Source organism: Hyla sarda, chromosome 8 (genome assembly GCF_029499605.1).
Source record: "Hyla sarda isolate aHylSar1 chromosome 8, aHylSar1.hap1, whole genome shotgun sequence".
Taxonomy (NCBI): Eukaryota; Metazoa; Chordata; class Amphibia; order Anura; family Hylidae; genus Hyla; species Hyla sarda.
Window position 1 is genome coordinate 211,669,307 of NC_079196.1, and position 72,089 is coordinate 211,741,395.

The 72,089-nt window shown below is 45.3% G+C and overlaps 2 protein-coding genes and 1 non-coding gene across 3 annotated transcripts; all 3 read right to left on the reverse strand.

The window, feature by feature from the left end:
* Positions 1-1,830: 1,830 nt before the first annotated feature.
* TBL3 (transducin beta like 3) lies at positions 1,831-36,488 on the reverse strand. Its single transcript, XM_056533535.1, has 22 exons — positions 36,366-36,488; positions 33,314-33,365; positions 31,927-32,022; positions 31,617-31,664; positions 28,476-28,617; positions 26,718-26,802; positions 26,387-26,557; positions 25,779-25,854; positions 25,060-25,156; positions 24,185-24,393; positions 23,969-24,110; positions 22,260-22,318; positions 21,709-21,815; positions 16,143-16,290; positions 14,029-14,259; positions 13,006-13,076; positions 12,768-12,924; positions 8,771-8,829; positions 8,580-8,683; positions 5,202-5,273; positions 3,155-3,313; positions 1,831-2,882 (listed from the first exon to the last, which is right to left on the reverse strand). Exons 1-22 carry the CDS (start codon positions 36,395-36,397, stop codon positions 2,722-2,724), a joined length of 2,478 nt encoding a protein of 825 aa, XP_056389510.1. The 5' UTR covers positions 36,398-36,488; the 3' UTR covers positions 1,831-2,721.
* Positions 36,489-48,656: 12,168 nt separating this feature from the next.
* On the reverse strand, positions 48,657-63,300 carry RNF151 (ring finger protein 151). Its single transcript, XM_056535026.1, has 4 exons — positions 63,016-63,300; positions 53,032-53,177; positions 50,438-50,534; positions 48,657-50,261 (listed from the first exon to the last, which is right to left on the reverse strand). Exons 2-4 carry the CDS (start codon positions 53,085-53,087, stop codon positions 49,869-49,871), a joined length of 546 nt encoding a protein of 181 aa, XP_056391001.1. The 5' UTR covers positions 53,088-53,177; positions 63,016-63,300; the 3' UTR covers positions 48,657-49,868.
* Positions 63,301-69,076: 5,776 nt separating this feature from the next.
* Positions 69,077-69,203, reverse strand: LOC130290167 (small nucleolar RNA ACA64). Its single transcript, XR_008847534.1, has one exon. It is a non-coding gene; the product is annotated as a small nucleolar RNA ACA64 (small nucleolar RNA).
* Between the last annotated feature and the right edge of the window lie 2,886 nt (positions 69,204-72,089).

Sequence of the window (72,089 nt, forward strand, 5' to 3'; positions counted from 1 at the left end):
AGTGTGCCTCCAGCTGTTGTACTGTTTCAACAGCTGGGGGCACACTGGTTGGGAAACACTTGTTTAGTACAAAGAGGATATTTACAAACTGTGTGCAGTACCACTCTCCACCACTGCTAGTGCTAATTTCTTTTTTCCTATAGACACTAATGCAAAAATGCCCCTCAGTATAGATCTGAGCATTTGGATTATTGTGTAAGGGCCCTTTAACACGGCCAAATTTCCCAGTCCGGGCATGGTGTGAGTTGTAGTTTTCCAACAGCTGGAGGCACACTGGTTGGGAAACGCTGCATTGTGTGATTTTTTTCTTCTTTTTTTTTACTGGTTCCCAGTAATATACTGTCAGACTGTATTGAAGGACCCAGACATTGCTAAAAGATAATGTGAAATCCCAATAACACCAAACAGACCTTCAGTAGGATGATAGGGCGCTGCCAGTAAAGCAATTCAGTAGATTTAAAATAGTTTATTAAAACCGTAACTACGCATTACAAAACCGATCCGGTGTCTTCCTCAGGCACGATACAAACCACAAGATGCCGAACCCTTTAGGTGTTTTACAGGAATAGCAGCAAAGTGAAAGAGAAAATTCAAAATCTTCATTTTTTTACACTAGTAGTAGTTCTTGTAGACCCTGTTTTTTAATTTTTACAAGGGGTAAAAGGAGAGAAATCCCCCCAAAATTTGTAACCCAATTTCTCTCGAGTAAGGAAATATCTCATGTGTGTTTGTCAAGTGCTCTGCGGGCGCAGTAAAGGGCTTAGAAGGGAAGGAGCAACAATCAGGTTTTGGAGAGCAAGTTTTTCTGAAATGGTTTTTTTTTGGGGGGGGGGGGGAATATCACATTTAGGAAGCCCCTATGGTGCCAGAAGAGCAAAAAATAAAAAAAATAAAAAAACTACATCCCTCAAGGCACGTAACAAGGGGCCCAGTGAGCCTGAACACCCCACAGGTGTTTGATGACTTTTCATTAAAGTTGGATGTGTAAATGAATAATTTTTTTCCCCTAAAATGCAGTTTTTTCCCCAAATTTTACATTTTTACAAGGGGTAATAGGAGAAAATGCCCCTCAAAATGTGTAACCCCATCTCTTCAGAGTATGAAAATACCCCATATATGGATGTAAAGTGCTCTGCTGGTCTACAATGCTCAGAAGAGAATGAGCACCATTGAGCTGTTGGAGAGAGAATTTGTTTGGAATGGAAGTCAGGGGCCATGTGCATTTATGAAGCCCCCCGTGGTGCCAGAACAGTAGACCCCCCCCCCCCCCAAATGTGACCCCATTTTCAAAAATACACCCCTCACAGAATTGAATAATGGGTTCAGTGAGTATTTACACCCCACTGGCGTCTGACAGATCTTTGGAAAAGTGGGCTGTGCAAATGAAAAATTAAATTTTTCATTTTCACGGACCACTGTTCCAAAAATCTGTCAGACGCCAGTGGGGAATAAATGCTCATTGTACGCCTTATTATATTCTGTGAGGGGTGTAGTTTCCAAAATGGGGTCACATGTGGGGGGGGTCCATTGTTCAGGCACCATGGGGGCTTTGTAAACACACATGGCCTTCAATTCCGGACACATTCTCTATCCAAAAGCCCAATGGCGCCCCTTCCCTTCTGAGCATTGTAGTTCGCCAGCAGAGCACTTTACATCCACTTATGGCGTATTTCCATACTCAGAAGAAATGGTGTTACACATTTTTGGGGACTTTTTTCCTATTTTCCCTTGTAAAAATGAAAAATGTAGGGTAACACCAGCATTTTAGTTAAAACTTTTTTTTTTTTTTCCATTTTCACATCCAACTTTAACAAAAATTTGTCAAACACCTGTGGGGTGTTAAGTCTCACTATACCCCTTGTTAAGTTCCGTGAGGGATGTAGTTTCCAAAATGGGGTCACCAATTTTGAATCACAATTAATGTTTTTTGGCTGTGCATGCTGAGTGCTGTTGCTAAGGAACAGCAGGAGGTAAACAGGCCTCACCTCCTGCTGTATTCTGCTGCCTGCACCGCTGCCACCGCTCCTGAGGGGACCCCCACCGGGTCAGGCTAAGGTAGGAGACCCCTGCTGGCCCCGATCAACGCCCAACAGAGTAGTGATTGGTCGGTCGTGTTATCGTGAGGGGACCTAATCCAGGCCTGCTGGGTAAGGGCGACAGCCCCATTCACCTTTTTTTTCCGGGTCACCGGAGACCTGATTGACCTGGAATTGCCGCAAATCACCGATGTAAATTGACCGGCGATTGCCAACATGGGGGGCGGGGAATCTCTGAATAATTTCCGCAGGCATCCTGGTCCGGTCCCGAGGTACGCCCTTGGTCCTTAAGTAGTTAAGATCTTCAACGTGTTGTGCTGGCATTTGCACAACCCGTTTAGCCAAGTTGGTCCTTGGCTCACCTGTTCTTATTTAGTCACAAGGGAGCGCTTGCTGTTGATTTTCAAAAAAGATCATGTGAGACAATGGTAAAACCAACGAAAGAATGTCTGTATTATATTCTCTGTATATGCAAAAAATACATTGACTGTACGTCCCCCCTATAAGTTCATGGTAAACATCAAAGAGGCAGACAGCGGCCCTAAAAAAAGATCCAAGGGTTCAAAACGTGACTCAGGTATTAAACCAATAAAATGGAGTATGAAGTGTCCGGGTCCAAGGCAGAGGATGTTTTTTGTTTTGTTTTAACCCTATACAAGCCACCCATGAATGTCTGGTCATGTCCTCAAGCCTTGCCGTTCTCTTGCAAGGACAGGGTAAGACCAGGAGTGGGGGCGGGCGCGCTGTCCTTCTCCATAGGTAGATCAGTCAGTCGCATGTGCTGCCACATGTAGTCCACAAACATGGACGCCTGCAGTAACCTCCCCATCCGCTGCATGTGCCGCTCTGAAAGAACGAAAACAAACAAATAAATAAAAAATGAGTGCGTGTAGGAAATGGTGTTGAGCACGAATATTTGTAATGCGAATTGTTATCGCATATATCGGCATTTTCGATTATTTAGAATATAGTGCTATATATTCGTAATGACGAATATTCCTTTTTTTTTTCACATGCAAATTTTTATGCGAAAATGGCGAATATGCGAATTTTGCGAACATAGGACGAATAATCGTCAATATATTCAATGTGTGCGCATGCGCGGTCCGTCTCCTCACCTGTGTAGGGTATGAGCGCCTCCACGCTGCTCCTAACGCTGCCGTACTGAAGCAGGCTCTCCGGCGTCTCGTGCGTCAGCAGGACGTTCAGCACGCACTGCGCTTCGTGACAGTTGCGCGAGTTGGTGTTCCAGACGCCGCAGTATCTTAGGACGGACTCTGACGGAAGCAATGGAGAACTGATCACCACATGATGCTTCCACATTGTCCCCAATCAGGGTGACTCCAGCTGTTGCAAAACTACAACTCCCAGCATGCCCGGACAGCCGTTGGCTGTCCGGGCATGCTGGGAGTTGTAGTTTTGCAACAGCTGGAGGCACACTGGTTGGAAAACACTGGTCTACAGGGTCTGTTTTTAATTATATAGTGCAACATAGGCTATTATTAATATAGAGGTTCTTGTGTATTCCTTGTGCTTACCTTTTTTTAGCTGATATGGCAGACATGGGCTGTTCTCCATGCTGGATGTGACTAAATCACTAAAATCCCTTTGCTTATGCTGGTTACATTTCCCATGAATCCCCTTGGCTCCACAAGAGAGATTGGGTTGGGGGGGGGGGGTTGTTTGATCACTGCACCTGGTCATCTCCTTATGCGGCTAGTGCTGGAGCTCTCCCAAACTCACTAGACTTATAAGTGGGTTGGTCTCAGTTCACATTACGGATGCGTTTTCTTATTCAAAGTGCGTTTTTTTGTTGTTTTTTTTAAGAGAAATATTGACATAAAGGTGATTTGACCTATAATCCCCATTAAGGTGTTTTATGAGAATCTGACTTCTTTAGGCCGTGTTCACAAGTTAAATTTTTCCTAAATTTTTCACATGTTTTTCTGCATCCTGTCGGTTTTTCACAGTAAAAATTACACATTTAAAGGGTACCTTTCATCAAAAAAACTTTTGATATATTATAGATTTAATGTATGCAGAATAACTTTACAACAGCAGGTTATAAAAAAAATATGCTTCTTTCTATTTAATTTTCCACTTGACAAAATTACCACTAGGGGTCTCCCTATCAGTCCTTTTTTTTTTTTTTTAAGATTTCAGACTTATGCTGGAGTCCTAAATCTTAGACTGCAGCCGGGACACAGACAAGCTCAGCACTGCTCCCTGCCAGGGAGTTTGTCTGTGTCCCGGCTGCAGTCTGAGATTTAGGACTCCAGCATGAGTCTGAAATCTATAAAAAAAAAAAATAAAAATAAATAAAAAAAAAATAAAAAAAAAAAGGACTGGTAGGGAGACCCCTAGTGGTCATTTCTTCAAAGTGGAAAATTAAATAGAAAGAAGCATTTATTTTAATAACATGCTATTGGAAAGTTATTCTGCATACATTAATCTATAATATATCCAAAGTTTTTTTGATGAAAGGTACACTTTAAACAATTACAGTAAAATAGTAATATTTTTACTGCAATTTGGGGAACACTAAAGCAAAAAAAAAGAAAAAAGAAACGCAGGAAGAAATGCAATGTGTGAACACGGCCTCAGGGGAGTTCCTGATCCGACATAGATAGCAGATAGAGCTTGGAGGGGTGTGGGAAAGGTGATGATGTCATCCCATCGTTCACAAGACGTCAGGTGACCCAGGACTGACATCCTGCTCTGACACAGAAAGCATTGGAAGGTTTGGGGAGTCAGACTGGTGATCACATGGCCCAGTTACAGTTATGAAACGAAATGAATATAGCTGTGCTGGAATAAAACAAATGGTGCTGTGATGGCAGGTGTTCATGATATGGGGTGGGACTGGAGTGCTTCCTTAACAAATAGGGGTCATCTTCTATTCTAAATCCTCATTTCTCAGCAAGAGTGGCTACAACCCCCCCCTCCCCCCACCACCAAATACAACCAATAGATGCGGAGGTCCCGGCAGTAGGAAAGTTTCTGTTCCCCTTTATTGATCAGGGAGCCTTCTAGCAAGTGGGGATTGTCTAAAGTGGAGAACCCCTGAAATATGTTCCAGTGAAGTAAAAATGGGATGACCCCTCCTCTATAGGAGCCCCCCCCCCCCCCCCCCCCCCCCAACACAGGCATTACCATCACATTTACCTTTTTGGTCTTGCCGTAACCTCAGAATATTTTTCTCCAGATCATCTTTACCTTGTGGTTCAAGCAGGATGGCTGCAAAACAGAACATATTGTAAGATCATAAAATCTTAAGGACGCAGCCCATTTGGGCCTTAAAGGGGTACTCCGGTGAAAACCTTTTTTCTTTTAAATCAACTGGTGGCAGAAAGTTAAACATATTTGCAAATTACTTCTATTAAAAAATCTTAATCCTTCCTGTACTTATTAGCTGCTGAATACTACAGAGGAAATTCTTTTCTTTTTGGAATGCTCTCTGATGACATCACGAGCACAGTTCTCTCTGCTGACGTTATTATAATAATAATAACGCTTTATTTATTGTTGTCCTTAGTGGGATTTGAACCCAAGTCCCCAGCACGGCAAGGCACTGCTATGCATGGTTGCTAAAATGGACAGAGATGTCAGCAGAGAGCACTGTGGTCGTGATGTCATCAGTGTTCCAAAAAGAAAGGAATTTCCTCTGTAGCATTCAGCAACTAATAAGTACTGTAAGGATTAAGATTTTTTAACAGAAGCAATTTACAAATATGTTAAACTTTCTGCCACCAGTTGATTTCAAAGAAAAAAGGTTTTCACCAGAGTACCCCTTTAAGGACGCAGACAATTTTATTTTTACTTTTCATTTTTTCCTCCTCGCCTTCATCCACAGACTAGTATGGGGGCTTGTTTTTTGCATGACCAGTTGTCCGTTGTAATGCCATCACTCACTTTACCATAAAATGTATGGTACAACCAAAAAAATACTATTTGTGTGGGGAAATTAAAAATAAAAACGCAATTATGCAAATTTTGGAAGGTTTCGTTATCACGCCGTACAATTTACTGTAAAAATGACTTGTGTTCTTTATTCTTTGGGTCAATACAATTAAAATGATACCCATGATAACATACTTTTCTATTACTGTTGTGCTTAAAAAAAATCGCAAACTGTTTAACCAAATTAGTACATTTAAAAAAAAATATATATTTTGAAGACCTATAACCTTTTTATTTTTCCGTATAAGCGGCGGTATGAGGGCTCATTTTTTGCGCCGTGATCTGTACTTTTTATTGATACCATATTTGCTTATATAAAACTTTGAATACTTTTTTGATAAAAATTTTTTGGAATGAAAGGTTATAAAAAAAGCAGCTATTTTGGACTTTTTTTTTTACGTTCACGCAGTTCACCGTACGGTATCATTAACATTTTATTTTAATAGTTGGGATATTTATGCACGCGGCGATACCAAATATGTATATAAAATATTTTTTTACACTTTTTGGGGCTGAAATAGGGAAAATGGGACAATTTACGTTTTTATTGGGGGAGGGGTTTTTTCACTTTTTTGGGGCTGAAAAAGATAGCAAGTACATCTATTCATGTAGACCCAAAAAGTTCAAATGGAGCGACAGGCTACTGAACCCCATTCTTGTGATTTATAGGGGTCTCCCTAATTATCCGGAGAGAAAGCAGGAAGAAGCACGCACTGCTGCACTTCACTCCCCAGCTCTCACTGATCTATGTCCAGTTTCTCTGAAAGGCTCCATTGACTTAAATGGGGCAGCAGGATGGAGGATCCCTACAAGCTGGGGAGTGAAGCACGCTACTGTGTGCTTCACCCCGGTTGTTTTCCTGATCACACAATATTCATATTATGTGCACTGCTCCCTGCTCTCTCCCTTCCTCTCGGTGGATCCTGTTTAACACACTGGGCAGCATACAGAGCAGTATCGAGTAAAAGGACAGCAATGTTTCGGTAGCTGCGTTGTGTGTTAAGATAGTAACTACAGCACTACCAACCTTATAATATAGAGCAGCTTATAGGCAGCTGTAAACAGAGGCAATGTCTGTGAACAGGGAAAGGAATCATGGGAACTGTAGTTCTTTACATAATATTCCTGATGAAAGTAGGCCCTGTCCATATCAAAACAATGCAAGGTCAGACACATACCCGTATTTTTCGCCATATAGGACGCACCGGCGTATAAGACGCACCCAATTTATATGTGCAAAATCTAAAAAAAATAAAGATTTTGAACCCAATAGTGGTCTTCAACCTGCGGACCTCCAGATGCTGCAAAACTACAACTCCCAGCATGCCCGGACAGCCAACGGCTGTCCGGGCATGCTGGGAGTTGTAGTTTTGCAACATCTGGAGGTCCGCAGATTGAAGACCACTGCACAGGAGGTAATACTCACGTGTCCCCGCCGCTCCGGACCCGTCACCGCTGCCCTGGATGTCGCTCCATCGCTGTCGCCGTGTCCCCGTCGCTCCGGAACGTCTCTGCTGCCGGCCGGGTATCCTCGCTCTCCGTCGCCGCCATCACGTCGTTACGCACGCCGGCGTGATGACGAGGAAGGAGAGCGCCGGCCATACAGGGGATCCCTGAACGGAGAAGACACCGAGGAGGCAGGTAAGGTCCCCCCCCGGTGTCCTGTAAGCACTAACCCGGCTATTCAGTCGGGCTGTTCGGGACCGCCGCGGTGAAATCGCGGCGGGTCCCGAACAGCCCGACTGAACAGCCGGGTTAGTGTCACTTTCCCTTCTGACGCTGCGGTCAGCTTTGATCGCCGCGTCTGAAGGGTTAATACAGGGCATCACCGCGATTGGTGATGTCCTGTATTAGCCGCGGGTCCCGGCCGTTGATGGCCGCAGGGACCTCCGCGATAGGGGTGTATTCGCCGTATAAGACGCACCGACATTTTCCCCCCCAGTTTTGGGGAAGAAAAAGTGCGTCTTATACGGCGAAAAATACGGTATTCAGAACTTTTATGTACTTTTAATAAGATCTGAAAATCCCTTTAAGGGGTAGGCGACTAGGATCCAATAATGAGCAGAACAAAGGGGTCACTTATATGGGGCTCAGCTGCAGTTCCAGACACATTTGCCATATACACCTTTTTGTTGTTTTTGTATGGGCAGCATTTAACATCCCTAATTTTTATTTATTTATTTTTTGTTCATGTGAGGACAGGCAGGACACTACAGTCAGCCTTTACCCAGCATGCAGTGGCTGATAAAGATATTGCAAGTATTTTACTGCCTAATAACAGGCTTTATTGCCCCTTACTGAGAAGGTTAAAAGGGGTACTCTGCTGCTCAGCGTTTGGAACAAACTGTTCCGAACACTGGAGCCGGCAGCTTGTGATGTCATAGCCCCGCAACCTCATGAGATCACACCCCCTCAATGCAAGTAGATGGGAGGGGGTGTGACCGGCCACGCCCCCTCCCATAGACTTGCATTGAGGGGGGTGGGGCTATAACGGATCCGGCGCCAGATCCAGCGTTCAGAACAGTTTGTACCAAACGCTGAGCAGCGGAGTACCCCTTTAAGGAGTGTCCCTTTGCTACCGACCTTTTATGACTTTAAGTACAGTATGAGGTTGGTCTAAGGAGATGGCTAGGCCCAGAGCCTTGAGGTATCTCTTCTCGTGTAGAAGATTTGATAATTCTTGTTGCCTTAAGAACAAAAAGATAAAAAAAATAATCATATTAGAGTCTTAGATAAGGCACCGCCAAAATAATGAAGAGATCGAAAATACTCACTGCAAGATTTCCTTCTCCTCCTTTGCCTGCACCTCTGCCAGCTCCACCTCTGTGACGTCCTGCAGAAAGAGGACATGACGGGGACTACAGGGACCTCAGCATTCAGAAGTCACCATACACAAGAGTCTGCAAGGACTGGACCCATAACCTGTGTCTACACCAGTGCGGGCACCACTAACCTGTGTCTACACCAGTATGTGCACCACTAACCTGTGTCTACACCAGTGTGTGCACCATTTACGTGTGTCTACACCAGTGCGGGCACCACTAACCTGTGTCTACACCAGTGCGTGCACCACTAACCTGTGTCTACACCAGTGCGTGCACCATTTACGTGTGTCTACACCAGTGCGGGCACCACTAACCTGTGTCTACACCAGTGCGGGCACCACTAACCTGTGTCTACACCAGTGTGTGCCCCCCTAACCTGTGTCTACACCAGTGTGGGCACCACTAACCTGTGTCTACACCAGTGTGTGCACCACTAACCTGTGTCTACACCAGTGCGTGCACCACTAACCTGTGTCTACACCAGTGTGGGCACCACTAACCTGTGTCTACACCACTAACCTGTGTCTACACCAGTGTGTGCACCACTAACCTGTGTCTACACCAGTGCGGGCACCACTAACCTGTGTCTACACCAGTGCAGGCACCACTAACCTGTGTCTACACCAGTGCAGGCACCACTAACCTGTGTCTACACCAGTGCAGGCACCACTAACCTGTGTCTACACCAGTGCAGGCACCACTAACCTGTGTCTACACCACTAACCTGTGTCTACACCACTAACCTGTGTCTACACCACTAACCTGTGTCTACACCACTAACCTGTGTCTACACCAGTGTGGGCACCACTAACCTGTGTCTACACCACTAACCTGTGTCTACACCAGTGTGGGCACCACTAACCTGTGTCTACACCAGTGTGTGCACCACTAACCTGTGTCTACACCAGTGTGGGCACCACTAACCTGTGTCTACACCAGTGTGGGCACCACTAACCTGTGTCTACACCACTAACCTGTGTCTACACCAGTGTGTGCACCACTAACCTGTGTCTACACCAGTGTGGGCACCACTAACCTGTGTCTACACCAGTGCGGGCACCACTAACCTGTGTCTACACCAGTGCAGGCACCACTAACCTGTGTCTACACCAGTGCGTACACCACTAACCTGTGTCTACACCACTAACCTGTGTCTACACCACTAACCTGTGTCTACACCACTAACCTGTGTCTACACCAGTGTGGGCACCACTAACCTGTGTCTACACCACTAACCTGTGTCTACACCAGTGTGGGCACCACTAACCTGTGTCTACACCAGTGTGTGCACCACTAACCTGTGTCTACACCAGTGTGGGCACTACTAACCTGTGTCTACACCAGTGCGGGCACCACTAACCTGTGTCTACACCACTAACCTGTGTCTACACCAGTGTGGGCACCACTAACCTGTGTCTACACCAGTGTGTGCACCACTAACCTGTGTCTACACCAGTGCGTGCCCCACTAACCTGTGTCTATACCAGTGCGTGCACCACTAACCTGTGTCTACACCAGTGTGTGCACCACTAACCTGTGTCTACACCAGTGTGTGCACCACTAACCTGTGTCTACACCAGTGTGTGCACCACTAACCTGTGTCTACACCAGTGTGTGCACCACTAACCTGTGTCTACACCAGTGTGTGCACCACTAACCTGTGTCTACACCAGTGTGTGTACCACTAACCTGTGTCTACACCAGTGTGTGCACCACTAACCTGTGTCTACACCAGTGTGTGCACCACTAACCTGTGTCTACACCAGTGTGTGCACCACTAACCTGTGTCTACACCAGTGTGTGCACCACTAACCTGTGTCTACACCAGTGCGGGCACCACTAACCTGTGTCTACACCAGTGTGTGCACCACTAACCTGTGTCTACACCAGTGTGTGCACCATTTACCTGTGTCTACACCAGTGTGTGCACCATTTACCTGTGTCTACACCAGTGTGTGCACCATTTACCTGTGTCTACACCAGCGTGTGCACCATTTACCTGTGTCTACACCTGTGTCTACACCAGTGTGTACACCACTAACCTGTGTCTACACCAGCGTGTGCACCATTTACCTGTGTCTACACCAGTGTGTACACCACTAACCTGTGTCTACACCAGTGTGTACACCACTAACCTGTGTCTACACCAGTGTGTGCACCACTAACCTGTGTCTACACCAGTGCGTGCACCACTAACCTGTGTCTACACCAGTGTGGGCACCACTAACCTGTGTCTACACCAGTGTGTGCACCACTAACCTGTGTCTACACCAGTGTGTGCACCACTAACCTGTGTCTACACCAGTGCGTGCACCACTAACCTGTGTCTACACCAGTGTGTGCACCACTAACCTGTGTCTACACCAGTGCGGGCACCACTAACCTGTGTCTACACCAGTGCAGGCACCACTAACCTGTGTCTACACCAGTGCATGCACCACTAACCTGTGTCTACACCAGTGCGTACACCACTAACCTGTGTCTACACCACTAACCTGTGTCTACACCACTAACCTGTGTCTACACCACTAACCTGTGTCTACACCAGTGTGGGCACCACTAACCTGTGTCTACACCACTAACCTGTGTCTACACCAGTGTGGGCACCACTAACCTGTGTCTACACCAGTGTGTGCACCACTAACCTGTGTCTACACCAGTGTGTGCACCACTAACCTGTGTCTACACCAGTGTGGGCACCACTAACCTGTGTCTACACCACTAACCTGTGTCTACACCAGTGTGTGCACCACTAACCTGTGTCTACACCAGTGTGGGCACCACTAACCTGTGTCTACACCAGTGCGGGCACCACTAACCTGTGTCTACACCAGTGCAGGCACCACTAACCTGTGTCTACACCAGTGCGTACACCACTAACCTGTGTCTACACCACTAACCTGTGTCTACACCACTAACCTGTGTCTACACCAGTGTGGGCACCACTAACCTGTGTCTACACCAGTGTGTGCACCACTAACCTGTGTCTACACCAGTGTGGGCACTACTAACCTGTGTCTACACCAGTGCGGGCACCACTAACCTGTGTCTACACCACTAACCTGTGTCTACACCAGTGTGGGCACCACTAACCTGTGTCTACACCAGTGTGTGCACCACTAACCTGTGTCTACACCAGTGCGTGCCCCACTAACCTGTGTCTATACCAGTGTGTGCACCACTAACCTGTGTCTACACCAGTGTGTGCACCACTAACCTGTGTCTACACCAGTGTGTGCACCACTAACCTGTGTCTACACCAGTGTGTGCACCACTAACCTGTGTCTACACCAGTGTGTGCACCACTAACCTGTGTCTACACCAGTGTGTGTACCACTAACCTGTGTCTACACCAGTGTGTGCACCACTAACCTGTGTCTACACCAGTGTGTGCACCACTAACCTGTGTCTACACCAGTGTGTGCACCACTAACCTGTGTCTACACCAGTGTGTGCACCACTAACCTGTGTCTACACCAGTGTGTGTACCACTAACCTGTGTCTACACCAGTGTGTGCACCACTAACCTGTGTCTACACCAGTGTGTGCACCACTAACCTGTGTCTACACCAGTGTGTGCACCATTTACCTGTGTCTACACCAGTGTGTGCACCATTTACCTGTGTCTACACCAGTGTGTGCACCATTTACCTGTGTCTACACCAGCGTGTGCACCATTTACCTGTGTCTACACCTGTGTCTACACCAGTGTGTACACCACTAACCTGTGTCTACACCAGCGTGTGCACCATTTACCTGTGTCTACACCAGTGTGTACACCACTAACCTGTGTCTACACCAGTGTGTACACCACTAACCTGTGTCTACACCAGCGTGTGCACCATTTACCTGTGTCTACACCAGTGTGTGCACCATTTAGCTGTGTCTACCCTAGTGCTTGTACCATTAACCTGTGTCTACACCAGTGCATAGACGATCTTCTCACCTTCCATAGAACAATGCTGGAATCTGCCGACCCAGTCACCACAGCACTGTCCTGTTTGTTGCCATAAAGCCCCCAGACTTTGTCCTCGTGCCCGTCTATCGTCTTAACGCATTCATTGGTTTTGATGGTCCAAAGTTTTAGCAGGCCATCGGAACCACTGGAAGTGAGGAAAACAGTGTAAGGTTAGGAGAAAAATTCAAAGAGGAGCTTCACCAGGATGAGACGGGTCAGCGGTTACCTTGTCAGCAGCTGGGTGCCCCGACTCACAAATATCACCTTCAGTACAGAGGCGTCGTGACCCTCGAATGTCTGCAGAATGGAAATAAAAGATGAAGAAATGTACAAGATGCAGAGAAAGAGAGCGCTCTACGTATATATAGTACTACAGTTGTGTTTTTGTTTTTTAGGGCTCTAAGTTCAGAGCCGAGTGTTCCCAACCAGTGTGCCTCCAGCTGTTGAAAATACTACAACTCCGAGCATGGCCGGACAGCCAAAGGCTGAGCAGGAAGTATATAACTACTATATATCACAGTGTTTCCCAACCAGGGTGACCTCAGCTGTTGCTAAACTACAATTCCCAGCATGTCCGGGCAGCCAACGGCTGTCCGGGCATGCTGGGAGTTGTAGTTTTGCAACAGTTGAAGGCACCCTGGTTGGGAAACACTGATATATCATGATCCCATAGAGCTGTATACAGATAGAGCTGGAGGGGAGGAGTATAACTACTATATATCATGATCAAAAAGAGATAGCAGCAGTATACAGATAGAGCTGGAGGTGAGGTGTATAACTACTATATATCATGAACCCATAGAAATAGTAGCAGTATACAGATAGAGCTGGAGGGGAGGAGTATAACTACTATATATCATGATCAAATAGAGATAGCAGCAGTATACAGGTAGAGCTGAAGGGGAGGTGTATAACTACTATATATCATGATCCCATAGAGATAGCAGCAGTATACAGCTAGAGCTGGGAGGGAAGGGATCTGGGAGCTAGCAGGAGCCATATTTCATCCTGTAGTTAAAAGGAAGCCAGCTGACCAAGGACAGACCACTTCCTTTGAAACATTAAGCACTGTGATTCTCTGTGGGTCAGACTAGCGATCACGTGACCCAGGTACAGTAATGAAACGCATGGATGCAGCTGTGCTGGAATTCAACAGATGTCGCTAAAGGACTAGTGATGGGGAGTGTGCATGATATGGGCAAAGAATAAACTGGAGTGCTTCTTTAGAGTAACGTCCGGAGATTTTTACCTTCAAGCAGCTTAAGTCCTGCAGACCCCAGAGTTTGAGGGTCCCATCTGCAGATGAAGTGGCTACAACTTGGTCGACAGGTGAGAACTGCACACACCATACACCTCGCTTGTGTCCCCTAAAGACCCCCACCAGAGAGAGGTCGGACGATGACCACAGCTTCACTGTCTTGTCCTGAGACCCGGAGACGATCAGCTTGTCGTTGGGAGATACTGCAACACTGTTAATATCCTGTGTACGGGAGAATCAGGGATCCATATCACACACTGTATATCACATACTGAATCCATATCACACACTGTATATCACATACTGAATCCATATCACACACTGTATATCACATACTGAATCCATATCACACACTGTATATCATACTGAATCCATATCACACACTGTATATCACATACTGAATCCATGTCACACACTGTATATCACATACTGAATCCATATCACACACTGTATATCACATACTGAATCCATATCACACACTGTATATCATACTGAATCCATATCACACAATGTATATCATACTGAATCCATATCACACAATGTATATCATACTGAATCCATATCACACACTGTATATCACATACTGAATCCATATCACACACTGTATATCACATACTGAATCCATATCACACACTGTATGTCATATACTTAATCCATATCACACACTGTATATCACATACTGAATCCATATCACACACTGTATATCACATACTGAATCCATATCACACACTGTATATCATACTTAATCCATATCACACATGGTATATCATACTGAATCCATATCACACACTGTATGTCACATACTGAATCCATATCACACACTGTAGGTCACATACTGAATCCATATCACACACTGTATATCACATACTGAATCGATATCACACACTGTATATCACATACTGAATCCATATCACACACTGTATATCACATACTGAATCCATATCACACACTGTATGTCACATACTGAATCCATATCACACACTGTATATCACATACTGAATCCATGTCACGCACTGTATATCACATACTGAATCCATATCACACACTGTATATCACATACTGAATCCATATCACACACTGTATATCATACTGAATCCATATCACACACTGTATATCATACTGAATCCATATCACACAATGTATATCATACTGAATCCATATCACACAATGTATATCATACTGAATCCATATCACACACTGTATATCACATACTGAATCCATATCACACACTGTATATCACATACTGAATCCATATCACACATGGTATATCATACTGAATCCATATCACACACACTGTATATCACATACTGAATCCATATCACACACTGTATATCACATACTGAATCCATATGACACACTGTATATCACATACTGAATCCATATCACACACTGTATATCACATACTGAATCCATATCACACACTGTATATCACATACTGAATCCATGTCACGCACTGTATATCACATACTGAATCCATATCACACACTGTATATCACATACTGAATCCATATCACACACTGTATATCACATACTGAATCCATATCACACTGTATATCACATACTGAATCCATATCACACACTGTATATCACATACTGAATCCATATCACACACTGTATATCATATACTGAATCCATATCACACACTGTATGTCACATACTGAATCCATATCACACACTGTATATCACATACTGAATCCATATCACACACTGTATATCACATACTGAATCCATATCACACACTGTATATCACATACTGAATCCGGATCACACACTGTATATCACATACTGAATCCATATCACACACTGTATATCACATACTGAATCCATATCACACACTGTAGAGATCACACACTGAAGAAATCACACACTGTATATTATAATGAATCTATATCAAACAGGCTGTATATTACACACGCTGAAGAGATCACATACTGTATATCATACTAAAGATATCACAAACATTTGTGACTTTTACTTTACAAAATATACTAAGTGATATGTCAGAATAATATACAAGACGCATGTGTTAAGCTCAATGGTATATCCCACACTGGAAGACATCCCACACTGGAGATATCACATACTGAAGTGCGGTGGCCACTTACCTTATCGTGTCCCTTCTCCGTTACACTGGCATATAAGCTTTCTAGTGCTGGAGTCTGGGCTTTCGATGCTTTGGAGATGGACTCGGGAAGCGTCCAGATCTTTAAAGTGAAATCCTGACTGCCGCTCACAATAAAGGACCCTTTCAACCTAAAAATATAAAAGGACAAAAAACTTACGATGATGTATGTATGTGCAATCCCATAGACCTATCTGCTGGTGGGGTAAAAGAAAGCAAAAAAGATTAGAATGGATAACAAAGTAGTTATCAAAAGTTAGAAACAGAGAGCGTTTTTTTTTTTCTTTAACCCCTTAAGGACCCGGTGTTTTTCCTTTTTTGCACTTTCGTTTTTCCCTCCTTACCTTAAAAAAAATCATAATGCTTTCAATTTTGCACCTAAAAATCCATATGATTTGAAGAAAAAACGCCATTTTGTAAAATTTGGAGGCTTCCGTTTCTACACAGTTTTCGGTAAAAATGACACCTTATCTTTATTCTGTAGGTCCATACGGTTAAAATGATCCCCTACTTATATAGGTTTGATTTTGTCGCACTTCTGAAAAAAATCATAACTACATGCAGGAAAATTTATCCGTTTAAAATTGTCATCTTCTAACCCCTATAACTTTTTTACTTTTCCACGTATGGGGCGGTATGAGGGCTCCTTTTTTGCACCGAGATCTGAAGTTTTTAAAGGTATAATTTATGTATTGATCGGACTTATTGATCGCTTTTTATTAATTTTTTCATTAAAAAACAGCTGTCACGCCCCCTCCCATAGACTTGCATTGAGGGGGCGGGGTGTGAAGTCATGAGGGGGCATGGCTATGACATCACGAGCTCCCGGCGCCTGCGTTCAGAACAGTTTGTTCCAAACACTGAGCAGCGGAATACCCCTTTAAGAGCGTTCACATGGCTGTTCTCGATCCCAAGTAGACGTGAGTGTCTGATCAAGAGGTTTAAATCTATGACTTAAAGGCGCTAAGACATCTTATCCCCTATCCAAAGGATAGGGGATAAGATGCCTAATCGCGGGGGTCCCGCCGCTGGGGACGCTCCGGGGGTTGATTCTAACAGGGTGCGGCGTGGAAGATCACGGGGGTCCCCAGCGGCAGGACTCCCGCGATCAGGCATCTTATCCCCTATCCTTTGGATAGGGGATAAGATGTCTTTGTGACGGCGTACCCCTTTAAACGTAATTTTTTCATTGCTGGAGGCAAAAACTCTTCGTCACTAGGTGCTGATGATGATGTAGAGGGGTCATCCAGTAAAACTGTTATTGATTTCATCGATCGCTTTGTAATGTTTATTCTTATATGAATCATTTTTGTCTTTTTTTTGTACACTTAGTGGGAGATTTATCAAAACCTGTCCAGAGGAAAAGTTGCCCAGTTGCCCATAGCAACCAATCAGATCGCTGCTTTCATTTTCCAGAGGCCTTGTAAGAAATGAAAGAAGTGATTTGATTGGTTGCTATGGACAACTTTTCCTCTGGACAGGCAAAAACCTTGTCTACTCCACTCACTGACTAACTCATACGATCTTCTCTTTGTGACCTAAGAAATTCTTTATCTTCTTGTGATACGCTAGTCACGTCCATCACATTTTGGTGTGAAATGTCAAATAACTCGACGAGATCACCTTTCCAAAATCTGCCGTTTCACATTTGCTTTATCCGTTTTTTTCTCGATTTCTCTTCACCCAGATTTTGGTATTCTTTGTACAACTTCTGTATACCACCACGGATATTCTACTCCATCTTAAAGGAAAACTGTCAGCTTGCTCCCCCCTGCACTAACCAGTGGTACTGGCTGATCAGTGCGGAGACGCTGATCAGTTTGATGCCTACTGTGCCCGGATCCGTCCCGCTAAAATGTTTGTTTTTCCGTACAGTGACCCCCCACCCCCCCGACCTACGATGGCCCCGACATACGATCATTTCAGCATACGATCACTCTCAGAGGCAGCATCAACATACAATGCTTTTGTATGTCGGGGCCATCGCAGAAACGGCTATCTGGCAGCGCAGACTGCTTCAGCTGCCACCGGATAGCCGTTTACGGTGCCCCGTGTGCTCCGCTGACGATCACTTACCTGTCCTCGGGGCTCCGGCGCGTCCTCTTCAGGATCCCCTGCATCGTCGGCGCTCTCCATCATCGTCATCACGTCGCTGCGCACGCCGTCCCGTCATCCAATAGGAGCGGCGTGCGTAGCAACGTGATGGCGGGGACGGAGAGCGAGGATGCCGGGGAAGCAGAGGCCTTGCTGGAGCGTCGGGGATACCCCGGGGACGCGGCCACAGCAATGGAGGGCGACATCCAGGGCAGCGGTGATGGTCCAGAGCGGCGGGGACACGGAAGTATAACCTCCAATACCAGTGGTCTTCAACCTGCAGACCTCCAGATGTTGCAAAACTACAACTCCCAGCATGCTGGGAGTTGTAGTTTTGCAACAGCTGGAGGTCCGCAGGTTGGAGACCACTGCTGTACGCTGTATCCCTATGTTCGGGCTGCAAAAGATAAACAAAATAAACATTAACTTACCTACGTCGACCTCACGCTGTTCCTGGGGACTGGAACGTCGGACAGCCGTCAGCCTATCACCGACCGCAGCGATGTTCCGCTCAGTGATAGGCTGAGCCCACTGTCATGTAAGGAGGCTCTGGCCGGCTTCTTACATGACAGTGCGTTTAACCTATCACTGGCCGGGGTGGGACATCACTGCGGCCAGTGATAGGCTGACGGCTGTCCGACGTTCCAGTCCCCAGGAACAGCATGAGGTCGACGTAGGTAAGTTAAAGTTTATTTTGTTTATCTTTTGCAGCCCGGGCATAGGGATACAGCGTACAGCAGTGGTCTCCAACTTGCGGACCTCCAGCTGTTGCAAAACTACAACTCCCGGCATGCTGGGAGTTGTAGTTTTGCAACATCTGGAGGTCCGCAGGTTGTAGACCACTGTCTTATACTTTACATTGCACGGATCCCTCAACATACGATGGTTTTAACAAACGATGGTCCATTTGGGACGGATTACCATCGTATGTTGAGGGACCACTGTATATGCTAATTAGATGCTAACTAGCACTGGCAGGGTAACGGGCACTCTGACCTTACTGCCGCCGACCAGCTCATAAATAGACGGAGGGAGGGGAGGAATATTGATGAGCTGAGCGGCGCTGACGTCAGAGTGCCAGTAACCCTGCCTGTGCCAGTTAGCACCTAATTAGCATATATGGAAATGGCGAGTACCGCTGGTTAGCGTGGAGGGAGCAAGCTGACAGTTTACCTTTAACAGGGATATTCGTTTTCCTCCACAATTCCTGTAGATTAGTACTGGTAGATTTAGCAGCATCCAAAAGTGTTTCTTTCATGTCCTTGTGATGGTAAATAAAAACTAAAAGTACTTGTTCCTTTGAAGGGAGCCAAGCTCCTAAAAACTCACCACTAGGCACCTTTTCTAGCAGCCAAATTCCTCTTTGGTTCCCATTGGTTTGGTTGAAAGAAATACATGAGAAGCCCTTTAGTACAAAGCACTTACCGTATTTATCGGGGTATACCACGCACCGGCCTATAACACTCACCCTCATTTTACCACGGATATTTGGGTAAAAAAAGTTTTTTACCCAAATATCCATGAAAAAATGAGGGTGCGTGTGTGCGCGTGTATACCCCGATATACCCCCAGGAAAGGCAGGGGGAGAGAGGCCGTCGCTGCCCGCTTCTCTCCCCCTGCCTTTCCTGGGGTCTAGAGCGCTGCTGTCGGCCCTTTTCACCCCCTGGTTATCGGTGCCGCTGCCCGTTCTGTCCCCCTGACTATCGGTGCCGGCGCCGATTGCCAGGGAGAGAGAAGCGGCGCCGACAGCCAGGGGGAGAGAAGGGGCAGCGGCACCCATTGCCGGCGCCGCTGCCCCGTTGCCTCCCCCCATCCCCGGTGGCATAATTACCTGAGTCCGGTCCGCGCTGCTCCAGGCCTCCGTCGTGCGTCCCCGGCGTCGTTGCTATGCACGGCGCGGCGCACTGACGTCATGCGCCGCGCCGTTCAGCGCATAGCAATGACGCCGGGGACGCACGACGGAGGCCTGGAGCAGCGCGGACCGGACTCAGGTAATTATGCCACCGGGGATGGAGGGAGGCAACGGGGCAGCGGCGCCGGCAATGGGTGCCGCTGCCCCTTCTCTCCCCCTGGCTGTCGGCGCCGCTTCTCTCTCCCTGGCAATCGGCGCCGGCACCGATAGTCAGGGGGACAGAACGGGCAGCGGCGCCGATAACCAGGGGGTGAAAAGGGCCGACAGCAGCGCTCTAGACCCCAGGAAAGGCAGGGGGAGAGAAGCGGGCAGCGACGGCCTCTCTCCCCCTGCCTTTCCTGGGGGTGTATCGGCGTATAACACGCACATAGACTTTAGGCTAAAAATTTTTGCCTAAAAAGTGCGTGTTATACGCCGATAAATACGGTAAATATTAGAAAGGCCACTAGTTTGAGATAAAAGTGATCAATGTGCGCAACCCCTAAATATTACCCAAAATTTGGCATTTATTTCTTTTACATCACTGAGACTCGGGCGTAAGCAAAGTCCTATGAAAATCCCATTTTTGGAAAAATGAAACACAAAAATAAATAAATAAATTTAAAAAAACGCTGCCGTGGATACTTGGAGTTGTAGTTTTGTAACAGCTGGAGACGCACTGTTTGGAAAACTCTGCATTGAAGTGAATGGAACCGAGTTGTAATATCACACACAACCTGAGGACAGAGGTGGAGCTGTTTTTGAAAGAAATTAGCTCTGTTTTTCTATTTCTGGATAAACCTATTAAACTATCTGAATCCCTGAGGACAAGCGTCGTCGTGTGTCCGACTATCACTTATTAAAGGAGTATTCCAGGAAAAAAAAAATTCTTTGACTATGCTACAGGGGCTGTAAAGTTAGTGTAGTCCATAATATAGTGTCTGTACCTGTGTGTGAAGGTTTTCTCACAATTCTTCAGTGATTTTCACCCCAATATTTATTTTTATCAGCATACAAAATGACTGTTGTCTCAGATTTTTTGCCAGCTTGCAATGCGGCCGAGACCTGACATCACTAGTCAGCTGATCACAGGGAGCCTGTCTGCTTCAATGGGTGGAGGGATCAATCTGCAACTAATGCAACAGCTGGAGGCACCCTGATTGAAAACCACAGGTCTTTTGAATGGATGCAGCTCATTTATGTTTTAATGAGTGGGGTGGCTGATGTGTGGGAGGGAGGTAAATAGAATTATGGGATTTGTAGTCAAAAAAAGGAAAGTCAAACAGGAAATACCAGTTCACAAAAAGCTAGCCACAGTGTTATGGTAATCTCACAACATAGCCATTTAGCCCCAAGACAAGTGCAGATCCTTCCTAAGCATGTCCATTACTGTCTGCCAGGTACGTACTAAAATCACCTTATGGTGGAGAACCCCTTTAACATACATGCTCAGTCACACAGACAATGCACATGTACGGATGAGGTAGGGTTATCTTATATCTACAGTCATCTTTTTTTCCCCATACTAAATGAAAATCCATTAAAAAGGAAGCGTCCTATATACCTGGAACAGGCTATCGCCCCGACACCATTGGTGTGCCCTCCGCCCATGGCCACACAATCCACCTTTCCAGTGTTTTTATTCATCCTCCATATTCTGACTGTTCGATCCTACAAGAAGAGGAAAAACATATGAAACCTAAAAAGTGCCAGAACTGGTGCCAGAAATGTATACAGATTTGGAAATGATTTCTATATAAAAATCTTAATCCTTCCAGTACTTATCAGCTGCAGTATGCTCCAGAGGAAGTTGTGTAGTTCTTTTCTGTCTGACCACTGTCCAGAGTGTGAACAAATCCCCATAGCAAATCTCTCCTGCTCTGGACAGTTCCTGACATGGACAGAGGTGTCAGCAGAGAGCACAGTGGTCAGACTGGAAAGAATTACACAACTTCCTCTGGAGCATACTGCAGCTGATAAGTACTGGAAGGATTAAGATTTTTATATAGAAGTAATTTACAAATCTGTAAAACTTTCTGGCACCGGTTGATTAAAAAAAAAATAATAATAAAAAAAAAAAGTGGTAAATATGTTACACCTTTTTTAGGGTCATACCTTGCCACAGCTAGCAAACATGAGGCCTTTCTTAAACACATCCAGGGCAAGAACGGTATCTAAAATGGAGAGAGATAATAAGTACAAAGTACAATTGGTCAAGCAAAAGACAAGCCCTTATATGGGTCTATAGGTGGAAAATTGAAATCTTTATGATTTTTAGAAGGGGATGAGGAAAAAATTAAAGGGCAAAAAGGAAAATTGGCCTCGACCTTAAGGTCAAAATTGGCTTCGTCCCCAAGTATCGGTAATCATACTCGGCCTTAAAAATAAAAAAATTGTATTGGGACATCCTTTGAATTGTTGTAATAGTATTTACCCACAGAGTGAGGATAACATGACATTTTGTAACGTAAAGTGCACAGCAAAAAAACAAAACTTCTAAAATTTGCAAGTCGAACATTGTAAATAAGATTGTTATTTTTCCCATAGCATAGGGCTGGGTGGAATACCGGTTCATAGCGAATACCGAAATTTTTATGCTGCACGATAGGAATTTTCCCCCATACCGCAATACCGGTTGGGCCCCTCCCCCTTGGGAATGAATTACCAGCCCAGCGCAGCGCTGTCCCCAACTAATCATATGTGACCCGCCAGCGCTGTTCTGCTCCCCCCCAAATCATGTTACCCGCCAGCGCTGTTCTGCTGCTGTTGTTGCGGGCCGCCGGCGCTGGAACTCTATACTGTACGCCAGTGGTCTCCGACCTGCGGACTTTCAGATGTTGCAAAACTACAACTCCCGGCATGCCGGGAGTTGTAGTTTTGCAACAGCTGGAGGTCCGCAGGTTGGAGACCACTGCTGTACGCTGTATCCCTATGCCCGGGCTGCAAAAGATAAACACTCACGCTGGGGATGGGAACGTCGGACAGACGTCAGCCTATCACCGGCCGCAGCGATGTCCCGCCCCGGCCAGTGATAGGTTAAACGCACTGTCATGTAAGAAGGGGCGGGACATCACTGCGGCCGGTGATAGGCTGACGTCTATCCGACGTTCCCATCCCCAGCGTGAGTGTTTATCTTTTGCAGCCCGGGCATAGGGATACAGCGTATAGCAGTGGTCTCCAACCTGCGTACCTCCAGCTGTTGCAAAACTACAACTACCAGCATGCCCGGACAGCCAACATGCTGGGAGTTGTAGTTTTGCAACAGCTGGAGGTCCGCAGGTTGGAGACCACAGGCGTACAGTATAGAGTTCCAGCGCCGGTGGCCCCCAACAAACAGGAGGAGGGCAGTGCCTGCGGGTGACATATGCGAGTAGTACCCGCTGGGCTGATAATTAATTGGGGGGGGGGAGCAGAACAGCGCTGGCAGGTAGCATGATTGGGGGGGGGGGGGAGCAGAACAGCGCTGGCGGGTAACATGATTTGGGGGGGGAGCCGAACAGCGCTGGCGGGTAACATGATTTGGTGGGGGGAGGGGGGAGCAGAACAGCGCTGGCGGGTCACATGATTTGGGGGGGAGCAGAACAGCGCTGGCGGGTCACATGATTTGGGGGGGTGGTGAAAGAAATACCGTTATATACCGTGGAACCGCCATAACTTACAAAATTACCCTGATACACATATTTGGTCATACTGCCCAGCTCTACCATAGCAACCAGATTTCGAAGTGAAAGTGAAAGCTGTTGCTATGGATTACCATGTAAACCTTTTTTTTATGTCTGTAGGCACGACCTCTGTTATAGCAGAAGACATCCAGTGTCACTTACCCGTGTGACCATAAAGGATCTGACAGTTCGATGTTTCCAGCTCAAAGACTTTTATTTGGGGACTGTTCGTAGCTACGACAATATGGGAATCGGAAGGACCCAAGAATTTCACATCCAGAACCTCATCATTATATCCTGCAAACTGAGGGAAGTCAGAGTTATAGGGAGGCAGAGGAGGACTATGGGGGTTCAGGAGCTGGAACGTATGGGGCTCACCTGCTTCTTCAGATCCAGATTGTGCAGATCATATATGATGATGCTGTGTTCTGCATTCACTGTGAGGATCTCCTCTTGGTTAGGAAGAAGCAGGCAGTGGGTCAGGCTGTGCTCATCCCCCTCGTCTTCAGACGATTTCTGGCTGGTATGAGGCAATTTCTGTGCATATAAACACTTGGACGTCACCGAGTCCCAGACCCGCAGTATTCCTGGGGACAACAAATAACCTGGTCAACTAGAGCTGTGTGCAATGCCATCTCCCAGAATGTGTACAATACTTATCCTGTACTGATCCTGAGTTATATCCTGTATTATACTCCAGAGCTGCACTCACTATTCTGCTGGTGAGGTCACTGTGTACATACATTACATTACTTATCCTGTACTGATCCTGAGTTATATGGTGTATTATACTCCAGAGCTGTACTCACTATTCTGCTGGTGAGGTCACTGTGTACATACATTACATTACTTATCCTGTACTGATCCTGAGTTATATCCTGTATTATACTCCAGAGCTGTACTCACTATTCTGCTGGTGAGATCACTGTGTACATACATTACATTACTTATCCTGTGCTGATCCTGAGTTATATCCTGTATTATACTCCAGAGCTGTACTCACTATTCTGCTGGTGAGGTCACTGTGTACATACATTACATTACTTATCCTGTACTGATCCTGAGTTATATCCTGTATTATACCCCAGAGCTGTACTCACTATTCTGCTGGTGAGGTCACTGTGTACATACATTACATTACTTATCCTGTACTGATCCTGAGTTATATCCTGTATTATACTCCAGAGCTGTACTCACTATTCTGCTGGTGGGGATCACCGTTTACATACATTACATTATATGACCGGTCTCACCTTTGCTTCCAGCAGTTATAAAGAGAAGAGACTCTGTGTCCTGATCTCTGCCGATCAGATCGCGGGAGTCGGGGAGAAGCAGCACAACTTCCACACTCTATCGAAGGAAGAAAAAAAAAAATGTATATAAAATTATATATCACAATAATAATCACAATAATAATCACAATAATAATAATAACCACAATAATAATAATCACAATAATAATAATAATCACAATAATAATAATAATCACAATAATAATAATCACAATAATAATAATAATCACAATAATAATCACAATAACCACAATAATAATCACAATAATAATAATAATATTCACAATAATAATATTCACAATGATAATCACAATAATAATAATAACCACAATAATAATAACCACAATAATAATAATAATCACAATAATAATAATCATAATAATAATAGTAATAATAATAATAATAAATAATATTAAAGGAGATGTCCTGCCTCGGCCGGTGATAGGCTGAAGCGCCGTGAGACGTAACAGGCTAAAGGAAGTAGGAATAAAACAGCCCGTTGCGGAGCTCCGGGGCAACAAATGGAGGCAAGTGAAAGTTTGTTTTGTCTTTTTTTGCAGCCCGGGCAGGACGGAATAGAAAAAGTCTGCGCCAGACATCTTTAATATTAATAATAAAAATAATAAAGCAACTAAAATATCTATTCTCTACCATTACAGGCAGAGGGGGTGGGCACTGACCTCATACACGGGAACCGTCCTCTTTGGCGTCTTTGTCTCCAGGTCCCACACGGCGCAGATCTTATCCCGGCCTGAGCTGCAAACCAAAGGACAAGTCAAATGTGGGGTTAGGGTTATAACTAGAGATGAGCGAACTTACAGTAAATTCGATTCGTCACGAACTTCTCGGCTCGGCAGTTGATGACTTTTCCTGCATAAATTAGTTCAGCTTTCCGGTGCTCCCGTGGGCTGGAAAAGGTGGATACAGTCCTAGGAGACTCTTTCCTAGGACTGTATCCACCTTTTCCAGCCCACCGGAGCACCGGAAAGCTGAACTAATTCACGCAGGAAAAGTCAGCAACTGCCGAGCCGAGGAGTTCGTGACGAATCGAATTTACTGTAAGTTCGCTCATCTCTAGTTAGAAGCACTATTTGCAAAAATGTAGGGTAAAACACACCTTGTGCAGTGGTCTCCAAACTGTAGACCTCCAGCTGTTGCAAAACTACAACTCCCAGCATGCCCGGACAGCCGTTGGCTGTCCGGGCATGCTGGGAGTTGTAGTTTTGCAACAGCTGGAGGTCCACAGTAAGAAGACCCAGTGCTACCCGCAACAATCAGATTCACTTACCTGATCATGGTGTCTCCGTCCGCAGAGAAGCACAAGGAGGTGACGGCGCTGTAGTGAGTCTCCAAGACGCACAGACACTTGCTGGATTTCAGATCCCAGATCCGGATCTTGTAGTCCATGGAGGAGGAGAAGAGCTGCAGCCGGGCCATGTCAGGATGGAACTGCACCAGACTGGAAAAGGGAGAAAATGGACAGTAAGGAGCGGGGACTGGGCTGCAATACCAGACACAGAACAAGAGGGGCGCTGTTTGTAGAAGGCAGACGTGTTTTTCTAGATGTGGGAAAAGTCATGTTTACAGCAGCGTGGCCCCAAATGGCCTATAATACTTACTGGACCACGCCGGAGGAGCCCTTCAGGTTGTGGGTGCAGTACTGCTTGAGCACATCCCAGATCTTGATGGTGCTGTCACAGCCTCCTATAGGTGAAGAACCATAAGGAAATACAGTCATCTATGTACTTACGGCTGCACAGGGTCAATAGGTCAACAGATCAGCAGTCAAATATGTAGTAATAATAATAATAATGATAGATAATGACAATAATAATGGTGACAATAATAATAATTGTAATAATAATTATATTAAAGGGGTACTCCGGTGGAAATCTTTTTTTTTTTTTTTTTTTTTTTATCAACTGGTGCCAGAAAGTTAAACAGATTTGTAAATGACTTCTATTTAAAAAAAAAAAAAAATATTAATCCTTCCAGTACTTATTAGCTGCTGAATACTACAGAGGAAATTATTTTCTTTTTGGAACACAGTGCTCTCTGCTGACATCATGACCACATTTTAGGAACTGTCCAAAGCAGCATATGTTATCTATAGGGGAATTTTCTCCTACTCTGGACAGTTCTTAAAATGGACAGAGATGTCAGCAGAGAGCACTGTGTTCCTAAAAGAAAAGAATTTCCTCTGTAGTATTCAGCAGCTAATAAGTACAGGAAGGATTAAGATTTTTTTAATAGAAGTAATTTTCTAATCTGTTTAATTTTCTGGCACCAGCTGATTTAAAAAAAAAAAAAAAAAAAAGTTTTCCACCGGAGTACCCCTTTAAAGTACAAGTTTCATGTTAAAAAAAAAAAACATATCCCCCAAACTTATCCCCTATAAGTTTTAGATCACGGGGGGGGGGGGGGTCCGAGCGCAGGACCTACCGCAATCTCCTCTTTGTGGCGGCGCATTCCATAACTTGCATAACCTGCAGTCTGACGAATTTCCGCACAGAGATTTTCTGTGAGAACGTTTCGCCGTGTGAACATGGCCTAACTATACGGCAACTTGGTCGTGCAACAAGAAGACTGTGATGTTACACAGCATCATTACATCTATAGGTTGTCATTGTGGTCATGCTGCATTCTGTCTTAATCAAATTTGGACCTTAAAGGGGTACTCCGGCGCTTAGACATCTTATCCCCTATCCAAAGGATAGGGGATAAGATGCCTGATCGCGGGAGTCCCGCCGCTGAAGACCCCCGTGATCTTGCACGCTAGTTTATGGGAGGGGGCGGGTGTGACGTCATGAGGGGGTGGGGCTATGACGTCACGAGCTCCCGACTCCAGCGTTCAGAACAGTTTGTTCAAAACGCTCAGCAGCGGAGTACCCCTTTAAGGTCCGATCCCAGCCCCCTCAATGCAAGTCTATGGGAGGGGGCGTGACGGACGTCACGCCGCCTCCCATAGACTTGCATTGAGGGGGCGGGGTGTGACGTCATGAAGGGGTGGGGCTATGACGTCACGAGCTCACAGCTCCAGCGTTCGGAACAGTTTTTTCCCCCTTTAAAGGGGAACTCCGCTGCTCAGCGTGTGGAGAAAAATGTTCCAAGCGCTTAGAGCCAGCGCCTGGGGACTCGTGATGTCACGTGACATCACGAGTCCCCAGCGCCGGCTCTAAGCGTACAGAACATTTTGCTACGAGCGCTGAGCAGCGGAGTGCCCCTTTAATCTGACGTGGTGGTTGCAAGAAGGTGTAATATAAGGTGTGAGCCCGCTTTAAAAACAACGACTGTAAAGCTGTCGTAAAAAGGTGGTAATCATTAAAGGGTTAAGTGACATAGCACAGCGATTGCATGCTTGCCCGCCAGGATCGTACCTGTAGCCAGCAAGGTAGAGGTAGAGTCAAAGGTCATGCTGGAGACTGGCGCCATGTGGATTGCTTTCCAGGTGCGGATGCACGTGCCCTCCTGCCACTGCCACTGTTTCAGTAGGAGAGCGCGGCTGCTGGTCACCAGAACCTGCAGGAAAAACAATTACAAGGCAACGTCCCACCATTGCATCCAATACTTCTTATATTAAAAGAATATGACCTTTAACCCCTTAAGGACTCAGCCCATTTTGGCCTTAAGGACTCAGACAATTTAATTTTTACGTTTTCATTTTTTCCTCCTCGCCTTCTAAAAATCATAACTCTTTTATATTTTCATCCACAGACTAGTATGAGGGCTTGTTTTTTGCGCGACCAGTTGTCCTTCGTAATGACATCACTCATTATATCATAAAATGTATGGTGCAACCAAAAAACACTATTTTTGTGGGGAAATTAAAACGAAAAACGCAATTTTGCTAATTTTGGAAGGTTTTGTTTTCACGCCGTACAATTTATGGTAAAAATGACATGTGTTCTTTATTCTGAGGGTCAATACGATTAAAATGATACCCATTATTATATACTTTTATATTATTGTTGCGCTTAAAAAAAATCACAAACTTTTTAACCAAATTAGTACGTTTATAATCCCTTTATTTTGATGACCTCTAACTTTTTTATTTTTCCGTATAAGTGGCGGTATGGGGGCTCATTTTTTGCGCCATGATCTGTACTTTTTTTTGATACCACATTTGCATATAAAAAACTTTTAATACATTTTTTATAAATTTTTTTTTAATAAAATGTATTAAAAAAGTAGGAATTTTGGACTTTTTAAATTTTTTTTCGTTCACGCCGTTCACCGTACGGGATCATTAACATTTTATTTTAATAGTTCGGACATTTACACACGCGGCGATACCAAATATGTCTATAGAAAAAGTTTTTTACGCTTTTTGGGGGTAAAATAGGAAAAAACGGACGTTTTACTTTTTTATTGGGGGAGGGGATTTTTCACTTTTTTTTTACTTTTACTTTTACATTTTTTAACATTTTTTTTTACACTTGAATAGTCCCCATAGGGGACTATTCATAGCAATACCATGATTGCTAATACTGATCTGTTCTATGTATAGGACATAGAACAGATCAGTATTATCGGTCATCTCCTGCTCTGGTCTGCTCGATCACAGACCAGAGCAGGAGACGCCGGGAGCCGCACGGAGGAAGGTGAGGGGACCTCCGTGCGGCGTTATGAATGATCGGATCCCCGCAGCAGCGCTGCGGGCGATCCGATCGTTCATTTAAATGGCGAACTGCCGCAGATGCCGGGATCTGTATTGATCCCGGCACCTGAGGGGTTAATGGCGGACGCCCGCGAGATCGCGGGCGTCAGCCATTGCCGGCGGGTCCCTGGCTGCGATCAGCAGCCGGGATCAGCCGCGCATGACACGGGCATCGCTCCGATGCCCGCGGTTATGCTTAGGACATAAATGTACGTCCTGGTGCGTTAAGTACCACCTCACCAGGACGTACATTTACGTCCTGCGTCCTTAAGGGGTTAAAGGGGTACTCCAGAGAAAACCTTTTTTTTTTTTTCAAATCAACTGGCTCCAGAAAATTATACAGATTTGTAAATGACTTCTATGGAAAAAAAATCTTAATCCTTCCAGTACTTATCAGCTCCTGAATTTGAGCCATTCTTTTCTGTCTGACCAAAGTGCTCTCTGCTGACACCTGTCTGTCTAGAGTAGGAGAAAATCCCCATAGCAAACCTTTTGGACAGTTCCTGAGAAAGACAGAGGTGTCAGCAGAGAGCACTGTTGTCAGACAGAAAACAACACAACTTCAGCAGCTGATAAGTACCAGAAGGATTAAAGGGGTACTCCAGGGGGGGAAACCTTTTTTTTATATCAACTGGTGCCAGAAAGTTAAACAGATTTGTAAATGACTTCTATTAAAAAAAATCTTTAAACTTCCAGTACTTATCAGCTGCTGTATGCTACAGAGGAATTTATTTTCTTTTTGAATTTCTTTTCTGTCTGACCACAGTGCTCTCTGCTGACACCTCTGTCCATGTCAGGAACTGTCCAGAGCAGGAGAAAATCCCCATTGCAAACCTCTCCTGCTCTGGACAGTTCCTGACACGGACAGAGGTGTCAGCAGAGAGCACTGTGGTCAAGACAAAAAAGAAATTCAAAAAGAAAAGAATTTCCTCTGTAGCATACAGCTGCTTATAAGTACTGGAAGAGTAAAGAATTTTTTTTAATAGAAATCATTTACAAATCTGTTTAAACTTTCTGGCACCAGTTGATTTATAAAAAAAAAAAAAAAAAAAAAAAAAAAAAGGAGTACCCCTTTAAGATTTTTAATAGAAGTAATTTACAAATCTGCTTAACTTTCTGGAGCCAGTTGATCTGAAAAAATAAATAAATAAAATTGTTTTTCACTGGAGTACCCCTTTAAGGACTGTCCTTATAAACAGCTCCAATTCAAAGATATGCGTCTCCGTGGTTACAGACTACAGACAAACGCTGTGTAGTCTGATTATGCAGTCATACTCCCTACCATATGTCCCTGTGAATTTAGGCTAGCGAGTAATAGGGAACAGATGGGGCAAGAGCGGAAGGTGCAGGATCAGATGGCGCAGGAGTAGACAACAAAGAATTTATTTGTAGCCTGTAACTAGAGATGAGCGAACTTACAGTAAATTCGATTCGTCACGAACTTCTCGGCTCGGCAGTTGATGACTTTTCCTGCATAAATTAGTTCAGCCTTCAGGTGCTCCGGTGGGCTGGAAAAGGTGGATACATTCCTAGGAAAGAGTCTCCTAGGACTGTATCCACCTTTTCCAGCCCACCGGAGCACCGGAAAGCTGAACTAATTTATGCAGGAAAAGTCATCAACTGCCGAGCCGAGAAGTTCGTGACGAATCGAATTTACTGTAAGTTCGCTCATTTTACCTGTAACCATAGAGACGCATAGCTCAGCATAAGAGCTGTATACACAAAACGGCAGAATATTCTTAATCAATACTATTTGCTATGTTGCATATTTTTCTTTCTTCGTCTAAAGACATAAAATTAAAATGGTACGGTCATTTATCTCTAATATGAAGAGAAATTTTTAGACTATACATCTTCTTACCTCATCGTCGGGGCTGAGTACGAAACACGTGATGTCCTCCTGATCATCCTGAAAAAAAAAATGGTACGTGGTAAGTGTCTCAATCAGTGTTTCCGAACCAGGGTGCCTCCAGCTGTTGCAAAACTACAACTCCCAGCATGCCCGGACAGCCGTTGGCTGTCCGGGCATGCTGGGAGTTGTAGTTTTGCAACAGCTGGAGGCACCGTGGTTGGGAGAGACTGGTCTACATAACACATCTGGAGGAATAAACACTGATCATTAAGACACCACCCCCCCCCCGCTGGTTCTTGTGTCTCATTAACCTTCTTACCTGTTCTATAGAACGGACGATGGCTCCGGTGGAGATCTCTAAGACATTCAGCTTGTTACCACAGATGCAAACTAGTTGTGTCCCATCCTTATTGAGCTGTCAGGAAAAGATCAATATCATCAGATCATAATAGGCAGGGACCATATTAAAGGGGTTGTCTGGGGAGCGAAGTGCTGGAAGAACATCATGCAGCTATTGGACATCCCCACTTGTATATCAGGGGGTGTATGTGGAGGAGAAGAAGAGGGAATGCCTTTATGTAAGATTGTTATATGAGGAGATAAATAGATATGAGATAGATAGATAGATAGATAGATAGATAGATATGAGATAGATAGATAGATAGATATGAGATAGATAGATAGATAGATATGAGATAGATAGATAGATAGATAGATATGAGATAGATAGATAGATAGATAGATAGATGAGATAGAGAGATAGATAGATATGAGATAGATAGATATGAGATAGATAGATATGAGATAGATAGATATGAGATAGATAGAGAGATAGATAGATAGATATGAGATAGATATAGATGGATATGAGATAGATATAGATGGATATGAGATAGATATAGATGGATATGAGATAGATATAGATGGATATGAGATAGATATAGATGGATATGAGATAGATATAGATGGATATGAGATAGATATAGATGGATATGAGATAGATATAGATGGATATGAGATAGATATAGATAGATATGAGATAGATAGATATGAGATAGATAGATATGAGATAGATAGATATGAGATAGATAGATATGAGATAGATAGATATGAGATAGATAGATATGAGATAGATAGATATGAGATAGATAGATATGAGATAGATAGATATGAGATAGATAGATATGAGATAGATAGATATGAGATAGATAGATATGAGATAGATAGATATGAGATAGATAGATATGAGATAGATAGATATGAGATAGATAGATATGAGATAGATAGATATGAGATAGATAGATATGAGATAGATAGATATGAGATAGATAGATATGAGATAGATAGATATGAGATAGATAGATATGAGATAGATAGATATGAGATAGATAGATATGAGATAGATAGATATGAGATAGATAGATATGAGATAGACAGATAGATATGAGATATATAGATAGATAGATATGAGATAGATATGAGATAGATATGAGATAGATAGATATGAGATAGATAGATATGAGATAGATAGATATGAGATAGATAGATAGATAGATATGAGATAGATAGATAGATATGAGATAGATAGATATGAGATAGATAGATATGAGATAGATAGACAGATATGAGATAGATAGATAGATAGATAGATATGAGATAGATAGATATGAGATAGATAGATATGAGATAAGATGATAGATAGATACCTGCACTTTTCCTCCTTTATAGAATGGTTCAAATTTCTTCTCTACAGCATAACTAAAAAATACAAACACAGTTAGAAATTCTGCAAAAATCATCATAGACCTATTGTTTATTGGTTGAGCCCTCTCCATCTAGTCATGAAGACCCCCAGTTAAAAGGGTACTTTGGTGGAAAACCATTTATAAAAAACAAAAAAAAAAAAAAAAAAAATGGTGGCAGAAAGTTATACAGATTTGTAAATGACTTCTCTTTGAAAATCTTAACTCTTCCAGTACTTATCAGCTCCTGTATATCAGTATACTGCAAAAGAAGTTATATAGTTCTTTTCAGTCTGACCACAGTGCTCTCTGCTGACACTTCTGTCCATGTCAGGAACTGTCCAGAGCAGGATAGATTTGCTATGGGGATTTGCTGCTCCTCTAGTCAGAACTACACAACTTCCTCTGGAGCATACAGCAGCTGATAAGTACAGAAAGGATTAAGACTTTTATATAGAAGTATTTTACAAATCTGTAGAGCTGGGCGGTATGACCAAATATGTGTATCACGGTATTTTTGTAACTTATGGCGGTTTCACGGTATATGACGGTATTTCCCTAGCTCCCTCCCAGCCCAGCGCTGTCCCCATCAGGGTAAATACTCAAATATCACCCGCAAGCGCTGCCCTCCTCGTCATCCTGTTTGTTGCGGGCCACCGGCGCTGACACTCTATACCAGTGGTATTCAACCTGCGGACCTCCAGATGTTGCAAACCCACAACTCCCAGCATGCCTGGCCATGCTGAGAGTTGTAGTTCAGGCAACATCTGGAGGTCCGCAGGTTGAAGACCACTGCTCTATACTGTACGCTATGCCCGGGCTGCAAAAGCGCTGCGCTGTCCCCATCGGGGTAAAGACTCACATATCACCTGCAAGCGCTGCCCTCCTTGTCTTCCTGTTTGTTGCGGCCGCCGGCGCTGACACTCTACTGTACACTATGCCCGGGTTGCATAATGTAAACATAATAAACTTTTACACACGTTCCGACGTCGGCCTTACGCTGGGGACGGGAACGTCGGAGAGCCGTCAGCCTATCACAAGGCTGCAGCGATGTTCTGCCTCGGCCGGTGATAGGTTGAGCCCAATGTCATGTGAGGAGCCGGCTTCTTACATGACAGTGCGCTCAGTCTATCACCGGCCGAGGTGGAACATCGCTGCAGCCTTGTGATAGGCTGACGGCTCTCCGACGTTCCCATTCCCTTGGAAGCAGGTCCGGACCGACGTGGAAGGCGAGTTTATTTTGTTTACCTTTTGCAGCCCAGGCATAGCGTACAGTATAGAGCAGTGGTCTTCAACCTGCGGACCTCCAGATGTTTCCTGAACTACAACTCTCAGCATGCCCGGACAGCCAAAGGCATACTGGGAGTTGTAGGTTTGCAACATCTGGAGGTCTGCAGGTTGAGTGTCAGCTCCGGTGGCCCACAAACAAACAGGACGAGGAGGGCAGCGCTTGCGGGTGATATGTGAGTATTTACCCCGACGGGGACAGTGCTGGGCTGATAATTTATTTGGGGGGGGGGGGGGGGGTTGGAGCAGAACAGCGCCTGCGGGTCACATATGATCATATGATTAGTTCCCCGATGTGGGGACAGCGCAGCGCTGGGCTGATAATTCATTCCCGAGGGGGAGGGGCCAAACCGGTATTGCGGTATGGGGAAAAATTCATATCGTGCAGGACAAAAAATTCGGTATTCGGTATGAACCGGTATACCGCCCAGCCCAACAAATCTGTATAAAACTTTCTGGCACCTGTTGATTAAAAAAAAAAATTATGTATTCCACCGGAGTACCCCTTTAAGCCAAGGGGCTGTCTAATCTCTCTCTCTTCCGAGAGTAAAGGTGCTGTACATGCATGTAACAGGATATAAAGTAAAAGAGGGACCCCCCCAGTCTCACAGACCACCCGTCGGGAACACGTTTTGACATAGTATAGGGGTTAATCCACTTATTTACTTAGTTTTCCTTACCCACGGCCGCTGCGTTTTCACGTCAGTGGGCTGGACCCGAGTGCTGGGCATCCATGTGAGAAGTGTTCCCGACGGGTGGTCTCCATGGAGACGGCGGTGCTGTAAGCGCCGCCGTTGCCATGGAGGCTTTCGGTTGGTGGTCACGTGTTAGCTCCTGTGGTCATGTGATCGCATGGCGCCCCACGTGACTGGCCAGGCATCCCGGAAACAGGATGTGAATAGATTAAGAGATTTTTTGGCGCAGGCGCATACTGTTTGTATACAAGCCAAACGTGGCAAACGGCATGGCAACAGAGCGGGTAGGCGTTTTCTGTATATGTATATTTAATCAATGTTTATATGCATCAGTGGTGTATTATTAACTATTATTATGATGGAGTCTTGTATATTCAGGCCACATTGCTTTTAAACTTTCACTGTGACACTGTACACATTATATATGTACCTATGGTACTCTTAAGCACTTTATTTTTTAAATTGCACTGTAATTTTATGTATTTTTATCACTGTATTGATTAATTATGTAATTACTGGGCTGGGTATATAACCCCAGCCTGTGTGTGGTATCACTATGCTTGAAAAAAGCTCCATTGAGGGGCTGAAACGTCGCACTGTTTGACATGTGGAATAAATAAGTTATTTTTTTGGATATTTGGAGTGCCGCACCATTTTTTGGAAGTTATCAATTGGCTGTGATTGAGCCTGAGGAGCTGGCACCCGTCTACTGTGGTATAGTAGTGCTGCATTTTTTTTGGGACATATATATATATATATATATATATATTAATATATATATACACACACACACATTGCCCCTAGAAATGTAAACATGTCACCAAGCACAGCAAGCAGAGATCTTGACATATGCTGAACAGGTGACAGAGTATATATGGAAGTTGTAAAGCTTTATTAAACACAGAATACCAATTATGACAATAGTACATGTGGCAACCAAAAGCAACTGCAGGCAGCAAAGCCACAGTGCGGCTGGGACTTGTAGTACCACACATGCAGTGATACTGCCAGAGAACTATAGCACTCCCCCTTACTTGGTCTTGAACTGTACAGCGGAGGCCGCCATGTTTCCCGTCTAATCCCGTCCTCCCGCTGATCAGCACCATTCAGTCAGCGCACACGAGGATAGCAACATCACATGTGTCCGTACAGTGCGGCACACTTCCGGCGCCATCATTCTACGTCACACCGAAGTGACAGGAAGTACCGCGGCCGCCATCTTTCTATACCCAAAACGATGTTTAACACTTTAAAAACACTGAGTAGAATTATACAAAGTGGTCACTGAATAGGTCTAGCAACTTTCCAGCGTCTTATTGTAAAACAGCAAGTCAGCTGTTGCAAAAGTACAGTTCCCAGCATGCAGCTGTCAGGGCATGCTGAGAGTTGTGGGTTTGCAACAGGTTCAGGAGAACCACAGGTTCAGGAGAAACAGTAATTAAGTAGTGGGTCAATGAGAAAGTTATGTGTGTACTAACCAAGGTGCCTCCAGCTGTTGCAAAACTACAACTCCATGGACCATGGCGATTTCCTGGGGGCTCTATCTAAGGGTGCGTTCACACGGAGTAAATCAAGAGTAATTCACCCTGAAAAATTTACGGGCGGAAAAAAGAATTTTATTTATGTGGGAAATTTGCGCGGAATTGCGTGCGGAAATGGGGGAGAAAGAGGTGAAGGGTTTTTCAGCCATTTCCGCGCAAAGAAAGAAATTTTTTTTTTACCATTGACTTCAATTGATTTCTTCTAGCGGATTCCGCTTGAAGGGGCAACTATCTATCGGGGTCAACCTATTCGGGGCACCTACGTAATGGGGTAAGGGACATGTCTACCCACTGGAGCGACCTAACTATCTAATGGCGGGGGACCTACGTGCTCTTTTCCAACCCACATATCTAACCACTCTACTATGTGGGACACCAAGGGGGACATTATTACTAGAGATGAGCGAACTTACAGTAAATTTGATTCGTCACGAACTTCTCGGCTTGGCAGTTGATGACTTTTCCTGCATAAATTAGTTCAGCTTTCCGGTGCTCCCGTGGGTAGGAAAAGGTGGATACATTCCTAGGAGAATCTTTCCTAGGACTGTATTCACCTTTTCCAGCCCACCGGAGCTCCAGAAAGCTGAACTAATTTAAGCAGGAAAAGTCAGCAACCGCCAAGCTGAGAAGTTCGTGACGAATCGAATTTACTGTAAGTTCGCTCATCTCTAATTATTACTGTTTGTGGAAATACAGGTCTTGGAAAAGTAAAATATTTGTTTTTTTCCAGCAGGTTCTGCAGATACAACTCGAAGTTGGAATAAATCCTCATGACGGTCTGAACTAGTTGGAAAAGAAGAAGAATGAGAACGGCTCCGATGAGACATCACCTGTGAGTAGCCATAGTCACCGTAATCACTTATATGTAGTGTTGCCACCCAAAAAATACCGGTCATGCTAATTAGCATAATTAATTATATATGCGTGACATCACAGGATACTTATATGCGGGGGGAAATTTTGTACTATTCTGACCCCTATAACCTTTTTATTCCTCCTTATACGGGGCCTGTATGAGGGGTCATTTTTTGCGCGCCGATCTGTAGTTTTTAACAGTACCCTTTTTGTTTCGATGGGACTTTTTGATCGCTTTTGATTTATTAAATTCGGGAGTTGCAGTTAGTTACTAACTACAACTCCCAGCACGCCCTGATGAAGGAGCTGCCCCAAAGGAAAACTATAACTCCCAACAGGTTGGACTATATAGTAGTAAATAGTATTGGTCAGTGATTTCCAACCAGGGGTGCCTCCAGCTGTTGCAAAACTACAACTCCCAGCATGCCCTGATACAGCCTGTGGCTCAGCAGCTGCCCCAAAGGTAAACTATAACTCCCAACAGGTTGGACTATATAGTAGTAAATAGTATAGGTCAGTGATTTCCAACCAGGGGTGCCTCCAGCTGTTGCAAAACTACAACTCCCAGCATGCCCTGATAGAGCCTGTGGCTCAGCAGCTGCCCCAAAGGAAAACTATAACTCCCAACAGGTTGGACTATATAGTAGTAAATAGTATAGGTCAGTGATTTCCAACCAGGGGTGCCTCCAGCTGTTGCAAAACTACAACTCCCAGCATGCCCTGACACAGCCTGTGGCTCAGCAGCTGCCCCAAAGGAAAACTATAACTTCCAACAGGTTGGACTATATAGTAGTAAATAGTATAGGTCAGTGATTTCCAACCAGGGGTGCCTCCAGCTGTTGCAAAACTACAACTCCCAGCATGCCCGGACAGCCGTTGGCTGTCCGGGCATGCTGGGAGTTGTAGTTTTGCAACAGCTGGAGGCACTCTGGTTGGGAAACACTGGTATAGGTTATGGTGCAACATTCCAGGAGTCGGAGGATTGGTTGGATAAATATCGGCCATTGCATTGACGGTATTTTTATTATAAAAATACCAGCAGGGTGGCCCAAATACCGGCCAGGGGGCAACCCTACTTATATGGCCTGTCATGGTAATAATGGTGGATGTTGTCAGTTCATTATTTGTACATACGAGAATAGTAAAGAAGGAAGCTACGCGTGGTTGGGGGTCCGACTGAGGGAGAAGTTAATGGCGTTAATGACTTGTCCCTCTGCTCTCAGTAGTGTGGAGGCCATTGGCGTAGTTTCCATTTATGCCGTTCTATCTTTTTCAATTCTTGGTAATGATGCTGTGATTACTGAAAATGATTAAAATTTAGTTTGAAAAGAAAAAAAAAAACACAAAAAAACACACACAACTTCATTTGAGCAATTTATTATAAATGTTGATATGATGATGTGTGCAAAAACATTGTCCTATAATATAATATAAAACTTCCAAATCACAGCATCTCTAGCAAATTTTTCCTGGGGGGGGGGGGGGGCTAATAATTTTATGTTAAAGGGGTACTCTGATGGAAAACTTTTTTTTTATTTTTATTTTTTTTTAAATGAACTGGTGTCAGAAAGTTAAACAGATTTGTAAATTCTATAAAAAAAAATCTTCTATTAAAAAATCTTTACCCTTCCAGTACTTATTAGCAGCTGTATGCTACAGTGGAAATTCTATTCTTTTTGAATTTCTTTTTTGTCTTGTCCACAGTGCTCTCTGCTGACACCTCTGTCTGTATCAGGAACTGTCCAGAGCAGCATAGGTTTGCTGTGGGGATTTTCTCCTGCTCTGGACAGTTCCTGATACGGGCATCAGGTGTCAGCAGAGAGCACTGTGGACAAGACAAAAAGAAATTCAAAAAAGAAAAGAATTTCCTCTATAGTTTACAGCTGCTAATAAGTACTGGAAGGGTAAAGATTTTTTAATAGAAGTAATTTACAAATCTGTTTAACTTTCTGGCACCACTATATATATATATATATATATATATATATATATATATATATATATATATATATATAAATAAAAAGTTTTCCACCAGAGTACCCCTTTAATTCTCTCTATATTGAAAATGTCTGCAACTTTCTAATATGCTTTGTATTTTAATTCCCTGCTATTTTTTTAAACTTCAGTTTGCTGTCAGTAAATGGGAGCACTAGCAGTGGAAAGCAGTTCGGCTCTTAAAGGGTGTATTGACACGTACAGCATCTGCTGCAGATTTCAAAGTGAATCATTTATGCACATGATACTGTACATGTGAATAGACCCTAAAGGGGTATTATTACGTGTTATTTTTATTTTTTTTGTTAGTTGTTTTTGTGAACAAGACCCATACCTGGAAGTACTGTGGTGCAAAGAATTTGATTTAGTATTATTTCTGACCTTTCCCAGAGTTCCCTGCGGCCAAAGACAATACGTCAGAAGTCACAGAGGTCACACCATGTGACCTCTGACATCTTGTAAATCCCTCCCACCGTTTAAGGGGTTCCATGCGGCAGAAGGAGCTCAGATACACTGCAGTGGGTTGGCGGATTGCATGGTGGGAGGGATTTACACGCTGTCAGAGGTCACATGGTCTTGGTGGAATGTGACCAGACACTGCAGCATAGCCGCACTCCCCGGAGACCATGTGACTTCTGACGTATTGTCTTCGACCTTTCCCGGAGTTCAGTGCAGTCAGAGACAACACTAAGTCAAATCCCTTGCACCACAGAACTTCCAGGTATGGGTCCTGTGCACAAAAATTAGAAAAAGCACCACACAGAACTAATAAATGCATATTACATATTAAAGGGGTTATCCAGGTAAAAACTTATATATATATCAACTGGCTCCAGAAAGTTAAACAGATTTGTAAATTACTTCTATAAAAAAAAAAACGTAATCCTTTCAGTACTTATGAGCTGCTGAAGTTGAGTTGTTCTTTTCTGTCAAGGTGCTCTCTGATGACACCTGTCTCGGGAACTGTCCAGAGTAGAAGCAAATCCCCATATCTACTCTGTGCAGTTCCCAAGACAAGCAAAGATGTCAGCAGAGAGCACTGTTGCCAGACAGAAAAGAACAACTCAACTTCAGCAGCTGATAATTGTTGGAAGGATTAAGATTTTTTAATAGAAGTAATTTACAAATTTGTTTAACTTTCTGGAGCCAGTTCATATATACATATATATATATATATATATATATATATATATATATAAAAATCCTGGAATATTCCTTTTACATAACCTGGCATCATAGGCTTAAAGAAATTAAAAAAACAAAACATAAAAAACGGAATACCCCTTTACATACACAAGAGAGAGTTCTTAGAGCGTTGCCTCAGTACCAACATCCACTGTTCACACAATCACCGGCAAGAAACCATAGAGGTAAAAAAAACATAATGTAATGTATATCAGAATGTTGGGAAAGTTTTCAATATTTAGGGTATAAGCATCACATGTACAGGATTACCTGCAGGTATCAATGGTAACTAAATGACTGAAGACAGCATCAAATCTGCAGCAGGTTCTGTGTGTGTAAATAAACACTTAAAAAAAAAGGGAAAAAATTACAATGTAATGGCTCATTCACACTACAAAGATATTTTGGGCAGAGATTCTGCCGAAAAATGGTGCTGGCGAACCCGTAATGTGAATGGGGCAGCAGAATCCCATAGAGAAGAAGTGTGAACAGGCCCATAACTCAAAAGTATATATCCATTCACAAGTTGTGTGTGTGTGTATATATATATATATATATATATATATATATATATATATATATATGAAAAAATATATAATAAATAAATATATATATATATATATATATATGAACAAAAAATAAATATATATATATATATATATATATATATATATACAGTGGTCCCTCAAGTTACAATATTTATTGGTTCCAAGATGACCATTGTATGTTGAAACCATTGTATGTTGAGACCAGAACTCTATGGAAACCTGGTAATTGGTTCTAAAGGCACCAAATTGTCATCCAAAAATAGGAAAAAGTGAAAATTAAAGAAAAATAAGTAGATAACTAATATAGATAAAGCAAATCCATATAAAAGTGAGAAAAATCTGCTGGGAGCTGTAATCAATGTCTGTCAGTGTTTCCCAAGCAGGGAGCCTCCAGCTGTTGCAAAACTACAACTCCCAGCATGCCCAGACAGCCAAAGGCTGTCCGGACATGCTGGGAGTTGTAGTTTTGCAACAGCTGGGGGCACCCTGCTTGGGAAACACTGGTCTATGTAGAGGACAGGAGCTTCTTCAGGGTCCTGTACAGTACATGCAATGTCCTAAAAAAAAGTAACATGGAGCCGCCCTCACCTGATGCCCAAAGGAACAGGTAACCCTGGCACAGGTAAAGAGTACAGAACATGTAATACCTTCCTGTACTGTAGGGGGCGCTACCAGACCCCAGTCAGTGCATACACTTCAGGAATACAGGGGTTTTACCAGTAAAATGCCCATTCTGATTGGTCAGTTTTTCCGCCCATTGACACGTTTCACAGATCTGGCCTGTCTGTAGTATTGTATGTTGAGTCTGGTTTCAAGTTACAATGGTCCAGAAAAGACCATTGTATGTTGAAGCTATTGTATGTTGAGGCCATTGTAAGTTGAGGGATCACTGTATACAGATTATACCTCTTTCTTAAGCTCATATTTGCCAACAGAAAAATCATGGAAACCGAGCTGTGGAAGTCTATGCAAACCTTGGCCAAACGTGGTCACATTTGATAGGGGGGAGGGGGAGAGGGGGAATTTGGGTTAGGGCCAGGGCTCAAGTCCTGCAGCAACTCGTGGGAACTGATTTCCTGCACTTTTTTCACAGCAGGAACACCGTTTCCATTACAGGAGTCCTGCAGGGCCAGCCCTTGAGTGGAAATCTTGGGTGAGTTCCCACACATTTTTTCCCAGGACTTGACCCCTGGTTAGGGCTTAAAAAAAATCTGTCATCAGTGTCACCTGCACTAACCTGTCAGTACAGTCAGGTAGTGCAGGTGACACTGATGACAACGGTACTTACCTTGTCCCGGTCCATGCAGTCGTTCTTCGGTAATCTTCTCAGATTTCTTCAGCTCTGGGCCCGGCTTGGAGCATGGGTGGAGCTTAGTGATGTCACTGCTGCTGTTCTCTGCTGGGTCCTGCTGCTAGAGAACAGCAGCGGTGATGTCACTAAGCTCCGCCCATGGAGAAGATTACCGGAGATCCCCTGCACGGAACGGGACAGATTTCCTTTAAACGGGTATTCCAGGATTTTTATTTGACTATGCTACAGAGGCTGTAAAGTTAGTGTGAGAAGCAACACTGTGTGTGTACAGCTCTCTCCCTCGTGTTTCCAGCACCAGTGCACGGGCTAGCCGGCAGCGTCCCCGGACCGGATCAACGGTATAACAAAGGAATGTCCAGCGCCAAGTGCGATAAAACGACAGGTACTTTATTGTAGGATCAGCAGACACAAACTTACATTAGGCAGGAGTCGACGCGTTTCGGACCGTTACAGGTCCTTAGTCATGGCATAACACACAGGATAAAATCCAAACTTTAAATACTTTCTTAGGAACATCACATGTATCATGACATCACACTTAATAAAAACATATGGGAAACATGGAAATGGAACAATGGATGTGTATGAACACTTGAATTCAGGCAGAAAAAACCCACATAAAAAATGTATGCAATTATACAGCAGCCCTACACAAAGTAATAAACAAAAAATAAAAAAAAGTTTTTTATATAAAAAATGAATAAAATAAAAAAAAGATACATATATATACTGTACACATATACAGTGGTCCCTCAACATATGATATTAATTGGTTCCAGGAGAACCATCATATGTTGAAACCATCATATGTCGAGTACATATGTCTATGTAAAAATAGTAATTGGTTCTGGGGCCTTGGAACCATTGTATGTTGAATACATATCTCTATGGGAAACTGCTAATTGGTTCTGGGATGACCATTGTATGGGGAGTGTTTAACAAACCAGGGTGCCTCCAGCTGTTGCACAACTACAACTCCCAGCATGCATGTACAGCCATTGACTGTCTGGGCATTCTGGGAGTTATAGTTTTGCAACAGCTGGAGGCACACTGATAGGGAAACATTGATGTATGGGGTGTATAGTGTGTATATGTATTGTATGTGATGTGTGACATCGCATACAGTACTGTACAGTTCTTTAAATACCTTCAGGGGGGACAGAATGTCCTCCATTACCATCCTGCCGACTACAGCTCTATAGGAAAGGAAGGGGAGGGCAGCCAGCAGCTCATTGGATGCCTGCAGCAAGATGCTGCAGGCTATTGGCTATGGCTGCAATGGGGGGCGGGGCTTACACTGAGCTCACAGTGGAAGCCTGGACAGCATGTTAACAGGACAGCATGTGAGTAACAGGAGGCAGAACGGGGCACACGGGGCACATTAAACAACTATCTGTCAGTTGGTTAAGTTGTCAGAGCTGTCAGATAGCTGTTTGTATGATGGATCCGACACACAGCAGCATCATATGTCGAGGCTGCCTTCAACATACGATGGGGTCTGAGAGGCCATCATATGTTGAAATGATCATATGTCGAGGCCATCATAAGTCGAGGGGTCACTGTACATATATATACACACACACATACATACATATAAAAACAATAATAATAAGAATAAATAAAAATAAAAAAAACACGTCAATTGGTCACGACAGCCATTCAAGCACAGCCAGCACCTCAGGACGCATCGATCTTATCCTTTTGTGGACCTGATGAAGGCACATGTGAGTGCCGAAACGCGTTGTCCTGAAACATTTCAATAAATTGTCCTGTGCAACCATGGCATTTTGAGTCCATCCTTTGACAGCAGGAGCGCTCTACACAATTACCCACCTTTATCTACCCACTCTTCCATTTTCCAAGATCTGTAGATGTTTCTGCAAAATGTGTTTGATGGCATAGAACTGTTTACTCTAACTCGTAATGAAAACTGGTAATTTGGACTTGTTGGCTACATGTTCAGAGGATGAAGACTTGCGGTTGCTATTAGTAATGATGAGTAAATCTCGTTTGAGTTTTTTTTTTTTTTTTTTTTTGCTCTATTATAAGCGGTCTTCAAAATCTGTTCACTCTAGCCCCTAGCACTCAGCCTGTCATGGAGAACCCTGGATTCTCTCTCAAAAATAATATCACTAGAAACAATTTCTCCTAAGATGAACCCACTCCCCATAACGGATGTTATTACCGTATTTTTCGCCCTATAGGACGCACCGGCGTATAAGACGCACCCAATTTATAGGTGCAAAATCTAAAAAAAATAAAGATTTTGAACCCAATAGTGGTCTTCAACCTGTGGACCTCCAGATGTTGCAAAACTACAACTCCCAGCATGCCCGGACAGCCGTTGGCTGTCCGGGCATGCTGGGAGTTGTAGTTTTGCAACATCTGTAGTTTTGCAACATCTGCATAGGAGGTAATACTCACGTGTCCCCGCTGCTCCGGACCCGTCACCGCTGCCCTGGATGTCGCTCTGGAACGTCTCTGCTGCCGGCCGGGTATCCTCGCTCTCCGTCGCCATCATCAAGTCGTTACGCACGCCGACCCACGTACGCGACGACGAGGAAGGAGAGCGCCGGCCATACAGGGGATCCCTGAACGGAGAAGACACCGAGGAGGCAGATAAGGTCCCTCCTGGTGTCCTGTAAGCACTAACCCTGCTATTCAGTCGGGCTGTTCGGGACCGCCGCGGTGAAATCGCGGAGGTCCCGAACAGCCCGACTGAACAGCTGGGTTAGTGTCACTTTCACTTCAGACGCGGTGGTCAGCTTTGATCGCCGCGTCTGAAGGGTTAATACAGGGCATCACCGCGATCGGTGATATCCTGTATTAGCCGCAGGTCCCGGCCGTTGATGGCCGCAGGGACCGTCGCGATAGGGGTGTATTCGCCGTATAAGAAGCACTGACTTTTTCCCCCCAGTTTTGGGGAAGAAAAAGTGCGTTTTATACGGCGAAAAATACGGTAACTACCGTATTTATCGGCGTATAACGCACTTTTTAGGCTAAAATTTTTGGCCTAAAGTCTATGTGCGTGTTATACGCCGATAGACCCCCAGGAAAGGCAGGGGGAGAGAGGCCGTCGCTGCCCGCTTCTCTCCCCCTGCCTTTCCTGGGGTCTAGAGCCCTGCTGCCGGCCCTTCTCTCCCCCTGACTATCGGTGCCGCTGCCCGTTCTGTCCCCCTGACTATCGGTGTCAGGGGGAGAGAAGGGGCAGCGGCACCCATTGCCGGCGCTGCTGTCCCGTTGCCTCCCCCCATCCCCGGTGGCATAATTACCTATTGCCGGGGTCGGTTCCGTGCTGCTGCAGGCCTCCAGCGTGCGTCCCCTGCGTCGTTGCTATGCGCTGCACGGCGCATGACGTCAGTGCGCTGCGCCGTGCATAGCAACGACGCAGGGGACGCACGCCGGAGGCCTGCAGCAGCGCGGACCCGACCCAGGTAATTATGCCACTGGGGATGGGGGGAGGCAACGGGGCAGCGGCGCCGGCAATGGGTGCCGCTGCCCCTTCTCTCCCCCTGGCTGTCGGCGCCGCTTCTCTCCCCCTGGCTATCGGCGCCGGCACCGATAGTCAGGGGGACAGAACGGGCAGCGGCGCCGATAGCCAGGGGGTGAGAAGGGCCGGCAGCACGGCTCTAAACCCCAGGAAAGGCAGGGGGAGAGAAGCGGGCAGCGACGGCCTCTCTCCCCCTGCCTTTCCTGGGGGTGTATCGGGGTATACACGCGCACACATGCACCCTCACTTTACCATGGATATTTGGGTAAAAAACTTTTTTTACCCAAATATCCTTGGTAAAATGAGAGTGCGTGTTATAGGCCGGTGCGTGGTATACCCCGATAAATACGGTACATGTTTTGGGTGGCATGAATCAGCCTGTAAAATGCTGTTCCCGGCCGACTCCTTCCTGTATGGTTCTACAGTGATCCTGCTAATTAGTGTTGAGCGGCATAGGCCATATTCGAATTTGCGATATTTTGTGAATATATGGATGAATATTCGTCATATATTCGCTAAATTCACATATTCGTAATATTCACGTTTTATTTTCGCATATGCGGAAATTCGCGTATGCCAAAATTAGCATTAGCAAAAATTAGCATATGCGAAAATTTGTACGCCAGTCTCACACAGTAGTATTAGAGCCTTCTTTACACCACACAAGCTGGAAGCAGAGAGGGATGATCACTGTGATGTTTACTGTGAAAAAAATAAATAAATAAAGTAAACGAATATTCGTAATTACGAATATATAGTGCTATATTCGCGAATTTGCAAATATGCGATATTCGCGAATAAAATTCGCATTGCGAATATTCACAAACAACACTACTGCTAATATCGGTCACTGTATCTCCATATGGGGAGGGTGCACATAATTTAATGTCCAAGAATGGAATGCTTGTATGGGAAAAATGTGCCGTAAACTGGAGATTAAGATTATTATTATTAATGTAAGAAACGAAATCCAGGAAACGGCTTTCAGTACCCCTCCATACCACAACCAGATCATCAATATATCTGCCAAAATGTTTAATGGATGAAAAAAATGGATGAATGTTGTCTGAAAAAATCCTATAGAGGGATATTTATCAAAACCTGTGCAGAGGAAGAGTGGTGCAGTTGCCCTTAGCAACCAATCAGATTGCTTCTTTCATTTTCCACAGGCCTCTTTAGAGGCCTGTGGAAAATGAAAGAAGCAATCTGATTGGTTGCTATGGGCAACTGCACCACTCTTCCTCTGCACAGGTTTTGATAAATCTCCCATATAGATGTTAGCGAAAGACGGCAAATATTTGGCCCCCAGAGAAGCTCCCCTGATCTGAAGGAAATAATCACCATTAAACATTAAATAAGATTATGAGACAACAGAAAATCTGTGGCCATGATGATAAATTCCTTCAGACCAGGGGAGTAGTTGCTATGGGCATCGAGATGTTGGGAAAGTGCAAATAGACCCTGCTGTTGTGGTATGGAGGGGTACTAAGCGTTGGCGTCACATGTAGCACAAGATAATATATATATATTTTTAATATAAAAAACTTTTTTTTTTGTTTTGTTTATTACTTTGTGTATAATTGCATACATTTTTTGTGTAGGTTTTTCTGCCTGAATTCAAGTGTTCATACACATCCATTGTTCCATTTCCATGTTTTCCACATGTCTTTATTAAAGGGGTATTCCAGGCAAAAACTTTTTTTATATATATATCAACTGGCTCCGGAAAGTTAAACAGATTTGTAAATTACTTCTATTAAAAAAATCTTAATCCTTCCAATAGTTATTCGCTTCTGAAGATGAGTTGCTGTTTTCTGTCTGCTTTCTGATGACTCACGTCCCGGGAGCTGTGCAGTTCCTATGGGGATATTCTCCCATCATGCACAGCTCCCGGGACGTGACATCGTCATTGAGCAGTTAGACAGAAAACTTCAGAAGCTAATAACTATTGGAAGGATTAAGATTTTTTTAATAGAAGTAATTTACAAATCTGTTTAACTTTCCGGAGCCAGTTCATATATATATATATATATATATATATATATATATATATATAAAAGTTTTTGCCTTGAATACCCCTTTAAGTGTGATGTCATGATACATGTGATGTTCCTAAGAAAATATTTAAAGTTTGGATTTTATCCTGTGTGTTATGCCATGGCTAAGGACCTGTAACGGTCTGAAACGCGTCGGCTCTTGCCTGATGCAAGTTTGTGTCTGCTGATCCTACTATAAAGTACCTGTCGTTTTACCGCACTTGGCGCTGACATTCCTTTGTTGTAAAGTTAGTGTAGTTCATAATATAGTGTCTGTACCTATGTGTGACGGTTTTCTCACAATTCTTCTGTGATTTTCACCCCAATATTTATTTTTAACACCATACAAAATGACTGTTTTCCCAGGTTGCAATGCGGCCGAGACCTGACTCCCTAGTCAGCTGATGACAGGGAGCCTGTCTGCTTCAATGGGTGGAGGGATCGCTTGGTGGGAGAGAGATCAATCTGCAACTAATGCAATAGCTGGAGGCACCCTGATTGAAAACCACAGGTCTTTTGAATGGATGCAGTTCTTTTATGTTTCAATAGGTGGGGTGGCTTATGTGTGGGAGGGAGGAAAATGGAATTATGGGATTTGTAGTCAAAAAAGAAAAGTCAAACAGGAAAGACCAGTTCACAAAAAGCTAGCCACAGTGTTATGGTAATCTCATGACATCCCAAGACATACTAAAATCACCTTATGGTGGAGAACCCCTTTAAGTGTCTATTTTACCTTTTCATATGTTGGCAAGTATACCATCCTACAGTCAGTAACAATTGTTCAGAACTATACTTTGGGCCCCTATTATAAATAGGACTGGGCCCTATCCCTAAAACAAGGTACCTCCCCTTTCCTCCAGGTGGCGATGGAGAGTTCTATGGATTTGCTCTGAATTATACATAATTTGCCAATGTTTAAAGGGGTATTCCAGGAAAAAACTTTTTTTTATACATCAACTGGCTTCAGAAAGTTAAATAGATTTGTAACCGCCCAGTTTAGAAGAGGTTTGCTATGGGGATTTGCTTCTAAACTGGGCGGTTCCCGAGACACCATTAGAGAGCACTTAGACAGAAAAGAACAACTTTAACTTCAGAAGCTCATAAGTACTGAAAGGATTAAGATTTTTTTAATAGAAGTAATTTACAAATCTGTTTAACTTTCTGGAGCCAGTTGATATATAAAAATATTTTTTTTCCTGGAATACCCCTTTAAATGGATAAAAATCGAAAAATTTAAGCCCCTCCCCATGAACGCTATGTGGAACACCCACGGATGCCCCAATAAACCCATTGTGGGTGTGATTTACCAAAACTTCACCCCTTGTGGACCAGATTGCAGGATTATCCCGCTAAAATTGGGTCTATTGGCAAACATGATGCTATCGGACCATACAACTGTACGGAAGAAACTATGGCCGACCAAGATGGCCCACCACTCCTAACAGATCCTGCTTAGGGGTCCCTTGTTCTAGCAAAAATTAGTGCCCCATCTAATATTTATCACATTTATGGGTGTCTGAGGGGGTGTAGGTGAATGATGCGGGGTCCCATTCATCAGCAATGGTGGTGAGCAGATCAGTCAGCCTCCTCTGTGCTGGCCGAGGCCTGGATGCCCTCCAGGCCTTCGCTAAGCAGCTGTATGTGCCTGCTCATCTGGGAGGAGAGACCCTCTATCCTCCGGGCCTTCTGGCGCAGCTTGTGCAGCTGTTTGTTGTAGGTCTCTTTGAGTTCCATGTAGCAATTGTGTTCGTCCCGGTTTTCAGGGGTCAACAGGGTTCCGCACCCCATGTGACACATCTCCCGCCAGTACTCGCAGCATTGGCTGTGGTCGCCTACGTCCTTCCTGAAGACCTGGGCGGGACACCCTTCGTTGGAGCAGGCCACCAGTCCGAAGGCGCACGTCTCGGCGTGCTCTTCGCTCCTGAGAAGTGGGAAGAGGGCTGGGCAGCCATTTTGCTCGTTGGGACACTGATTATCAAAAAAAAAAAAAATAGATACATGTAGATGAGTGATCAGTTGGGTGCCTCCAGCTGTTGCAAAACTACAACTCCCAGCATGCCCGGACAGCCAACGGCTGTCCGGGCATGCTGGGAGTTGTAGTTTTGCATCATCTAGATCACGGTCATGTATATGGTGGCCTTTACCTTGACTTGCAGACGATTGATCTTCCTCTTCAGTTTGTGCATCTGTACGTAGAGTTTACCCCTTACTTCGGTTCTACAGCACGGACACGTCTGCTGCCTAGGAAAAGGTAAGTGCGTTCACTTCATGTGGTAGCAGACTTTTATTTTCTTTTGCAAGGTTAAAGGGGTTATGCAGGAAAAAAACTTTTTTTATATATATCAACTGGCTCCGGAAAGTTAAACAGATTTATAAATGACTTCTATTAAAAAAATCTTCATCCTTTCAGTACTTATGAGCTTCTGAAGTTGAGTTGTTCTTTTCTGTCTAGGTGCTCTCTGATGACACGTGTCTCGGGAACCGCCCAGTTTAGAAGCAAATCCCCATAGCAAAACCTCTTCTACTCTGTGCAGTTCCCGAGACAAGCAGAGATGTCAGCAGAGAGCACTGTTGCCAGACAGAAAAGAACAACTCAACTTCAGCAGCTGATAATTATTGAAAGGATTAAGATTTTTTTAATAGAAGTAATTTACAAATTTGTTTAACTTTCTGGAACCAGTTGATATAAGGGAAAAAAGTTTTTTTTGGTCCTTGTCCAGCGCTGACCTTATATAGTTCCTCATGTCCTCCTGACCCCTGCTAGATCTTTGTGCCTAATCAGCCTTAGGGTGCGTTCACACGTCGGAATTCAAGAGGAATTCGAGCTGAAAAAATTACGTCCGAAAAATCGAAATTTCATTTTGCGCGGAATGCGTGCGGAAAGGGGGAAGAAGGAAGGGGAGGGTTTGTGGGAGGGCCAAATCAGCCATTTTATGATTGTGCTAGTCAGAAATGAGTTTCTTAATAATTAATATCATTAGTTTCGCTCATTTTTAACAGATTTTGGAAAGACAGCACTTTGCTCTGCTTCTATCTTGTCCTAAAATGGCTGAAGAGTAAAAAAAGGGTGGAGTGTGGGGTGGAGAATGGGTGTCATCCTTTTTCAATGGGCTGTCTCTTCTACATTTTTCCACGCAAATTCTGCGTAATTTTTTTTCCCCATTGACTTCAATTAAATTCTGCTAGCGGGTTCCGCTTGAAGAATGAACATGCTCTTTCTTCAAACGGAACGGAATTCAGCGTCGGAATTCCGCTAGCGGAATTTACGCTGTGTGAACAGGACAGCGGAAATTACATTGAACTCAATGGCAGAGGAGATGGCAATTCATTTACTCGAGTAAATTCCTCTTGAATTCCGACGTGTGAACGCACCCTTAGAGAAAGCATTCAGTTTTGTGTCTTGCCTTGCCATGTATCTGACCTTATTGCTACGTATCCTGACCTTGCTACTGTGCCGCCAGCCCTGACCTCCTGCCTGTCCAGACTTCGTGTTGCCTTCCTGTGCCACGTTACACTTCGGCTGCCTGTGTGGACGAGTCGTATCAGGGGTAGCAACCTGGGTGCCGCCTGCCGCAGCAAGTCCATCCTGCTTTGCAGAGGGCTCTGGTGAAAATCAGCGGCACCTTAGACTCCGCTCCCTGGTACGGCTCACGTCATCATCCACACAGGAAGAAAGGATCCACTTCATCGCCAGACGTTACACTGGCACCAGTTGATTTAAAAAATATATTTTTCTCCAGAGTACCCCTTTATAAATATATTTTTATAGAAACTACTAACAAGCTGCTGTTGACAGAGCTGATATAGTAAAGAGCACCTGTCACTCAAATCTTTCTACAGCAATGCTACACAGAAATAGGATTTCTCTTATCTCCCTATACCAATTTAATGCTTCTTGCTGGCTGAGAAATTGGGAAAAACACTGCTTTAAAGGGTACCTCTCATCAAAAAAACTTTTGATATATTATAGATTAATGTATGCAGAATAACTTTACAATTGCATGTTATTAAAAAATATGCTTCTTTCTATTTAATTTTCCACTTTGAAGAAATGACCACTAGGGGTCTCCCTACCAGTCCTGGCAGCAAGCATTTCAGACTCATGCTGGAGTCCTAAACACTACGAGCTGCCAGTCTGCTTTGTTCTCAAAGGAGAACACTCAGAGCTGCCAGCCTGCTTTGTTCACAGCCTGTTTGGCTGTGAACAAAGCAGGCTGGCAGCTCTGAGTGTTTAGGACTCCAGCATGAGTCAGAAATGCTTGCTGACAGGACTGATCGGGAAAAATACAATAGAAAGAAGCATATTTTTCATTAACATGCTATTGGAAAGTGATTCAACATTCATTAATCTAAAATATATCAAAAGTTTATTTGATGAGAGGTACCCTTTAAAATCTATAGCAGGTCCGTGTCTGCGCCACTCCGCTATGCCTACTTGCATGACATTACAGCGATTTGACTGACAACCTGCACATCTCTGCCGGCAGCGGTGTCTGTGCAGGCTGCGTATGCGCCCATGCTGTTGTTTACAACGCACGCGCAGACTAGCTGTGCCCAATGGCCGGCCAACTCCTTTCAGACACTACAGGCTGTGACATCATGCACATAAATGTAGATATTCGGCGCAAACCGGGACCTACCATGGATTTTAAAACAGCATTTTTCACTACTTCTCCCACAAACTTCTTTGGGCGAGCAATACATACTTTCACCCCCCCCCCCCCCCCAACCATCTTACCTCTTTAGCCACTGTAAAATGCATTTTCGGCAGAAGATGTGCCCACAGGAGATCATAACAGGGCACCTCAGGACACCATGGCAGATGGAGCACAGGAGATCATCATCTGGATTTTCCGTAAAAATATCTAGATCGTATCCACCGCCCTGAAAAGATGTCATGTTTATACACAATTGTGGAGCGGCAGGAGTGGATCACTATTACACACCTTTATCCATGTTGTGCTGGCTTATACACAACCTGCTTTGGTGAGCGCTAATTTACATTGAGCGTCTTGTATGATTTGGCGTTATTACACAATGGAGCGCTCCTTCTTCGTCTTTTTTTATGTTTATACACAAGCACCAGAGGTATGGCAGCCATTACAATTAGCTTATTATTATTTATTGACCTATTTTTTCACCTGCACGACACCCAATACACAGGGTTATAGTGCGGATAAACCGGGCACGACACCCAATACACAGGGTTATAGTGTGGATAAACCGGGCACGACACCCAATACACAGGGTTATAGTGTGGATAAACCGGGCACGACACCCAATACACAGGGTTATAGTGTGGATAAACCGGGCACGACACCCAATACACAGGGTTATAGTGGGGATAAACCGGGCACGACACCCAATACACAGGGTTATAGTGTGGATAAACCGGGCACGACACCCAATACACAGGGTTATAGTGTGGATAAACCGGGCACGACACCCAATACACAGGGTTATAGTGGGGATAAACCGGGCACGACACCCAATACACAGGGTTATAGTGTGGATAAACCGGGCACGACACCCAATACACAGGGTTATAGTGTGGATAAACCGGGCACGACACCCAATACACAGGATTAAAGTGCGGATAAACCGGGCACGACACCCAATACACAGGGTTATTGTGTGGATAAACCACAATGACACCCAATACACAGGGTTATAGAGTGGATAAACCGGGAACGACACCCAATACACAGGGTTATAGTGTGGATAAACCGGGCACGACACCCAATACACAGGGTTATAGTGAGGATAAACCGGGCACGACACCCAATACACAGGGTTATAGTGAGGATAAACCGGGCACGACACCCAATACACAGGGTTATAGTGTGGATAAACCGGGCACGACACCCAATACACAGGGTTATAGTGTGGATAAACCGGGCACGACACCCAATACACAGGGTTATAGTGTGGATAAACCGGGCACGACACCCAATACACAGGGTTATAGTGTGGATAAACCGGGCACGACACCCAATACACAGGGTTATAGTGGGGATAAACCGGGCACGACACCCAATACACAGGGTTATAGTGGGGATAAACCGGGCACGACACCCAATACACAGGGTTATAGTGGGGATAAACCGGGCACGACACCCAATACACAGGGTTATAGTGGGGATAAACCGGGCACGACACCCAATACACAGGGTTATAGTGCGGATAAACCAGGCACGACACCCAATACACAGAGTTATAGTGGGGATAAACCGGGCACGACACCCAAAACACAGAGTTATAGTGGGGATAAACCGGGCACGACACCCAATACACAGGGTTATAGTGGGGATAAACCGGGCACGACACCCAATACACAGGGTTATAGTGGGGATAAACTGGGCACGACACCCAATACACAGGGTTATAGTGGGGATAAACCGGGCACGACACCCAATACACAGGGTTATAAGTGGGGATAAACCGGGCACGACACCCAATACACAGGGTTATAGTGTGGATAAACCAGGCACGACACCCAATACACAGGGTTATAGTGTGGATAAACCGGGCACGACACCCAATACACAGGGTTATAGAGTGGATAAACCGGGCACGACACCCAATACACAGGGTTATAGTGGGGATAAACCGGGCACGACACCCAATACACAGGGTTATAGTGGGGATAAACCAGGAACGACACCCAATACACAGGGTTATAGTTGGGATAAACCGGGCACGACACCCAATACACAGGGTTATAGTGCGGATAAACCGGGCACGACACCTAATACACAGGGTTATAGTGGGGATAAACTGGGCACGACACCCAATACACAGGGTTATAGTGGGGATAAACCGGGCACGACACCCAATACACAGGGTTATAAGTGGGGATAAACCGGGCACGACACCCAATACACAGGGTTATAGTGTGGATAAACCAGGCACGACACCCAATACACAGGGTTATAGTGTGGATAAACCGGGCACGACACCCAATACACAGGGTTATAGAGTGGATAAACCGGGCACGACACCCAATACACAGGGTTATAGTGGGGATAAACCGGGCACGACACCCAATACACAGGGTTATAGTGGGGATAAACCAGGAACGACACCCAATACACAGGGTTATAGTTGGGATAAACCGGGCACGACACCCAATACACAGGGTTATAGTGCGGATAAACCGGGCACGACACCTAATACACAGGGTTATAGTGTGGATAAACCGGGCACGACACCCAATACACAGGGTTATAGTGTGGATAAACCGGGCACGACACCCAATACACAGGGTTATAGTGTGGATAAACCGGGCACGACACCCAATACACAGGGTTATAGTGTGGATAAACCGGGCACGACACCCAATACACAGGGTTATAGTGGGGATAAACCGGGCACGACACCCAATACACAGGGTTATAGTGTGGATAAACCGGGCACGACACCCAATACACAGGGTTATAGTGCGGATAAACCAGGCACGACACCCAATACACAGGGTTATAGTGGGGATAAACCGGGCACGACACCCAATACACAGGGTTATAGTGGGGATAAACCGGGCACGACACCCAATACACAGGGTTATAGTGGGGATAAACCGGGCACGACACCCAATACACAGGGTTATAGTGTGGATAAACCGGGCACGACACCCAATACACAGGGTTATAGTGTGGATAAACCGGGCACGACACCCAATACACAGGATTAAAGTGCGGATAAACCGGGCACGACACCCAATACACAGGGTTATTGTGTGGATAAACCACAATGACACCCAATACACAGGGTTATAGAGTGGATAAACCGGGAACGACACCCAATACACAGGGTTATAGTGTGGATAAACCGGGCACGACACCCAATACACAGGGTTATAGTGAGGATAAACCGGGCACGACACCCAATACACAGGGTTATAGTGAGGATAAACCGGGCACGACACCCAATACACAGGGTTATAGTGAGGATAAACCGGGCACGACACCCAATACACAGGGTTATAGTGTGGATAAACCGGGCACGACACCCAATACACAGGGTTATAGTGTGGATAAACCGGGCACGACACCCAATACACAGGGTTATAGTGTGGATAAACCGGGCACGACACCCAATACACAGGGTTATAGTGTGGATAAACCAGGCACGACACCCAATACACAGGGTTATAGTGGGGATAAACCGGGCACGACACCCAATACACAGGGTTATAGTGGGGATAAACCGGGCACGACACCCAATACACAGGGTTATAGTGGGGATAAACCGGGCACGACACCCAATACACAGGGTTATAGTGGGGATAAACCGGGCACGACACCCAATACACAGGGTTATAGTGCGGATAAACCAGGCACGACACCCAATACACAGAGTTATAGTGGGGATAAACCGGGCACGACACCCAATACACAGAGTTATAGTGGGGATAAACCGGGCACGACACCCAATACATAGGGTTATAGTGGGGATAAACCGGGCACGACACCCAATACACAGGGTTATAGTGGGGATAAACCGGGCACGACACCCAATACACAGGGTTATAGTGGGGATAAACCGGGCACGACACCCAATACACAGGGTTATAAGTGGGGATAAACCGGGCACGACACCCAATACACAGGGTTATAGTGTGGATAAACCAGGCACGACACCCAATACACAGGGTTATAGTGTGGATAAACCGGGCACAACACCCAATACACAGGGTTATAGAGTGGATAAACCGGGCACGACACCCAATACACAGGGTTATAGTGGGGATAAACCGGGCACGACACCCAATACACAGGGTTATAGTGGGGATAAACCGGGAACGACACCCAATACACAGGGTTATAGTTGGGATAAACCGGGCACGACACCCAATACACAGGGTTATAGTGCGGATAAACCGGGCACGACACCTAATACACAGGGTTATAGTGTGGATAAACCGGGCACGACACCCAATACACAGGGTTATAGTGTGGATAAACCGGGCACGGCACCCAATACACAGGGTTATAGTGGGGATAAACCGGGCACGACACCCAATACACAGGGTTATAGTGTGGATAAACCGGGCACGACACCCAATACACAGGGTTATAGTGTGGATAAACCGGGCACGACACCCAATACACAGGGTTATAGTGTGGATAAACCGGGCACGACACCCAATACACAGGGTTATAGTGTGGATAAACCGGGCACGACACCCAATACACAGGGTTATAGTGTGGATAAACCGGGCACGACACCCAATACACAGGATTAAAGTGCGGATAAACCGGGCACGACACCCAATACACAGGGTTATTGTGTGGATAAACCACAATGACACCCAATACACAGGGTTATAGAGTGGATAAACCGGGAACGACACCCAATACACAGGGTTATAGTGTGGATAAACCGGGCACGACACCCAATACACAGGGTTATAGTGAGGATAAACCGGGCACGACACCCAATACACAGGGTTATAGTGAGGATAAACCGGGCACGACACCCAATACACAGGGTTATAGTGTGGATAAACCGGGCACGACACCCAATACACAGGGTTATAGTGTGGATAAACCGGGCACGACACCCAATACACAGGGTTATAGTGTGGATAAACCGGGCACGACACCCAATACACAGGGTTATAGTGTGGATAAACCGGGCACGACACCCAATACACAGGGTTATAGTGGGGATAAACCGGGCACGACACCCAATACACAGGGTTATAGTGGGGATAAACCGGGCACGACACCCAATACACAGGGTTATAGTGGGGATAAACCGGGCACGACACCCAATACACAGGGTTATAGTGGGGATAAACCGGGCACAACACCCAATACACAGGGTTATAGTGCGGATAAACCAGGCACGACACCCAATACACAGAGTTATAGTGGGGATAAACCGGGCACGACACCCAATACACAGAGTTATAGTGGGGATAAACCGGGCACGACACCCAATACACAGGGTTATAGTGGGGATAAACCGGGCACGACACCCAATACACAGGGTTATAGTGGGGATAAACCGGGCACGACACCCAATACACAGGGTTATAGTGGGGATAAACCGGGCACGACACCCAATACACAGGGTTATAAGTGGGGATAAACCGGGCACGACACCCAATACACAGGGTTATAGTGTGGATAAACCAGGCACGACACCCAATACACAGGGTTATAGTGTGGATAAACCGGGCACGACACCCAATACCAAGGGTTATAGAGTGGATAAACCGGGCACGACACCCAATACACAGGGTTATAGTGGGGATAAACCGGGCACGACACCCAATACACAGGGTTATAGTGGGGATAAACCGGGAACGACACCCAATACACAGGGTTATAGTTGGGATAAACCGGGCACGACACCCAATACACAGGGTTATAGTGCGGATAAACCGGGCACGACACCTAATACACAGGGTTATAGTGTGGATAAACCGGGCACGACACCCAATACACAGGGTTATAGTGTGGATAAACCGGGCACGGCACCCAATACACAGGGTTATAGTGGGGATAAACCGGGCACGACACCCAATACACAGGGTTATAGTGCGGATAAACCGGGCACAACACCTAATACACAGGGTTATAGTGTGGATAAACCGGGCACGACACCCAATACACAGGGTTATAGTGTGGATAAACTGGGCACGGCACCCAATACACAGGGTTATAGTGTGGATAAACTGGGCACGACACCCAATACACAGGGTTATAGTGTGGATAAACTGGGCACGACACCCAATACACAGGGTTATAGTGCGGATAAACCGGGCACGACACCCAATACACAGGGTTATAGTGCGGATAAACCGGGCACGACACCCAATACACAGGGTTATAGTGTGGATAAACCGGGCACGACACCCAATACACAGGGTTATAGTGGGGATAAACCGGGCACGACACCCAATACACAGGGTTATAGTGGGGATAAACCGGGCACGACACCCAATACACAGGGTTATAGTGCGGATAAACCGGGCACGACACCCAATACACAGGGTTATAGTGCGGATAAACCGGGCACGACACCCAATACACAGGGTTATAGTGTGGATAAACTGGGCACGACACCCAATACACAGGGTTATAGTGCGGATAAACCGGGCACGACACCCAATACACAGGGTTATAGTGCGGATAAACCGGGCACGACACCCAATACACAGGGTTATTGTGTGGATAAACCGGGCACGACACCCAATACACAGGGTTATAGTGGGGATAAACCGGGCACGACACCCAATACACAGGGTTATAGTGCGGATAAACCGGGCACGACACCCGATACACAGGGTTATAGTGCGGATAAACCGGGCACGACACCCAATACACACCGCCATCACGTCCCCCTCCTATAGACTTGCATTGAGGGGGCGGGGCATGATGGCACACAGGGGTGGAGTCATGATACTTCGGCCCCATCGTCGGGAGGCATAAGACTTTGAGCCTCCAGCGTTTTCTGCGGTATTCACAGGTGAGTACTTAATGCTAGATTGCAGGGATCCCCAGTGATCAGACATCTTATCCTCTATCCTTTGGATAGGCAGCACACAGGGACATCACTCACATGAAGCGGCCATTCTGTGTTCCCCGGAGGCCTGTCAGCTCTCAGCCCCATCCTCTTCCTGTGCTGGGGGCGGAGCCAACAATCAGGTTCCCTTCTGATAGAGAAAGACGTCACCTGAAAGTAGCGCTTGTCTGACTGGGGATCCGGGACAAGTGTCCTGAATCCTCAGCAGCTGCAGCAGTCGGGCCTTTGGACTACGGCCGAATGGACCGGCCGGTCAGTCCGCCCCTGGAACAATAACATAGTAAGGGAACGTGAGCTGCCCCCTTAAGGCTGGGTTCACATCACGTTTTGGGCAATACGGGACTGCATACGGCTGGGGGGAGCTAAAACCTTGCGCTCCCTTATCCCTGCCGCATGCCCTTATGGCCTTTGGCTGCCGGGGCATGTTGGGAGTTGTAGTTTTGCAACAGCTGGAGGCACCCTGGTTGGGAAACACTGGAATAGACCCTCAGTCTGTTAAAAGGGTTGTGCACTGCCCTGGCTCTCAGAGCTCCGCACGCAGCGTCCGGAAGTTCATTACTCCGAACGCTGTGTGCGGGCTTCCGTGTTCGCGGCCACCGGGGGCCGCCCCCTCAACGAAAGTCTATGGGAAGGGGGCGTGACAGCGGTTGGTGGACTTTGGTAGAGGGGACGGGCGTGACGTCACGAGGGGGCGGCCTCGAACACGGAAGCCCGCACACAGCGTTCGGAGTAATGAACTTCCGGATGCTGCGTGCGGAGCTCCGAAAGCCAGGGCAGCGCACAACCCCTTTAAAACTAAGGGACTTGAGTAAAAAAATATAGCAAGCAGTCACATTTTTTTTTTCTCCGCTGAACAATGGACACCTGACCCCACCCCATTCAAAGTCAACGGGACCTGGCTGTGTCCATTGTGCTCCATCACGATCAGCACACACAAAAAAAAAAAAAGGGAAGGGACAGAGCACAATGCAGATTTGAACTTAAAGGGGTACTCCAGCACTGACATCTTATCCCCCTATCTACAGGATAGGGGATAAGACGCCTGATAGCGGGGGTCCTGCCGCTGCGGACCCCCGTGATCTTGCACGCAGCACCCCGTTATAATCAGTCCCCGGAGCACGTTCGCTCTGGGTCTGATGACTGGCGATCACGGGGGCCGGAGCATTGTGACGTCACGCTCCACCCCCTCAATGCAAGCCTATGGGAGAGGGCGTGACAGATAGGCTTGCATTGAGGGGGCGGAGCGTGACATCACAATGCTCCGGCCCCCGTGATCGCCAGTCATCAGACCCAGAGCGAACGTGCTACAGGGACTGATTATAACGGGGTGCTGTGTGCAAGATCATGGCGGGACCCCCGTGATCAAGCATCTTATCCCCTATGCTTTGGATAGGGGTTAAGATGTCTTAGAGCTGGAGAACCCCTTTAACTTTACACACTTTTGTCTTTTGAGTTCTTAATGCGTGCACAACGGAGAAAATTCATCATCGCCTAATCTACTTTATTTCCGGAATGCTGACAGTTTTTTTCCCCTTGTAAATTTTTTTTTAATTTTAAAACACACTTTTATTTTCATTTTAAATGGTCTACCATGGGATGTTTTCTGTTGCAGAAGTTGTGAATTTACCATTGGCGACAATTTTAAAGGAAAACTGTAGGAAAAGTAAACTTCTCCCGTATCCCCACATGATCATGGGACCTGGCGCTCAGTGAGGAGTGCGTGCTGCTGGCGGCACATGATCCATTCATTTCTATGAGACCGCCTATATTGCTTTACTAAAAACACTTATGGGGAGATTTATCAAAACCTGTGCAGAGGAAAAGTTACCCAGTCGTCCATAGCAACCAGATCTTTAAAGTGATACTCATGTGGAAAACTATTTATTTATTTTTTTTAAATCAACTGGTGCCAGAAAGTTAAACAGATTTGTAAATTACTTCTATTAAAAAAAATATATTTACCCTTCCAGTACCTTTTAGCAGCTGTATGCTACTGAGGAAATTCGTTTTGAATTTCTTTTTTGTCTTGTCCACAGTGCTCTCCGCCGACACCTGATGCCCATATCAGGAACTGTCCATAGCCGGAGAAAATCCCCATTGCAAACATATGCTGCTCTGGACAGTTCCTGACACAGACAGAGGTGTCAGCAGAGAGCACAGTGGACAAGACAAAAAATAAATAAAGAAATTCAAAAAGAATTTCCTCTGTAGCATACAGCTGCTAATAAGTACTGGAAGGATAAAGATTTTTTTTTTTTTTTTTTTTTTAATAGAAGTAATTTACAAATCTGTTTAACTTTCTGGCACCAGTTCATTCACAAAATAAATAAGTTTTCCACCAGAGCCCCCCCCCCCCCCCCCTTTAATTTTTGCCTCTCCAAAATGAAAGCAGCAATCTGATTGGCTGCTATAAGCAACTTTTCCTCTGCAAAGGTTACGATAAATCTCCCACTTACATCCTACGCAGCATTCTGACTAGAGATGAGCGAACTTACAGTAAATTCGATTCGTCACGAACTTCACGGCTCGGCAGTTGATGACTTATCCTGCATAAATTAGTTCAGCTTTCAGGTGCTCCGGTGGGCTGGAAAAGGTGGATACCGTCCTAGGAGACTCTTTCCTAGGACTGTATCCATCTTTTCCAGCCCACCGGAGCACCGGAAAGCTGAACTAATTTATGCAGGATAAGTCATCAATTACCGCGCCGAGAAATTTGTGGCAAATCGAATTTACTGTAAGTTCACTCATCTCTAATTCTGACCAGACAACCATATGGGCATATTGGAATGTGTAGTTTTGCATCATCTAGACCAGTGGTCTTCAACCTGCGGACCTCCAGATGTTGCATAACTACAACTCCCAGCATGCCCGGACAGCCAACGGCTGTCCGGGCATGCTGGGAGTTGTAGTTTTGCAACATCTGGAGGTCCGCAGGTTGAAGACCACTGGTCTACACCACTGCCTAACATGCAGGTTCTTGCGTCAGAATTCTGCGCAGGATGTAGATTGATGCTGGGAGTTGTGGTTTTGCAACAGCTGGAAGCACTCTGGTTGGGAAACACTGTAGAAGCCCATGACAACGGTGACAACTGACCATGCGTTTCTTATAGAAGCGATAGCTCTCGAACTTGTTACATAAAATAATTTGGCAGCATGCTATGACACATTACCAAAAATAAACATGTACCTGTAGAGAAGGTAGCTGGCACTACCGTATTATTCACCGTTTTGTATGGAGTCGGCAAGCTCGCGGATAATCGCTCCAAAAGGTCCTGACTGTGCACTAGGCAGACTGGAAGCAACAAATCCAATAATACTGGTGTAGGAATAAAGAGGGAGATTTACCAAAACCTGGAAAAGTTGCCCAGTTGCCCATAGCAACCAATCAGATCGCTTCTTTCATTTTGCAGAGGCCTTGTTAAAAAAGAACGAAGCGATCTGATTGGTTGCTATGGGGAACTAAGCAACTTTTCCTCTGGACAGGTTTTGATAAATCTCCCCCAAAGTGTCTGCGGCACACGTCATAGATCCAACACAACTTTATTGTCAGCTTATGCAGCGCACAGGCATGCTGCATAAGCGGACAATAAAGTTATGTTGGATCCATGATGTGTGCCGCAGAGCCTGTGCGCTGTGCATAAGCGGACAATAAAGTTATGTTGGATCCATGATGTGTGCCGCAGAGCCTGTGCGCTGTGCATAAGCGGACAATAAAGTTATGTTGGATCCATGACGTGTGCCGCAGATACTTTATTCCTACACCTGTGTTAGGCTGGATTCACATCACGTTTTCTCCCATACGGCAGGGGGGTGGAGCAAAAACCTCGCGCTCCCCTTTGCTTTCTATGCGCTCCCGTATGTAATTCATTTCAATGAGCCGGCCGGAGTGAAACGTTCGGTCGGCTCATTTTTGCCCTGTATGCGCTTTTCCCTTGGACCTAACACTGTGGTCAACCACGGTTTTAGGTCCGGTTGTAAAAGTGCATACAGCGCAAAAATGAGCCGACCGAACGTTTCACTCCGGCCGGCTCATTGAAATGAATTACATACGGGAGCGCATAGAAAGCATAGGAGAGCGCGAGGTTTCAGCTCCTCCCTGCAATATGCGCTCCCGTATGGGAGAAAATGTGATGTGAATCCATCACTTCACGTTTTTTTGCCAGTTTTCAATCCATTTTTCTAAAGAAAACCGTATGGCAAAAAAAAACGGATGGAACAGTATGGGAAAGTAAACCATATGCGTTTTTAAACTGTATACCGTTTTTAAATATGCACACAGTTCTATCCGTTTTTGTAAAAAACTTAAATTTTTATAATTTTGTCCATTTTTAATGGGAGGGGTGTTGGGTGGGGAATTTAGGATGCAAATGCACATGTGCAAAGGAAAAAAACGTATGCGGTTTCCCATATGTAACTGTATACTTTGCACATGCGCATTTGCATCCTAAAGTCCCCACCCAACATCCCTCCCATTAAAAATGGACAAAATCAAAAATGTGTTTTTTTTATAAAAATGGACGGAACTGTATGCACTTTTAAAAACAGTGTACAGTTTAAAAATGCATAAGGTTTACTTTTTCCCATACTGTTCCATCCGTTTTTTGTCATATGGTTTTCTTTAGAAAGACGGATTGACGGATTGAAAACAGTATGGCAAAAATGTGATGTGAACCCAGCCTTACCTATAATAAGTATAACCCTTTAACCTGAAAAGTGACCCAATCCCCACCTCACACCCTTCAGTCCTCTACCTACCATATCGGTGTATAATGTAAACTCCAACGCCTGAGGGACTGTCACAGTACACTTACCACCGCCTGTCCCAGCGCAGCCATCCACCGCTCAGCTCTTTCTAGATCCATGTCACATTCATTACACAGATCATGTGCGGCTGACTGCCATCCCCCCCGTCACATCCCCTATTCCACACACTTCCAGCTGTCAGCAGCTATTGGCTCCACAGATGAATGGGCGAATAGTTTACTAGCAGCACAAGACTGCAGGAGAAGGGGGTCAATGGTCACCCATTGTATTGAGGGGGGGGGGGGGGGACAACACAAAGTAACAATCAAATCAGACACAGATTTGTTAACAAAAAATGCAACTTTATTTGATCAATATAATGAATTGTTAAAAGTCAACCAACATGGCCGACATCTACTGCTATTTACTAATCTATTCATGACATATATAATATGTTATGACTGTACAGATTCAGCCAACCAGACTGGAAGATAACCGGGGCCGGCAGAAGGAAGAGGAACAACAACCCTTACATAAAATCCAGATTCACTTAATTTGACTACTACTTAAAAGGGGTACTCTGCTGCTCAGCATTTGGAACAAACCGTTCCGTACGCTTGAGCCAGCAACGCCACCTCGTGAGGTCATAGCCCCCCCCCTCATGACGTCACACCCCACCCCCTCAATGCAAGTCTATGGGAGGGGTCGTGACAGCTGTCACGCCCCCTCCCATAGACTCGCATTGAGGGAGCAGGGCTATGACTTCACGAGCTGCCAGTGCCGGCTCAAGCGTACGGAACGGTGCCAAACGCTGAGCAGCGGAGTACTCCTTTAAGCCATGATTGTCAATAAGTGGTTGTAGTGTGAACTATAGCTTGGGCAATTTCTGACCGCTCTTCCAGACCCTCTCTAAATGCAGAGCTCCTGACCTTGCTCCTTCTATCCTGTCTGTTCAGGACGAGACCAGTGATGTGAAGGTGAGCTCATATTACTACTCAGATTTTAAGGCAGCAGGAAGCCTCTAAGTCACTACAGCTTCCTTCAGAATAGGCTCAGCGATGTCTTATATGAGAACAAGTTCCTGCTGCCTTAAATGGGTTATCCGCCATAAGGTGAGTACTTACCTGCCAGACAGTAATTGACATGCTTAGGAAAGATCCGTGCTTGTCTTGGGGCTAAATGGCTGTGAGTCCACTAACGCTGCTGCTTTCTTTTATGAAATGGCTATTTCATGTTGGAGTTTCCTCTCTTTAACTACAAGTCCCAGGATCCCTTGTTTGTAGGTGTAAGTTCACTTTTCACCACCCCACACATCTGATCTACAATTCCCTGAATCCCTGTGGAGAATGATCTGTCACTCAGCGGTCGCTCCACCCATTGAAGCAGACCGGCTCCCTTTCAACATCTGACTAGTGAAGTAATGTCTCAGGCCACACTGCAACCTGGGAAAACCTAAAGACAACCCTTATTTTGTACGTTAAAAATTAACATAAGGGCAAAGATCACATAAGAATTGTGAACCCAGCCATCAAAAATTGTAACAGGTAAAGACACTATTATGAACTACACTTAATTAAAGCCTCTATAGCACAACAAATAATTGTGGACTATGCACTTTTAAAGGGGTACTCCAGTGGAATTTTTATTTTTTAAATCAACTGGTGCCAGAAAGTTAAACAGATTAGTAAATGACTTCTATTAAAAAATCTTAATCCTTTCAGTACTTAGCTGCTGAATACTACAGATAATTTTTTTGGGGAACACAGAGCTCTCTGCTGACATCTGTCCAGAGCAGCATACGTTTGCTATGGGGATTTTCTTCTACTCTGGACTGTTCCCAAAATGGACAGATGTCAGCAGAGAGCACTGTGCTCATGATGTCAGCAGAGAGCTGTTTTCCAAAGAGAAAAGAATTTCCTCTGTAGCATTCCGCAGCTAATAAGTACTGGAAGGATTAAGATTTTTTTAATAGAAGTAATTTACAAATCTGTTTAACTTTCTGGAACCAGTTGAAAAAAAATAAAAAAAGAAGTTTTCCACTGGAGCACTCCTTTAAAAATCTAATGGACAGCAGTGGAGATCCCCCTTCACATCACTGGTTTTGTCCCAAGCAGACAGGAGGCGATGGTAGTTCTAAGTGATGTGAAGTCACAGCTACAAACCAGACCGCTCAGATGTTATGGAGAGATCTGTGAAATACTAATATATTAGGAAGTGGTGTAATCCTTGTTCACACTATATTCGCTGGACAATCCGTTTAAAACCACCTGCCTAGAATTGTGCAGGTCACACTTCTGCCACCATGACCCACTGAGGCCTGGACTCCACAAATGCTCTAAGGCAGTGGTCTTCAACCTGTGGACCTCCAGATGTTACAAAACTACAACTCCCAGCATGCCCGGACAGCCAACGGCTGTCCGGGCATGCTGGGAGTTGTAGTTTTGTAACATCTGGAGGACCACAGGTTGGAGACCACTGCTCTAAGGAAGAAGCCCCCAACAGTCCTGGATTTGAATAATTCCCCATTCTATTCCAATGGAGTAACAAAAAAAACAACTGGAACGTTGGTGGACCTCGAGGACTGGGTTTGTGACCTCTGTTCTAAGGGGTCCTGTCCTGGTGGTATCTGCAAGATATTAGCTATACCATAGATCAGACTAGTTTCTTCAGCACACTCCGATCTGATTAGTCTAGAGGCACCAACTTCATCTCCATCATGTGTCTTATTCCTGAACATTATTTTGCAGGGTGGTCAGGGCATCGGAGTGCCCCTTTAATGGCTGTGGCCTTGATTAGAGTTGAGTGAACTTACAGTAAATTGGCTCGTAGCGAACCTCGCAGCTCGGCTGTTTATTACTTTAGTCTGCGTAAATTAGCTCAGCTTTCCAAGGGCTCTGGTTGCCTGGTAAGAGTCCGGGATAACAGTCTTTGGTCTCCTAGGCCAGTATCCACCTTTTGCAGGCAACTGGAGCCCTTGGAAGGCTGAACTAATTTACGCAGACTTAAGTAATTAGAGATGAGCAAACTTACTGTAAATTCGATTTGTCACGAACTTCTCGGCTCGGCAGTTGATGCCTTCTTTCAGGTGCTTCGGTGGGCTGGAAAAGGTGGATACAGTCCTAGGAGACTCTTTCCTAGGACTGTATCCACCTTTTCCAGCCCACCGGAGCACCTGAAAGCTGAACTAATTTATGCAGTCATCAACTGCTGAGCCGAGAAGTTCGTGATGAATCGAATTTACTGCAAGTTCGCTCATCTCTTAAAGTAATCAACTGCCGAGCTGTGAGGTTCGCTACGAGCCAATTAACTAAGTTCGCTCAACTCTAATCAAGGCCACAGCCATTAAAGGGGCACTCCGCTGCTCAGTGTTTGGAACATACTGTTCCAAATGCTGGAGCCGGCAGCTTGTGACATCATAGCTCCGCCCCCTAAAGGTGCCACACCCTCAATGCAAGTCACGCCCCCTCCCATAGACTTGCCTTGAGGAAGTGGAGTGTGACATCATGAGGGGCGGGGCTATGACATCACAAGCTGCCAGCTCCAGCGTTCAGGGTTGTTCCAACCGCTGAGCAGCGGAGTGCCCCTTTAAGGCAGGCACTTTGTACAACGTTTAGGTTGGTGGTACATGCCGGTACTGCAACATGCTGCCAGCACCAAAGCATTTCAGCAGAACATTGCCGAGCACCACTCTGCCCTTCTCATTTATGTCCCAGCAATCACGTACTTATCACCTATCGACCGGCTGGGTGACATCTTTAGGACCATACAGTGTTTCACTAGGACAGGCCGCCTTCCTTCACTGCTCCACGGTCCGCTTCAGATTTGTGCTTGCGTGCTTTTGAGGGTTTCGAAGAGTGAGAGGGGTCACTATAGTCAATTACCAGTCTGCGCTTATACAGCCCCATACGAAGTAAGCTGCGATGCACCGTGTGCTCCGACACCTTTTTGTCACATCCAGCATTAACCTTTTCCGCGATTTCAGCCACAGTCGCTCGGCTGTGTGTTTGGACCAGATGGACTAGCTTTTGCTCCCCATTTGCATCAATGAGTCTTGGTCGTCCGTGACCCTGTCGCCGGTTGACTGGGGGACCCTCCTTGGCCCACTTTTGGTAGGTACTAACCACTGCAAACCGTGAACACCCCACAAGACCGGCTGTCTTGGAGATGCTCTGACCCAGTCGTCTAGCCATCACAATTTGACCCTTGTCAAAGTCGCTCAGATCCTTACGCTTGCCCATTTTTTTTTTACCCTGCTTCCAATTGATCAATTGCAATAACCGATGCCTAGTATATCCTACCCCCTGACAGGCGCCATGTCACGTTATTCACTTCAGCCACATTAAAAACTACTGACAAGTCATCGGCATACATTCTCTCCACAAGAATCAATCCAGTCCCAAGATGAGGCCTAAAAATGAAAAACAAACACCATGGTTAGTCAGACTTCCCCAAAACATCTCCTCACCCCCCCTTTCCTCCCATACATGAGGCATAACCACCTAGCCAAGTGTCGGAGCACGGGTCTCATTACACACATATTGATTATGGGTAATAAGCTTAATGCTCCTATTCATGTAGGCACAAAGATCTTACTGAAGGCTACTAAGAGGCCAAAAGTAATTTTCAGTATGTGCCAAGGAGAAGATGCCCAACAAGATCAGAGAATCAAAGAATCAGATCATGGCAAATAGTCACATTGTAATCCCTTTGTGTACAGGCAATGTTCATCATCTGCTGCAAAACTACAGCTCCCATCATGCCCTGGTGGTCAAAGGAAAGCAGAACATAGGGCTACAGGCCCCCAGCAATACATGGGGGAGATCATCAATGACTGTCCAGAGGAAACGTTTCTGAGTTGCCCATAGCAACCAACCAGAGTTTCATTTTTGAAAAGGTCTCTGAAAAAGCAGCGATCTGATTGGTTGCTATGTGCAACTCAGCTTTTCCTCTGGACAGTCATTGATAAATCTCCCCACACTGTCTGCAGACTGTACAGCACAAGACAATGGTCACATGATCACGGCCATCATAAGGGCCCCTTCAAATATTTTACTGTAACTTAATCTGGCTATATCCATGATAGCACATACAGTATCTAACTGTTTCCTAACCAGGGAGCCTCCAGCTGTTGCAAACCTACAACTCCCAGCATTCCCTCCTTACCAACAATACCTCACATAATCCTCCTTACTAATACCCCATATATAACCAGTTAGTAACACTACCTCAGATATAACCTCCCCTCCCCCATATTACCAACAATCCCCCTACACAACCCCCCTGTACTGCATACAATCCCCCATACATAACCCCCCGTATTTTACCAACAAATCCCCCCCCACTACATAACCCCCCGTATTTTACCAACAAATCCCCCCCCCCCACTACATAACCCCCCGTATTTTACCAACAAATCCCCCCCCCCCCACTACATAACCCCCCGTATTTTACCAACAAATTACCCCACCACTACATAACCCCCCGTATTTTACCAACAAATTACCCCACCACTACATAACCCCCCGTATTTTACCAACAAATCCCCCCCCACTACATAACCCCCAGTATTTTACCAACAAATCCCCCCCCCACTACATAACCCCCCGTATTTTACCAACAAATTACCCCACCACTACATAACCCCCCGTATTTTACCAACAAATCCCCCCCCACTACATAACCCCCCGTATTTTACCAACAAATCCCCCCCCACTACATAACCCCCCGTATTTTACCAACAAATCCCCCCCCCACTACATAACCCCCCGTATTTTACCAACAAATCCCCCCCCACTACATAACCCCCCGTATTTTACCAACAAATCCCCCCCCCCTACATAACCCCCCGTATTTTACCAACAAATCCCCCCCCCCCCTACATAACCCCCCCGTATTTTACCAACAAATCCCCCCCCCCTACATAACCCCCCGTATTTTACCAACAAATCCCCCCCCCCCCTACATAACCCCCCGTATTTTACCAACAAATCCCCCCCCCTACATAACCCCCCGTATTTTACCAACAAATCCCCCCCCTACATAACCCCCCGTATTTTACCAACAAATCCCCCCCCTACATAACCCCCCGTATTTTACCAACAAATCCCCCCCCTACATAACCCCCCGTATTTTACCAACAAATCCCCCCCCCTACATAACCCCCCGTATTTTACCAACAAATCCCCCCCCTACATAACCCCCCGTATTTTACCAACAAATCCCCCCCCTACATAACCCCCGTCCACCCTACATAACCCCCGTATTTTACCAACAAATCCCCCCCCCTACATAACCCCCCGTATTTTACCAACAAATCCCCCCCCTACATAACCCCCCGTATTTTACCAACAAATCCCCCCCCCTACATAACCCCCCGTATTTTACCAACAAATCCCCCCCTACATAACCCCCCGTATTTTACCAACAAATCCCCCCCCTACATAACCCCCCGTATTTTACCAACAAATCCCCCCCTACATAACCCCCCGTATTTTACCAACAAATCCCCCCCTACATAACCCCCCGTATTACCAACAAATCCCCCCCTACATAACCCCCCGTATTTTACCAACAAATCCCCCCCTACATACCCCCGTAATCCCCCCGTCTATACCAACAAATCCCCCCCCTACATAACCCCCCGTATTTACCAACAAATCCCCCCCCTACATAACCCCCCCGTATTTTACCAACAAATCCCCCCCCTACATAACCCCCCGTATTTTACCAACAAATCCCCCCCCTACATAACCCCCCGTATTTTACCAACAAATCCCCCCCCTACATAACCCCCCGTATTTTACCAACAAATCCCCCCCCTACATAACCCCCCCGTATTTTACCAACAAATCCCCCCCTACATAACCCCCCGTATTTTACCAACAAATCCCCCCTACATAACCCCAATCCCCCCTACATAACCCCCCGTATTTTACCAACAAATCCCCCCTACATAACCCCCCGTATTACCAACAAATCCCCCCCTACATAACCCCCCGTATTACCAACAAATCCCCCCCCTACATAACCCCCCGTATTTTACCAACAAATCCCCCCCCTACATAACCCCCCGTATTTTACCAACAAATCCCCCCCTACATAACCCCCCGTATTTTACCAACAAATCCCCCCCCCTACATAACCCCCCGTATTTTACCAACAAATCCCCCCCCTACATAACCCCCCGTATTTTACCAACAAATCCCCCCCTACATAACCCCCCGTATTTTACCAACAAATCCCCCCTACATAACCCCCCGTATTTTACCAACAAATCCCCCCTACATAACCCCCCGTATTACCAACAAATCCCCCCTACATAACCCCCCGTATTACCAACAAATCCCCCCCCTACATAACCCCCCGTATTTTACCAACAAATCCCCCCCCTACATAACCCCCCGTATTTTACCAACAAATCCCCCCCTACATAACCCCCCGTATTTTACCAACAAATCCCCCCTACATAACCCCCCGTATTTTACCAACAAATCCCCCCCCTACATAACCCCCCGTATT

Excerpts from the sequence above, each read along its gene's own strand:
- RNF151 (XM_056535026.1), bottom strand. The coding sequence starts at position 53,087 with ATGATCTCCTGTGGGCACATCTTCTGCCGAAAATGCATTTTACAGTGG. Across the intron at positions 50,535-53,031 it reads ATTTTACAGTGGCTAAAGAG|GCAGCAGACGTGTCCGTGCT; the intron begins GTAAGATGGTTG and ends ACCTTTTCCTAG. Across the intron at positions 50,262-50,437 it reads TCAATCGTCTGCAAGTCAAG|TGTCCCAACGAGCAAAATGG; the intron begins GTAAAGGCCACC and ends TTTGATAATCAG.
- TBL3 (XM_056533535.1), bottom strand. The coding sequence starts at position 36,397 with ATGGCGGCCTCCGCTGTACAGTTCAAGACCAA. Across the intron at positions 26,803-28,475 it reads CTCTACCTTGCTGGCTACAG|GAGGCTGTGACAGCACCATC; the intron begins GTACGATCCTGG and ends CTTCACCTATAG. Across the intron at positions 25,855-26,386 it reads GACGGAGACACCATGATCAG|CTCAGGCCGGGATAAGATCT; the intron begins GTAAGTGAATCT and ends TTTGGTTTGCAG.